This window comes from Phacochoerus africanus, chromosome 1 (genome assembly GCF_016906955.1).
Source record: "Phacochoerus africanus isolate WHEZ1 chromosome 1, ROS_Pafr_v1, whole genome shotgun sequence".
NCBI classification, from domain to species: domain Eukaryota; kingdom Metazoa; phylum Chordata; class Mammalia; order Artiodactyla; family Suidae; genus Phacochoerus; species Phacochoerus africanus.
This window is the reverse complement of record NC_062544.1, coordinates 189702567-189774655: the sequence shown is the minus strand read 5'-3', so window position 1 is coordinate 189774655 and position 72089 is coordinate 189702567.

The window sequence follows — 72089 nt, the reverse complement described above, 5'->3', positions numbered from 1 at the left end:
CCTAGCACCCCTGGTGTGCCTTCATATATAATTTAAAATGAAAACACTGTGAAACTTTAAAGCAAATGTTAGGAAGTGCAATGAAGTTCTCATTTTTCCTGTGACGATTGTCTTGGCATCTTTGCTTTGGAACAGTAACCAAATTCTTTTAAAAAAAAATTTATTTGTGTGCCCCTGATTCTCAGGGGCAGGATGTGTGTTTATTCTGCTTCCTGGTTAACTCAGCAGTAGAAAGATGGTCTTGCTGTGTCTGCAAGGATCCTGCCAGTAACAGAGCCTCTTATACAGAGAGATAACTCTGCTCAGAGGATAGGAATTGGAGTGTGAGGTGTGGTGTGGAAAGGAATCCTGAGGAAAACAGTCACTGTAAATACCTAATGGTAAACTGAAGCCCATGGTCCCAGCTCAGGTTCGGGTGTCCAGTGCATGTTTTGATCCAGGCATCTGGGAAGGGACAGCTTCCCTTAGCCCTACCCCAAACCCAAGTTGGCTGCTTAAAAAGATGCTCTGGGAGTTCCCATTGTGGCTCAGGGGGTTAAGAACCCAACTAGTATCCACAAGGATGCGGGTTTGATCCTTGGCCTTGCTCAGTGGGTTAAGGATCTGGCATTGCAATGAGTGGTAGTGTGGGTCAGATTTGGTGTTGCTGTGGCTGTGGTTTAGGCTGACAGCTATAACTCCAAATGGACCCCTATCCTGGGAACCTCCATATGCCACAGGTGTAGCCCTAAAAAGAGAGAGAGAGATGCTGTGAATTATTATGAGAAGAACTCTTGAGGTCAGTGATACTTCTGTTCCCTCCCTTCGGCCCCCTTCAGGATGCAAGACTGCTGGGTGGAGCAGAGAACAGAGCAGAAAACCTCTGTCCACTGGAGCTCTGCACTTCCAGGGAGGGCCTCCCAGTCCCTCTCCTCTTCTCTGTATCTTATCTTTCTCTTCCCTTGGAAGCTGTGTCACTGTGCAGCTTCTCTGCCTTGGGATTGGAGACCCTACCCTGTGCTTTGGAGCAAAAAGCAAACAGTGGCTCAGTCATCTGCCAAGACCCAGCCTCATGGGAAATGGCCAAGAACCTGTCACTTCATTACATTCTTAGTTTCTGCTGTTTAGAAACAAGGGACAAAGGGTCAGACGATCTCCCCCAAGTGGCTGACACATAATCTATCGAATTTGTAAAGTTTGGGTGGTGAGCTGGGGGCCAGGGTAATGGAGAGCTTTTTTTTTTTCCTTAGGATCTTGGGATGGAGATACATTAAATATTTTTAAACAGGAAGGTGAAAAATCAGATTTTTTAAAAACAACAACAACAACAACACAGTGATGAAAACATTGCAAGACATCAAAGTGATGATGAGGAGACATAATGGTGGCCGGAATGGGGGAGCAGGAATGGGAATGGAGAGAAGTGAGCAGATTCTGAGAGCTGGGACGTGGAGCTGCCTGGTCTTGGTCTATTGAAGTGGGGGTGGGATGGGGTTGGGAGTATGGGAGAGGGAGGAAGCTGGGCTTCTGGTTTGGAGAAATGGTTGATACTGAAACCAGTCACTAAAACTGGGAACTCAGATGGAAGCACAGTTTTATTGTTTGGAGGAGGAAGCTTTGAAATGATGAGTTAAATGTGAATATTTTCTAAGGTATTCTAAGGTGACTATGGGACATCAAATGCAGATGCTTGTTAGACAGTGGCATATATTTGCCTGGAATTCAGGAAAGAGATTAGAGCCAGAGAAGATCTTTGAGACTGTCGAGATTGTCCAGGGATGGGATGCAAGTGACCCCCACAGAGGTCCCAGGACTACACCCAAGGGGACACTTATATTAAAGACCTATGGAGGAAGGAGGCCTTAAGGGAAGCTGAGAAAGTGGAGCTAGAAAGGGAAGAAGAGAATCAGGAGATTCTAAAGGAGGAGTGCTCAACAGCATCAAGTGTGGCTAAAAAGATAAGGATGATAAAGGGGAAGTGTCCATGGATGTATGGATGTAGCAGAAAGGAAGTTGTTCAAGGCAGTTTATAGGTGTGGCAGGGTGAAGCCAAAATGCAGTGGGTTGAGGAAGGAGTGGAGGAGAGAGAGTAAAGGGATGACTGTTTCAAAAAGTTGAGCTACAAAGTGGAAAGAAAGGGGAGCCTGGGGACAGGCTATAGAACCAGAGGTTTATTTATTTATCTATTTATTTTGTTTCATTGTATTCATTGCAGATGACTCATTTAGTAGTCTAAAAGAAATAAGAAAGAAAAATAGCCATTGTATACATGCGACGACATAAATGAATTTAAAAAGCATCATGCCAAATGAAAGAAGCCAGACACGAAAGACTTCAAACAGCTTGATTGTGTTTATACAAAATTCTGAAAGAGACAAAACTATGGTGACAGAAAGCAGATCAGTGTTTGCCAGGGCCTGGGGGTTGGGTGGGCAATGACTGCAAATGGGCACCAGGGAGCTATCCGGGGTGTTGGAAATGTTCAATACAGGCAATCCTTGGTGTCCGTGCTTTTGATATGCCCAACTTTCACTTATCACCGTTTAGTTAAATAACACCGATCCCCAACAACATAGTTCAAATTTCAGTTACCATAGTATCTTAACTAGGAGTCATTGCTTCACAGCTAGCTCCTCAGTCCACAGAGCTCGGTGTAAAGAACAGGCATGTGTCATGATCAGGGACCGACCACGTGGCTTCTTTCAGTTTGGTGATTGTTGGTCACTGGTCACCTGTCTCCAGCTCACTCTCAGACACCTTTGTGTTCCCACCTTGTCTTCCAGTGATAGACCCACTTGCCATTTCCATGGACCATGGAAAGAAGGAACTAGCCAACAAAGATGAAAGGGCAGCAAAGAAGTGGAAAGTAGTAATGTCCGAAAGGCAATTCGAAATTAGATGTACATAGAGTTACAGAAGGAAAACCTGCCCATGGGAGTGCTGGCACTACCACCATTCTAAAGACTCTAGATCAGCAGCTGTGGAAATTCAGTGAAGGTGAAATTACTGTGGACATAAATGAGGGAAATGGCTGTAATGAAAAGGAGGAGGGGAAGGGACATTGGTGAAAAACAAACAAAACCCCATATGAAAGGCATTAATCTCAGAGAGATGGTTCACAAGCTGCATTACATTATAAGTGCAGAGGATTCAAAGTTGGGAGCTGATCCAGAGTTAAAAGGGGGCATGACAATTCGCCAACGTGTAGAAAAGATGCTCTCTCTGTATATTAAATTACATGACAAGGGAGTTCCCATTGTGGTCCAGCGGAAACAAATCTGACTAGGATCCATGAGTATGCAGGTTCAATCCCAGGCCTCGCTCAGTGGGTTAAGGATCAGGTGTTGCTGTGAGCTGTGGTGTAGGTCGGCAGCTACAGCAGCTCTGATTTAACCCCTAGCCTGGGAACCTCCACATTCTGCGAGTGCAGCCCTAAAAAGATGAAATAATTATAATAATAACTACGTGACAAGAAAAGAGCAAGCGCTATTCAAACTGCTCTAGGTAAGCTTTTCATAAGTAAATAAAATACCCTAGTTTTCAATTTTTTTGTGTGTTTTAAATCATAGTGCACTAAATAACATTTGTTTAACTATTTTAAATTTTTTTCTGGAGTTCCATGCTGACCTAGCAGTTAGGGATTTGGCATTGTCACTGCTGTGACTTAGGTTCAATCCCTGGCCCAGGAACTTAATTTATTTATAACTGAGAGTAAGAGAATTTTTAATATTTTGACAAACATTTTTGAAGGTCATGACCAAAATTTTCCCCATTTTAAATTACGATCCCTTTTCACAGCCTCTGCTTGCAAGGTCATTTTTGTGGTTCCATACTACCTTACAAAGCAATGACTACCTATGTCTTGATTGAGGGGTGGTTATAAGGCTAGATATACTAGTCAAAACTCATCAAATGGAACATTTAAAAGAAGGGACTTTTATTGAGTAGAAATTACATCTTAATGAAACTTAAAAAAATAGTTGTTGTATATTGAAATGGCTGTTTGACATTTTACCCTTGTCTGTAATCTTGCAGCAACCCAGCAGTGTAGTTATTTTTATCCCAATTCATAGATCAAAGAACAAAGCTTCAGAGAGGTGGTGTGACTTACCCAGGCTGTACAACTGGAAAGTACCAGGGCTGTCTCCAAGCCCTCCTGTATCTGTTCTCAAACTTGGCTGGTTATCATTAGAAACATCACAGGAGATTTTTAAAAGTCCTGCTGTCCATGCCACACCCTCCCCAAGTTGGAGAACCAGTACCTATATCACTCTGTTTTCCATCACCAGCATCAAATAATATGTGGTGACATGTTTCAGGAAAACACACATATTTTAAAATGGGGGACGGAGTGTCTAATTTCTATAAATAAGAAATAGTGAAGATTCATTACAGCTTTTTCTTTCTATAGAAAGGCCCAAACTGCAAGCTAAACTTATTTATACAGTTTATAATATTCTCTAGACAAACCAAAAAAAAAAAAAAAAAGTAGACTTGAGATTTCCTTTGCAAGTTGGAGATTTGGGTTCTGAAAGACTTTTTGGTTGCCATTGTCAAAACTTAATATTTTTAGAGTTGTTTTAGGTCCACAGCAAAATTGAACAGAAGGTACAGAGTTTTCCCACCTACCTGCTACTCCCACACATCCACAGCCTCCCCCACTATAACATCCCCTGCTAGAGTAGTACATCTGCTACAATCGTTGAACCTAGGCTGACCCATCCTTATCACCCAGAGTTTATAGTTTACATCACAGTTCACTCTTGGTGTTGTTCTGAAAGACTTTTAAATCTGTTTTAACTGATTTTTCCATCCTCAATTTTCAGTGGTTATTGAGTACCTACTATGGGCTGGGCACTTGCTAAGGGCTTTTTATATACCATCTCTTTCAGTCTTCAACCCTATTATCTTTGTTTTTAAGTGAGGTTCTGATCAATCTTACAGTTAGAAAGTAGCAAAGCCTAGATATAAACCCACATTTGACTCTGAAGCCTGTGCTTTTACAGGCATTACCTCACTATTCTTACTATTAAATTGTTAATACATTATATTATCTAAGCAAAATGTCTAGTCAACTTCTTGGTTCATAGACAGCTGCCAGGGGCAGCTGGACAGGTGGACAATGAAGCAGGTAGGATCTGTGGTTTTGATGACTCAGGGGCAGGATGGGCTGGTAGGAAATGATCATGTGATATGAATCATGTGCTGATGTCATGAGGCTGACGCCTTGGTAAGCAAGAGGCAGGATGACTGCTGACCTGTTGAAACAGGCAGGACTCTTGCTTAGGTTAGGTTTGTTTTCTTTGGGGAAGGCCTATTTGGAGCAAGTTGATGTTATGTTTGCTAATTGGGAGATAAGATTTCACTGGCTATAAAGCATAGGAGTTAAAAGCCTGGTGGTTAAGTGCATGTGCTTTGGAGTCTGGTGTACCTGAGGCTAAATCCCAGCCTGACCACTTATTAACTGTGTGACCTTGAGGAAGTTAACTTAGTTATCTTATTCTTAAAAATGCACAGGACCTAAGCCTATTGTAATTATTGAGTTCATGTATGTAGAAAAGCTAGCACAATGCATATCATATAAGAAGTTCCCAATAAGTGGTATATATTTTTTTAGCTTTATTGAGATATAATTGACATATAGCATTGTATTAGTTTTATTTTTTTATTAATCAAATGAATTTATCACATCTGTAGTTATATAATGATCATAACAATCCAATTTCACAGGATTTCCATCCTATAACCCAAGCACATCCCCCCAACCCGCAAACTGTCTCCTCCAGAGACCATAAGTTTTTCAGTGTCTGTGAGTCAGCATCTGTTCTGCAAAGAAGCTCAGTTTGTCCTTTTTTCAGATAACACATGTCAGTGAAAGCATTTGATGTTGGTGTCTCATTGTATGGCTGACTTCACTTAGCATGATAGTTTCTAGGTCCATCCATGTTGCTAAAAATGCTGGTATTTTGTTCCTTTTAATGGCTGAGTAATATTCCATTGTGTATATGTGTACCACCTCTTCTTGATCCACTCCTCTGTCGATAGACATTTATGTTGTTTCCATGTCTTGGCTATTGCAAATAGTACTGCAATGAACATCGGAGTACGTGTGTCTTTGCAAGTTGTGGTTTTCTCTGGATAGATGCCCAGAAGTGGGATTGCTGGATCAAGTGGTAATTCTATGTTTAGTTTTCTGAGGAATCTCCATATAGTTTTCCACAGTGGTTGCACGAATTTACAATCCCACCAACAGTGTACTAGGGTTCCTTTTTCTCCACACCCTCTCTAGCACTTATTGTTTGTAGACTTTTGGATGATGGCCATTCTGGCTGGTGTAAGGTGGTACCTCAGAGTGGTTTTGACTTGCATTTCTCTAATAATGAGTGATGTTGAACATCTTTTCATGTGGTTTTTGGCCATCTGCATGTCTTCTTTGGGGAATTGTCTGTTTAGATCTTCTGCCCATTTTTTGATGGGGTTGTTTGTTTTTTTGGTATGGAGTGGTAGGAGGTGTTTATAAATTTTGGAGATTGATCCCTTGTCAGTTGATTCACTTGCAAAGATTTTCTCCCATTCTGTGGGTTGCCTTTTTGTTTTGTTTAGGGTTTCCTTTGCTGTGCAGAAACTTTGAAGTTTGATTAGGTCCCATTTGTTTATTTTTGTTTTTACTGTCAGTACTCTAAGAGGTGGATCTGAGAAGATGTTGCTGTCATTTATGTCAGAGAGTCTTTGGCCTATGTTTTCCTCTGAGTGTTTTATACTGTCTGGTCTTGTATCTAGGTCCTTAATCCATTTGGAGTTTATTTTTGTATATGGTGTTAGGGAGTGTTCTAATTTCATTCTTTTCCATGTGGCTGTCCAGTTTTCCCAGCACCACTTGTGGAACAAGCTGTCCTTTCTCCATTGTATATCATTGCCTCCTTTGTCATAGATTAGTTGGCTGTAGGCATGGGGGTTTAATTCTGAGCTTTCTATCCTGTTCCACTGATCTATAGTTCTGTCTTTGTGCCAGTACCATATGGTTTTGATGATTGTTGTTTTGTAGCATAGTCTGAGGTCCGGGAGCCTGATTCCTCTGGCTCCGTCTTTCTTTTTCAGGTTGTATTTGGCTATTCTGGGTCTTTTGTACTTCCAAACAAACTTTAAAATATTTTGTTCGAGTTCTGTGAAAAATGTCCTTGGTAATTTGATAGGGATTGCACTGAATCTGTAGATTGCCTTAGGTAGTATAGTCATTTTGATAATATTAACTCTTCCAATCCACAAGCATGGTATATCTTTTCATCTATTTGTGTCATCTCTGATTTCTTTCATCAGTGTCTTATAGTTTTCAGAGTACAGGTCTTTTGTCTCTTTAGGCAGGTTTACTCCTGGGTATTTTATTCTTTTGGATGTGATGGTAAACAAGATTGCTTCCCTAATTTCTCTTTCTGATCCTTCATTGTTAGTGTATAGAAATGCCATCAATTTCTGTGTATTAATTTTGTATCCTGCGACTTTGCCAAATTCATGGATGAGCTCTAACAGTTTTCTGGTAGAGTCTTTAGGGTTCTCTAGGTATAGTATCATGTCCTCTGCAAATAGTGATCCTTTTACTTCTTCCTTTCCAATTTGGATTCCTTTTATTTCTTTTACTTCTCTGATTGCCATGGCAGGGATTTCCAGAACTATGTTGAATAGTAGTGGCGAGAGCAGACATCCTTGTCTTGTTCCTGATCTCAGCAGGAATTCTTTCAGCTTTTCACCATTGAGAATGATGTTAGCTGTGGGTTTGTCATATATGGCCTTTACTATGTTGAGGTGCTTCCCTCTATGCCCACTTTCTGAAGGGTTTTTTTTTTTATCAGAAATGGGTGTTGGATTTTGTCAAAGGCTTTTTCTGGGTCTATTGAGAGGATCATATGGTTTTTATTCTTCAGTTTGTTAATGTGGCGTATCACACTGACGGATTTGCGGATATTGAAGAATCCTTGCGTCCCTGGGATAAATCTCACTTGATCATGATGTACAATCCTTTCAATGTATTGTTGGATGCGGTTTGCTAGTATTTTGTTGAGGACTTTTGCATTGATGTTCATCAGTGAAATTGGCCTGTAGTTTTCTTTTTTTGTGGAGTCTGTCTGGTTTTGGTACCAGGGTGACAGTGGCCTCATAGAATGAGTTTTGGAGTATCCCTTCCTGTGTAATTTTTTGAAATAGTTTCAGAAGGGTAGGTATAAGCTCTTCTCTAAATGTTTGATAGAATTCGCCTGTGAAGCCATCTGGTCCTGGACTTTTGTTTGTTGGAAGTTTTTAAATCACAGTTTCCATTTCAGTTCTTGTGATTGGTCTGTTCCTCTTTTCTGCTTCACCTTGGTTTAGTCTTGGAAGATTGTACTTTTCTAAGAATTTGTCCATTTCTTCTAGGTTTTCCATTTTATTGGTGTATAGTTGCATATAGTAGTCTCTTATGATCCTTTGTATTTCTGTGATGTCTCTTGTTACTTCTCCTTTTTCCTTTCTAATTTTATTGATTTGAGTCCTCTCTCTTTTTTGTTTGATAAGTCTGGCTAGGGGTTTATCAATTTTGCTGATCTTTTCAAAGAACCAGCTTTTTGCTTCATTGATCTTTTTTATGGTTTTCTTTGTTTCTATTTCATTGATTTCTGCTCTGATCTTTATGATTTCTTTCCTTCTACTAACTTTAGGTCTTGTCTGTTCTCTCACAAGCAGCTTTAGATGTAAAGTTAGCTTGATTATTTGGGCTTTTTCTTGCTTCCTGAGGTGGGCTTGTATTGCTATAAACTTTCTTCTTAGAACAGCTTTGGCTGCATCCCATAGGTTTTGGAGTGTCATATTTTTGTTGTCATTTGCTTCTAGATATTTTTTAATTTCCTCTTTGATTTCTTCAGTGATCCATTGGTCGTTTAGTAGCATGTTGTTGAGTCTCCACGTGTTTGTGTTTTTTGCAGTTTTTTTCTTGTTGTTGATTTCCAGTCATATAGCATTGTGGTCGGAAAAGATGCTTGATATGATTTCAATTTTCTTAAAGTTACTGAGGTTGGATTTGTAGCCCAGGACATGATCAATCTTAGAGAATGTTCCATGTGCACTTGAGAAGAGTGTGTATTCTGTTGCTTTTGAATGGAATGTCCTATGAATATCTATTAAGTCCATCTTGTTTAATGCATCATTCAGGGCCTGTGTTTCCTTATTGATTTTCTGTCTGGTTGATCTGTCCAAATTGCTATAAGTGGGGTGTTAAAGTCCCCCACTATTATTGTGTTATTGTTGATTTGTCCTTTTAAGGTTGTAAGCAGTTGCCTTATACATTGTGGTGAACCTGTGTGGGGTGCATATATATTTAAAACTGTTATATCTTCTTCTTGGATTGATCCTTTGATCATTATATAATGTCCTTCTTTGTCCCTTAAAATAGTCTTCATTTTAAAGTCAATTTTGTCTGATATGAGTATTGCTACTCCAGCTTTGTTTTGATCCCTGTTTGCATGAAATATTTTCTTCCATCCTCTCACTTTCAATTTGTATGTGTCCCTAGATGTGAAGTGGGTCTCTTGAAGACAGCATCTATATGGGTCTTGTTTTTGTATCCATTCAGCCAGTTTATGTCTTTCGGTTGGGGCGTTTAGTCCATTCACATTTAAGGTAATTATTGATATGTATGTTCTTACTGCCATTTTATTAATTGCTTTGGATTTGTTTTTGCTGCTCTTTTTCCTTTCCTTCTCTTGTTCTTTTCTGCCTAGAGAAGTTCCTTTAGTATTTGTTGTAAGGCTGGTTTAGTGTTGCTGAATTCTCTTGGCTTTTGCTCATCTGTGAAGGTTTTGATGTCTCCTTCAAATCTGAATGAGAGCCTTGCTGGGTAGAGTAATCTTGGTTGGAGGTTTTTTCCTTTCATCACATTAAGTATATCATGCCACTCCCTTCTGGCCTGCAGAGTTTCTGCTGAAAAATCTGCCAGTAACCTTATTGGGGTTCCCTTGTATGTTGTTTCTTTTCCCTAGCTGCTTTCAAGATTTTCTCTTTGTCTTTAATTTTGGTCAGTTGGATTAATATGTGTCTCGGGGTGTTCCTCCTTGGGTTTATTTTACATGGTACTTGTTGTGCTTCCTGGATTTGAGTGAGTGATTCCTTCCCCATGTTAGGGAAGTTTTTGGCTATTATCTCTTGGAATATTTTTTCTGTCTCCTTCTCTCTCTCTTCTCCTTCTGGCACCCCTATAATACTGATGTTGGTGCATTTAACGTTGTCCCAGAGTTCTCTGAGACTCTCTTCATTTGTTTTCAAACTCTTTTCTCTTTTTTGTTCTGCATCTGTAATTTCCACTAATCTGTCCTCCACCTCGCTTATTTGTTCTTCTGCCTCCTGTATTCTGCTGTTAGCTGCTTCTAGTGAATTTTTTATTTCAGTTATTGTATTTTGCATCTCTTCTTGCTTAAGTTTTATATCTTGTATCTCTTTGGTCAGTGCTTCCTGTGAGTTATCCATCTTTGCCTCCAGTTTACTTCCACTGTCTTGCATCATCTTCAGCATCAACAGTCTAAAGTCTTTTTCTTGGAGGCTGAGAATCTCCTCATGGCTTAGCTGTTTTTCTGGGGTTTTTCCTTTCTCCCTCATCTGAGTTATAGTCCTCTGTCTTTTCATTTTTATAGGTTTTTGGTGTGGTGACCTTCTTACAGATAATAGAGTTGTAGCCTCTCTTACTTCTGATGTCTGCCCCCCTGTGGCTGAAGTCAGTATGGGGGGTTGGTGTAGGCTTCCTGATGGGAGGGGCTGATGCCTGCCCCCCTGGTAGGAGGAGCCAATTCTACTCCCTCTGGTAGGTGGGGCTTCATCTCTGGATGGGATTAGAGGCAGCTGTGTGCCTGAGGGGTCTTTAGGTAGCCTGTTTACTGAGAGGTGTGGCTGTGATCCCACCTGGGTTGTTGTTTGCCCTGGGGCTTCTCAGCAGCTGGCTGAGGAGTGGGGCCAGATTTTCCCAAAATGGCCACCTCCAGCGAAAGGCACTGCTGCTGAATATTCCAGAGAGCTTTGCTTTCAATGGCCTTCCATCACAAGTCACATTCACCCCTGTTTTCCCAGGATGTCCTCCAGGAACTGCAGTCATGTTTGACCAAGATTCCCTTGGAGACTTTGCTTTGCCCTGGGGCTCAGTGCACATGGAAGTCTGTGTGCGCCTTTTAAGAATGGGGTCTCCATTTCCCCCAGTCCCGTGGAGCTCTTGTGCACAAGCTCCACTGGCCTTCAATGCCAGATGCTCTGGGGCTCTTTCTCCCTGTGCCAGATCCCCACACGTGAGAGTTTGATGTGTGGCTCAGAACTCTCACTCCTCGTAGATGAGTCTCTGAACTCGTTAGTTTCCAGTCTGTGGAGCTTCCCACCCATGTGGTATAGGGTTGTTTATATCACGAAATCACCCCTCCTACCTCTTGATGTGGCCTCCTCTTTTTCTTCTGGAGTAGGGTATCTTTTTTAAGGTTTCTGGTCCATTTTGGTGAAGAGTGCTCAGCCTTTAGTTGTGATTTTTTTGTTTGTTTGTTTTTAGGAGAGAAATTGAGCTCCAGTCCTTCTATTCTGCCATCTTAATCCCATCTCCTATTTAAATCTTTTTTATGACTAAGTAATATTCCATTGTATGTATATGTGTGTGTATACCATATCTTCTTTATCCATTCATCTGTTGTTATCATACTAAGTGAAATAAGCTAGACAAAGACAAATATATGATATAATTTACATGTCGAATCTGTGGGTCACAACACCTGCAGTCCAAACAAGCTCCCTCATTTAGCACCTGGGTGGCCTTGGGCAAGTCACCTCACCTCCTGATCCTCCTCCTTACGCAGGCCCCTCAGGTATAAAAGTGCACAGTGAAGAAGGTCTTTGTCCTGGTCCTGCAGGTCTGTCCCATGCAAGGCACCTAAAAGTTCCCCTGAGTTGCCCTTGGGGCTGACTTCGCAGATTCCGAGCTGTCAGACTCCGCTGAGGAGATGGGAAATATTGAACACAGGTTGGCTGCCTTCTGCCATTGCTTTGAGGATGCTGCTCATGCACAGTATTAGTTTTAGATGTATAACATGATGATTTGAGATGTGTATGTATTGCAAAAAGATTACCACAACAAGTTTTGTTAACATCTATCACCTCACATAGTTACAATTTTTTTCTTGTATAAGAAATTTTAAGGTCTACTCTCTTAGCAATTTTCAAGTACTATACAACACATTACTGGTAGCTATTATCACTGCTGAAACACACAGTTGAGAGGATAATGCTCCCTTATTTCTTGTTTCCTTTCTGTATGACTGTTCTTTTTTGGAGGTCAACTATTATAGTATAATGAGATGACAGCTGAATTTTGCAGTAAATCTAAATATAGACCATTTGTACCTTTTCCACACATTCCTTAAAGCACAGTTCATGTGTTAACTTCTCTGCAATGCAATTTTCTTTCCTTTATGTTTCCTTACCCTGCTTTTAAATTTTTATTTCACCTTTATTGTGACACTTCGTAGCCTGTTTTGTGCAAAAATAATAATATTGGGATCTATGTTAAGCTTTAAGATATATATGAGTGTCCTTGAAGAAAGTGCTTGTTCTAGCATCTTTTTTAAAAAAATACTTAAATAACCAAATGGAAAGTGACATTCTAGTTTGTCAATGCCAGTATGAACCAACTAGGTACCTCACACTTTGGAATGGGTGACTGAAAAACAATCAGAAAATAAGTTTGATTGAAACTAGAGAAAATGCCTAACACAGCTCCCCAAACTGTGAACTATGAAGTGAGAGAATAGTAGAAAACAGCTGTGGTTTAAATAAGGATCAACCTATGAAAAATCACTTCATAGGTTGCCTGGCCACCTAATCTGTTTTTGAAATGTGTAGGATCCAGGGTAGGACCCAAAAAGAATAAATTAATAAATATTAATCTTTTGTAGTATATATATAGGGCAAAATCAAATTATCAGGTGGCATTGTTCTAAACACTGAAGAGTGTCAAGATGTTGGATATGGTCAATAAATGAACAGTTTAAATGCAATTAAAAAGAATTAAAAAATGGGAGAAGTGACAAAGAGAATAAGATGCAAGGAGAGAAAAGGAGAGAGTTGGCATTTTTAGATTCTCCACAAAGAATTTCTCAATAGAAATTTCACCCCTGTGGGGTGAAATTTGGAAATGGATGGAACTGTCTCCTTGAATGCTTTTTGAAGACCACATTCAAAGTTAAGGATGGACACAAAAGGACCTCAGATAGTCCCTTCCAGTGCTGTGATCCCATGAGATCTGGCTTTCTGGCTTGTGTCCCTGGACACAGTATATGTTTCTAGACATCAAAAATGAAAACTTTGCAGCTTGCGTAGCAAATGCATTCTTCAGAGGACTCCAATCAGATTTTCTGGCTTTCTTGCTATGTGGTCATTATTTAATTACATTTATGAAGCAGCCAACCAGACCCTGGAAGAGTGGAAACAATGGGTCAGCTCAAACAGGGCAAGACTCTCTCCAACCAATCTGGACTTCATATCAGGTTCCAAATGATTGGAAGTGCACTCTGAATACACCTCGACAATGCTGTACTTGTGATTCTGTTGCTCTTGTACAAAAGTTCAAGCATGTACTTTCACCTGTAAGGTTTGTACTGCATTGTCTTTTATTTCTGGGTCCCATTGGACACCAGGACAGAGCACTGGGACAGGAGCAGATAACCAGTGTGAGGAATGGGATTTGGTTCAGTTCTGAAATGTTAAAGTGTCAATATTTCTTGTTGAGATGGTTCCCGCTCCCTTAGGCTGGAAAGTGTGACTGACTGGGATACCTTGGGAGGAAATCTTATAGAAGGGAAGTCACAGGATTTGATTCATAGCTGACTGCTTCCCTGATTCGGATGGATGGCACCACAATGCCTGCCCGGGTATCTGTAGAACCAAAGAGCTCATAAAGAAATCCAACTTGTTATTTTCAACAAGAGCCCCCCAGAGTGCAATAAAACAACTACAGACTCTGTGCTTCTGAAAAAATGTGATTACAGCTGTGACTGAAAAGTTGCTGCATAAAACCCTCCCTGATACTAATTGAAAAATGATCTGTAATCCCACTTAGTAAATTATATTTTTAAAAAGTTCTTCTGTGCTTAAGAATCTCATTTGCCTGCTACAAAGCTCAAAAGCCAACCTCTCTCTTATTCTCTTCATCTGCACCTCTTCCCCTGACCCCAGAGCTTCATAAATATCACTTTCCTTTACCAGCAGCTCACGCTTTCATTGTACCTCAGTTAATGGTTCTCATTTCCTGTGGTGGTCCCATTACCTCCCAAATTAGGCTCCCCATTGCATTAATATCCAAGCATAAAATGATTTGGAAGCCAAGTCCATTTTTTTCCACAAGGGCAAGATGCTGGTTGAAATAACCATGTTAGACTAGGTCTCTTTGAAGGATGCTTTTTTTTTTTTTCTCTCTTTGTGTGTTTTTTAGGGCCGCTCTGCTGCGTATGGAAGTTCCCAGGTTCTAATCAGAGCTGTAGCCACCGGCCTATGCCAGAGCCACAGCAATGCAGGATCTGAGCCGCATCTGCGACTTACTCCACAGCTCAAGGCAATGCCAGATCCTTAACCCACTGAGCAAGGCCAGGGATCAAACCCACAACCTCATGGTTCCTAGTCAGATTCGTTAACCACTGAGCCACAATGGGAACTCCTGAAGAATGCTTTTTATCAAGTGATCAGAGTGAATTTTATTTCCTGCCTAAGGTCAAGGTCGAAGAATCACTTCATAGGTTGCCTGGCCACCTCTGTTTTTCTACCTAATCTGAAAATAACAGCCTGTCCCTAGAGTGTTTCTCTCTCTCTCTGGTGTCTGTTTGCAGATGGTCATCAATCCCCTTTACTTCCCAGCTCCCTGGTGACTTATTTGGCTCTGTGTGTTGGTGGTAGAGCCTATTTTCCCAAGGAGAAATATAGCAGGAGATAGCAGAGTGGCAGAGCAGCTTTATTTAGACTTTGTTTATTGACTGCAGCACTTTATTTCTAGGAAGATCCCATGATCAGTATTCCAATCATTCTCTGGGATGTCTCATCACTGGGTCAATAGCTTCACATACCAGAGAAACAGGAAGGCAAATCAATTTCTTTTCTCTGAGCTTACCAATCTGAGGTCTGGACAAGAGATTTAACCCCGCTGAACCTTATTTCTTCATCCATAAAATGAAGATAACATACCATATGAAGATTAAATAAGACTTGTTTAAAGTGACCAGCACAGTGCATAATGAAGAGTAAGAGCATAAACTGGAGCTGGACTGTCCTTTCCAAATCCCCCCTCAGGCTCTCACTGTATCTGTAGTTTAGGGCAAGGCAAAGAACTTTGTGCCTCAGTTTGCCAATCTGTAAAATGGGTCAATAATTGAATCTACCTTATAGCGTTGTTGTGAGGATTAAATGAATTAATGAACACTGCTCAAAATAGTGCTCAGAACAGTGTACTGGGCAAGCACCATGAAAGTGTTTGCTGTTGTTATCAGAAAATGTTAGCACTATACCAGTTACTGAAATAATTTTTGGCTTTGAAAACACTGTCTTGAAATACTGATAAAATCAAAATGAAGCAGTAAAGGTTTAGTCTTTGATTATACATAGACTAAGATGTTTCATTTTTTTTAATTTGACAAAAGGAAAATGCAGAGATGGTGTTGTCTTGGGGAGATCATCTGGGAAAGAAAGATGTCCCAGGTAATCTGGTTATCTTGACATTCCTCAGGAAGTCTGCTGGTCCCGGAAGACTTGCACTAAGAGGCAACTCTGACCTCATGATTTAACAAGCCGCTTTTTTAAATCTGGAAAGACAGAGCTAAAGGGGTGATTATGAGAGGTAACATTTCCCTTCAGGGAAAGAATTTAGTATAGCTGGAGGTCACAGGAGATATTCCTCAATCCTTATTAACAAATTACTATTTGCTTATTTTAAAAAGAGTGAGGGCAGTTTAATGCATGATGATAAGGTTTGAAAGACAACACATTATGCCCTTTTAAGTCTTTGCTAAAGTTTATCTGTTCCAATTATTTAGTTTTTTCCTATTCTTAAAACTACTGGAAGAATATATAACCATTGTAATTGAGAGAGGCATGAATCATGTAATATAAACAAACAGTGAAAAGCTGTTTTCCTAAATCTACACACACACACACACACAGATATATATATATATATATTTTTTTTTCATAGCATATGAAAGTTCCCAGGCCAGGGACTGAATCTGAGCCACAGCTGCAACCTATGCCACAGTTGCAGCAATGCTAGATCCTTAACCTGCTGCACAACATTGGGAACTCCACCTACATGTATTTAGTGTAGCTTTTTAAAACCCATGTCCAAAAGAACCATCATATAGAGTGGTGTCTGTAAACACTGAATCAAAAGTCTTCTGGGTTAAGTGACCTTTGACAAATCGCTTCTCTGAATTTTAGTTTTTATTTCCCCCCACTTATCCCAGAGGATTTTCGTAGATGCTAAACAAGATGAAAAAAATGAGGAAACTTTTTAAGTGCCAAAGTGGTATTAAGGAAAAGATGTTATAAATGTAAATTTTTAAAGCTGAGATTAGGAGAAGCAGGATGACGAGCAGAGAGAGAAAGGCATTAATAGGAAGAAGGCGGTGAGATGTGAGAGAAAAAAATGAATTTTCAAGACATTAACTTTAGGCACAAGAAGAAAGCAGTGTGGAAGTTAGAAAATTTGGCAAATGAATGACAATAGAAGGAAAGCTAAAAATAAATTGCGTATAAGCATAAAATGGACTGTTACATGGTTATTAAAAGTTATGTTTATGAAGCATTTTAATGGCATGGAAAATACTTATGACAGAACGCTGTCCAAAAAACAGGGTGCTGCATTGCATGTATGGAGAGAATGAAGTTGATTGTATAAGGCAAATTTCAAAAAAGATTGGAAAGAAATATGCCAAAATGGGTTGCCCCTGATAAGTGACCAATTTAAGGAGAGAATGATTTTATGGTTTTTTTTTTTTTTTTTTTTTTTTGCTTTTCAGGGCTGCCACCTGCAGCATATGGAGGTTCCCAGGCTAGGGGTTGAATTTGAATTGGAGCTACAGCTGCCAGCCTACACCACAGCCACAGCAACACAGGATCCCAGTCGTGTCTGCGACCTACACCACAGTTCATGGCACTGCCAGATCCTTAACCCACTGAGCGAGGCCAGGGATCAAACCCACAACCTCATGGCGACTAGTCGGATTCATTTCTGTTGCACCACAGTAAGAACTCTGATTTTATGTTTTTATTCTTTCTGAAAACTAAGATTTTCTTTAGTGAACATGAATCACTTTTAAATAAACTAAATGAACCTCAAAAGATGTGAGAAGAGCTAGATCAAGGAGGCTCTCTGATCAAGAGAGCATCAGAAATGAGGTCCTACTGTATAGCAAAGGGAACTATACCCAGTCTCTTGGGACTGAACATGATGTTAGATAATACTAGAAAGGGAATGCATATATATACATATGACTGGGTCATTTTGCTCTACAGCAGAAATTGGCCAACAGTGCAAATCAACTATAATTAATTTTTTTTTTAAAAAAGAGAGACATCAGGAAAACATCCTGAAAATTCTTTGGGCCTAAACGTGGGGTTTGTGCCTGAAAGATCCCACCAAGTACCTTGTTAAGCCCCTCTCTAGCCGTCTAGAGTGTCGGTAAGGACAGCAGCAACAACAAAACAGCAACAGCAGCTCTCAATTGTATGTTCTTTATCTAGTGCCAGAAACCACTGAATGTGCTTTATATGCGTAACTCCTGAATTCTCACAGACATCTCACTCTATCCTTGTGCTGAGGCTGCTGTAACCAAGTACCACAAACAAGGTGGCTTAGAAAACACAAATTTATTATCTCCCAATTCTGGAGGATGAAAGTCCTAATTGAAGGTGTTGATGGGGCTGGTCCCTTCTGAGGGCTGTGAGGGAAGGATCAGTTCCAGGCTGCTCTCTCTGGCTTGCAGATGGCCATCTTCTCCCTATATCTCCTCACAGCATCTTCCCTCTGTGTGTATATCTTTCTTTTCACATGGTGTTCTTTTATAAGGACATTCATCAGATTGGATCAGGAGCCTACGCTACTCCAGTGTGACATTGTCATAACTAATTGCATCTGTAGTGGCCCTATTTCCAAATAAAGTACTTGGGGTGGGGTAGGGGGATTAGGACTTCAGGGTATGAATTTTAGAGGGACACAATCCAACCCATAACATCCATGAAGAAGACAGTAGTTTTATGCCATTTTACAGATGTAGAAACAGAGGCCCAAAGAAGTAGTAGATTTCCGAGGTCCCAGAGCTAGTTAAGTACTAGAGCTGGGATTCTAAGGTGGGCAGTCTGACTCTAGAGTCCATGTGATTATGGCCTGTAGCCTCTCTGGAAAACTAGAGGAGAAATACCATAGAAATAGGTTTCTGTTTTCTTACATAGACAGGCAAGAGAACCATGTAAGCTGGGAAAGCAGAGTCTGACACTTCACTCCTATAAAGTCCTAAAAATTCCCTTCTAAACTAGACAAGGCTGGGTTTGGTTCACAAGGACTGCCCTAATAATTGCCCCAGACACTGTATGTGTCTAGTTTATACCTCAAGATGCCTCTTACTCAACTGGTTTCACCTGTTTAAAACACTGGTTTCATGTACTCTAACTCTGTGCAGAGGGTACAAAGCAGATGGCATCAGAGCTTCTGAAGCTTCAGTGAAGCTGATCTACAGGCAAGTGAATGAGAGGAAGCATTCACAGGAGCAGAGCCTCAGGGACCAGCATTACAGCATGGCCCGTGGTGATGAACTTGACACATTCTCACATTTTCCCCACTTGAGGTTTGTCTGGTACTGTAGTTTGACTGGGAGACCAAATGAGTATTACCAGGAGGTATGGTCATAACTGGCCAGAGCTTCATCTGATAGCCTTTTCTGAACCTGGAGTGATGTTATGGGATAAGTTAGAAATAAACAAAGAGGTTGGGTCACTGAAATCTGGCTTGGCTGCTCATTGCTCAAGAATCTAATACTGAGAGACAAATGTTGGGTAAAGGAAAGATAGCTTTATTGAGGAAGCTGGCAACCCTGGGAAGAAAGTGGACTCATGTTACAAGAACCAACTTCCCCTTGTCAAGCAGAGGACAAGGACTTTTAAAAAAAGGAATTTCAGGGAGTTCCCATTGTGGCTCAACAGGTTACAAACCTGAATAGTATCCACGAAGATGCAGGTTCGATCCCTGGCCTCGCTCAGTGAGTTAAGGATCTGGCATTGCTGTGGCTGTGGTGTAGGCTGGCAGCTGAAGTTCTGATTCACCTCTAGCCTGGGAACTTCCATATGCTGCAGGTGTGGCTCTAAACATCACCAAAAAAAAAAAAAAAAGGAGTTTCAGGGTGTGTAGGTAGAGGGGGGTGGCTATGTGTAGAGCCACACAGTCAGCTCTGACAATCATTTTAAAATTGGTCATGTGGTGGTCTGATCAGTGTCATCTTTATTGTTCTAAGTATAGTTAATCTTCAGTTCCAGGGTCAGTTTGTCCCCATTTCCTTAAGGCCTGTTCTCAGGATTGTGTAAGATGGAGCAGCTATGTCATGGCTACAGTCTGGTCATCATGTAATTAACTTCTTCCCCTGGTGGGGGTGCAAGCCCTCCAGGAGGTACTAAAAGTCCTTGACTTTCTTTAATGACTAAACTACTATTATTTTGTGCTGTTTGACTATTTTCCTTGCTTCTGCATTATTTTTTTCATTTCTCTGATTAAATTTATTTTTTGGTTAAAGTTTTTCTATAGACAAAAGGCAAGCAGAAGTTATAGGAGTGATAGGGTCTGTCCTGGGAAAGCCCCATAGGGTCCTGCTCCATTACAGCTGAATAGCCAGTGCTTTATTTATTTATTTTAATTTTTTGTTATAGTTGATTTACAATGTTCTGTCAATTTCTGCTGTAGAGCAAAGTAACCCAGTTATACATATACATATATATGCATTCTTTTTTCACATTATCCTCCATTATGTTCCATCACAAGTGACTAGATATAGTTCCTGTGCTATACAGCAGGATCTCATTGCTTATCCATTCCAAATGCAATAGTTTGCATCTACCAACCCCAAACTCCCAGTCATCCCACTCCCTCCACCCCTTGGCAACTGCAAGTAACAGCCATTGTTTTAAAAGGAATTCTCCTAGTCAAGAAACTTTGCAGACATGCCCACACCAGGCTTTCTTTGCTTGCTGCCTCCCCAGGAAAGTCCCTGCCTCCTGAGGTCACACAAGCTCTCCCTCACAAGCTGAGAAGTGCCTACTGAGGGCCATATGGTAAAGGAGAAAGGACCACCTACCCTGACCAAGTCAGGGTCACTAGCATCATGGTGTCCTGTTGATCCCTCAGGCTAGACCACCAGGGCCCATGGGCCATAGTAGAAAACTAGGGCTGGTGTCATGAGAATTTGCACAGCCAATCTCATGGAATGTCTGAACCTGACTTCATGGCACCTGTCAGCCCCTAGCACATCACCATTATTTGATCATTTGAATCACAAGTTTCCAGTGGGATCTTAGAATTTTAGGGCAAGCTTGTCCAATTAGCTCTTTTTTACAAATGTATAGCCATGAAGCACTGCAGGGCAATTTATAGCAAAATCAAGGCCAGAGGAGACATCTCCAGACACCCCACTCCACACGGTCCAGGAGGCCTGTGCTGGAAAGATGCCTACTCTGAAGTCTGCTTTGATGGTTTGTTTTATTTATATAAAAACAGATTTCCCCTTGCACATTTCAGTCAAGCTTTCCTTTGCTTTCTATACCTGCTTCCCCCTCTGGAAAAGGACGGGTAATAAATAGTAACTACCATAAAACCAAATGAATTAATACATACAAAGCACTTGGAATTATTACTGGGATATGGAAAAACTCTCAGTGTGTGGGATACTGTTACAGTTTTTAACATTAATATTATAATAATCCTTGTATTAGTTTCCTGATACTGCAGTAACAAAGCACCACAAACTGGGTGGCTTAAAATAACAAACTTTCTTCTCTCACTGTTCTGGAAGTTAGAAGTCTGAAATTAAGGTGTTGGCAGGGCCAGGCCCATTCCAAAGCCTCTGCCTTCCTTATCCTCTTTCAACTTCCGGTACCTCTAGGTGTTCCTTGGCTTGCAGCAACATAACTCCAGCCTCTACCTCTGCCTTTATGTGGCCACCTTCCCTTGTGTCCATGCTTTTTTTCTCTTAGGGACACCAAAAATTCTTTCTTTTAGGGTTTAGGAGCCACCCACTCCAATATCATCTTAACAATTATGCCGGAGACAACCCTACTTCTAAAAGATTCACATTCACAGGTACCAAGGGTTAGGACTTGAGCATATCTTTGGTGGGAGATACAATTCAACCCATAGCAATCATTATCACTGTCAAATAAGCACATTTTTATTTTTTATTTTTATTTTTCTAGGTTGTTACTTCCCCAATATATGTATTTTTTCTACTGCATAGCACGGTGACCCAGTTACACATACATGTACACATTCTTTTTTCTCACATTATCATGCTCCATCATAAGTGACTAGGCATAATTCCTGGTGCTACACAGCAGGATCTCATTGTGAATCCATTCCAAAGGCAATAGTTTGCATCTATTAATCCCAAGCTCCCATTCCACCCCACTCCCTCCCCCTCCCCCTTGGCAACCACAAGTCTATCTCCAGGTCCATGATTTTCTTTTCTGTGGAAAGGTTCATTTGAAATAAGCACATTCTTAAATGAGTATTTTCATGTGGGGTAAAAGGTAATCACTTCTTGTCATAGCTCTGGACAGAACTGCCTCAGAGCTTGCCTGTACTCATTTCAATTAAAAAACTGATTTCATTTTTCATTTTTATTTTTTTGCTTGTTAGGGCCGCACCCATGGCATATGGAGGTTCCCAGGCTAGGGGTCGATTCAGAGCTGTAGCTACTGGCCTATGCTACAGCCACAGCAATGCGGGATCGGAGCTGCATCTGCGGCCTACACCACAGCTCATGGCAATGCCGGGTCCTTAACCCACTGAGAAAGGCCAGGGATCCAACCTGCGGCCTCATGGATGCTAGTCAGATTCATTAACCACCAAGCCAGGAAGGGAACTCCAGAAAACTGATTTCAATACCAGAGATGCAGAAGCTTCAGAACTGCTGGGGAAAAAGGAAAAGAGGGTTTTTAATTTGCAACTAAATTGCAAAGCCAGCACATGAATGCAGTTCTCTTGTTTTCATTGAAGGAAGCTCTAAAGAAAGTCAAGGTTCATCAATAACCCTGTTATCAGTAGAGTAGATTCATTGTGGCCATTTATTTCTGACCAGCAATTTCTTAGTATTCTGAGCTTCCATATCCAACCCTTGAAAAGTTTCCTAGATGGGGAAGACAACCACACTAATATTATATGATAATGTTATATGATAACTTGAAATGACTTTCAATATCATTGAAATGATAACTATGGCATTCTATGTATATCTTAGCCCAGTACTGAAACTCTCCAGGACAGTTTATCTTCATGGTGTATTCAGAAGAGGGTATGATAAGAAAAATGCACACATACATGTATATAATATAATATAATGTAATGTAATGTAATGTAATATAATATAATATAATGTAATATAATATAATATATATGTTGTGTAATATATATAATATACATATATGTATACATTGCAAACTATCATTGCTTCCCAAACTGGTTATTATTTGCCATTGAAGATTTAAGTGTAGATATTCAAATGTTACCAATCAATTCCAAGGGAAATGTATAAATAGGAAAAAGATTTCAGCAACATTTCATGATGATGTGAAACCCCCACTTTTACTTGGCAATGTGTCACAAGCTCTTGCCAATTGACTCAAGAACTGTGGGCTATTTCACCACTCTGAGGTACCACCTTACACCAGCCAGAATGGCCATCATCCAAAAGTCTACAAACAATAAGTGCTAGAGAGGGTGTGGAGAAAAAGGAACCCTAGTACACTGTTGGTGGGATTGTAAATTGGTGCAAGCACTGTGGAAAACAGTATGGAGATGCCTCAGAAAACTAAACATAGAATTACCACTTGATCCAGCAATCCCACTCCTGGGCATCTATCCAGAGAAAACCACAACTCGCAAAGACATATGTACTCCAATGTTCATTGCAGCACTATATACAATAGCCAAGACATGGAAACAACCTAAATGTCTATCGACAGAGGAGTGGATCCAGAAGAGGTGGTACATATACACAATGGAATATTACTCAGCCATTAAAAAGAACAAAATACCAGCATTTTTTGCAACATGGATGGACCTAGAAACTATCATGCTAAGTGAAGTCAGCCATACAATGAGACACCAACATCAAATGCTTTCACTGACATGTGTTATCTGAAAAAAGGACAGACTGAACTGCTTTGCAGAACAGATGCTGACTCACAGACATTGAAAAACTTATGGTCTCTGGAGGAGACAGTTTGGGGGGTGGAGGGATGTGGTTGGGCTGTGGTATGGAAATCCAGTGAAATCAGATTGTTATGATCATTATACAACTGCAGATGTGATAAATTCATTTGAGTAATAAAAAATTTAAAAAATAAATAGTAGTTCAAATTAGAATGTTAGCTACACTATAAAACAGAATGGATCAAATTGGTTTTGGGATGTTACTTTTTATAATAAAATAGCAATATCTGTACTTAATTAATGTCCAATAGATAAGACTACTTCTAGTACAGCAAATTTCTGTGACAAATAATTTATATAAAAAATGTGGCATTGTTCTATATCCAACAAATTGTCTTGATATATTTTCAAATTAGTATTTTTACAGTGAGACAATAAAACATATTGCTTTATTATTACTATTGTTATTGGATGTTACCTAGATAAAATATCTTATATATGCTGTCACCTATATATTATATTATATCTAAATTCCTTCTTCAATTCATCATAAGAACAATAAAACCTTTGTAAAGGTATTATTAAAAAAAAAAGAATTGTGGGCCATTTCCCCCACTTATTCCCTAAGTCAGAAACATCTTAAATTAGTCCTTATTTCATTATTTCTATGGCCTCTACTAGAATCATGTTACCCTACCAAATTGAAAGAATTATGGAGATCTTATTTTTGCCTTAATTCATGAGCTTTGGGCTGTTTATTATTTTCCTATGAGTCATTTTAAAACCCAGGATGCTGCCCAGGACCTCAAATTACAATGCTTCTATGCACTATTGTTCATTTTCTTCCACATGGAGAACAGATTCTAGTGTGGATGTAATTGAGTTAATATAATAAGTGCACCTTTCATGTGAGCAAATCCCTGGTGGGCTGCTGCTTTCTCTTTGAACATGAATCACAGGTTAAGAGATCTATAAATACCAAAGCAAATTTGCCTGTGCATCTAAAGGAGGAAAGATACCTTGTCATATCTTATTTTATATTCAAAATTCATTTTCACTGAAGGCAAGATATTTACTTTCCAAATCTTTGACAACTAGTAGATTTCTCAGTACCTTCTCCAGCTAGGAAAGCGAGGTAAGTGAGCTAAAACGGACAACATAATAACGATAACATGAACCAGTTTTGAGTCTCATCCAAACCATGTTTTTCAAAACATCACATAGGAATTCACATATCACATTGATTTTTGTGTTTTTACATTAATGGTTTGCTCATTCTTGAATCTTGCTTGTTCAAATTGAACTAGCAGCAGTGACAGGCAGGAAAGACTCTGTCTTCTCTCATCTTCTGAAAATGGCTTCAGGCAAAAATCTCATTTTTCTCTTCCACTTTCCAGATGAAATCAGAGAGGGTGATGGCACTTGTCCCAAAAAGAGGACAGCAGTTTGAGATCTGAGGTGGAGTCCAGTCGTCCTGACTTAAATCTGTCCTAGTCAGGTATCATGTAGGGCACCAGGAGCTCCTAACAATTGCTGTCAAGCTTTTCCCATCTTGACTTGATCACCATGCTGCTTTCACTAAGCTTTGGAAGTCCCTCTACCATCATGCATTAGTTTATTAACCAACATTTATTAAGCAACTCTTATGTCCCAGACACTGCCCCAGCTGATAGGGACTCAAACATACTGTCCTTATTCCCAAGGAAAAAGCTTATTGATCTCTTTTTCCCTTGGGGCTCCTCTTCCCCACGTTGCCCTGAAGGGCATAAGACATGCCTTGTGCTCTGTCCTGAGTGACTGGAGTCTTCCTTCCTGATATCTTTCCCTGCTGCCGACTGAAACAAGAAAATAGGGCTGACAGGGCAGCCAAGTGGTGATCTTGCATATTGGTTCAGACTCTGGGGTTAGGCAAATCTGTGTGGAAATTCAGGTTCTCACTTGCTAGTTTTGTGCTTTAGAACCAATTATGGGACTTCCTTAATGATCATTTCCTGATCTACAAAATTGGGGTAATGATAGTTCATACCTCGTTGGTTTATTGCGAGGGTTAACTGATGAAATGAGTGGCAAGTGTTTAATTCAGAGCCTGGCACAGAGCTAGAGTCTGAATAAAATTTCTGCAAGAGCACTTTCTGAAGTGCTCTTTTCCAGTGCTTCCTGAGTCTACCCTGGCCCTTTCAACTTTTCATAGTTTCTAGCATCCCTGTTCTTGGAGGTTCCTCTGCTTGACTGCCTCTCTCTCTTCTCTTTCTTACCCCAACTGGAGGTACAGACTCTGTGGTACCCTGGTGTGAAGCTCTAGCTCCCAGGAGTGGGTGTTCCCAGCCAGCACTTCAAGGGCAGAAGATTTTGCATGAAGACCTAAAAGTCAGAAGTCTCCCTGACCCCTGCTCACTCTCTGCCAAGCTCCTCCTGGCTGGTTAAAGATGGTTTGTGGCCTGAATGAGTTAACACAATACAGAATAATTTTTGGAGTTCCTATTGTGGTTCAGCAGGTTGCAAACTCAACGCAGTGTCCATGAGGATGTGGGTTTGATTCCTGGCCTCACTCAGTAGGTTAAGGATCTGGAGTTACTGCAAGCTGAGGTGTAGGATGCAGATGCATCTCTGATATGGTGTTGCTGTGGCTGTGGTGTAGGCCTGCAGCTGCAGTTTTGATTCAACCCTCAGACAGGGAACTTCCTTATGCCACAGGTATGGACCTAAAAAAAAAAAAAAAGGAGAATTTTCCTTGATTACAAGTTATAAATGTGTTTTGATTTTATAGGCATCAAGATGTTTAATAAGTATTTGTTGCATGATTGAGATACTTGAGGGAATGTTATAGGCAGAGCTCAGTTGTAGGCACTGTAGAAAAGACATGAACAAATATAATTCCACTTGTGCTCAAAAAACAGTCTAAGAGGCATTTACATAAATACTAATATAGTGAATACTGGTTTGTTATACATTTCATAGACAAGGTTCAAAATAACTGGAATTTTAGTCCTTTAAGCCAGTCTTTTGCATCTTGCAAAACACATAGGACCCTTTAAAGGAAAAAAAAAATTATTACATGTCACCAGCATTCACATAAAAACTCTGTTCCTCAAAAGTAACCTTTAAGAGAGTGGAAAGTCAAGGCATAAAGTAGAGAAGATATTGGCAACACATAAAACTGTTGTTATCAGCAACACAGGGGAATACAGTCAAAGACTTGAAAGAGTTCTTTATTTTAAAAGTTATCCAACTGTCCAAAAATGTGTGAAAGGTTCCCAGTTCGCAGTCATAAGAAAGCAAACTAGAAGTACACATCTACCTTTACGGCAAAAATTAATAAAACTGACTACGCCAAGTTTTGGTGAGGATTTAGAACTGTGGAAACTGATATATTGCTGGTGGGAGTGTAAATTAGGACAAACACTTTGACATTGTTTACTGAAGCGGAAGATACATGCAATCTGTTAATCAGAAATTTCACTCTTAGGCATATCCCCAAAAGAAATGTGTGCCCACACATCAGAAGGCATATACAAGGATGTTCATAGTAGCAATATTCCTACCTCCTCCATCTGAAAACAACCCAAATGGCCATCAACAGTGGAGTGGATAAAATGAATTATGGTATATAGTATGGAACACTATAAGAGCAATAAAACTGAATAAATTATAGCTAAATACAAGGAGACAGATCAATCTTACAAATATTATGTTGAGTGAAAGAAGCCAGATTCAAAAATTATATATTGTGTGGTTTCATTTATATAATGTTCATAACCAGGCAAAGCTAACGATTAAGTGGTGCACACTAGTGGTAAAAGAATAAGGAAAAACAAGTAAGTAACGGACATAAAAGTCAAGATAGTGTTTGTCTTTAGGAGGGTGGTATAGGGATTGCAGGGTCACAGCCCATTCCTGAGATGCTAGCACTGTTTAATTTCTTACCCTGGGAAGTGATTGCATGGCAGCAATCCCTCAGGTGGTATATTTATGTAGTATGCACATTTTGTATGCATGTGCTATTTAAGAGTAAAAAGGTTTTTGTTTTTGTTTTTAAAAAGAGGAAGATTAAAAACTTACAGATATTTCCATTGGGGTTTAGGTGGATGACAGCAGGGAAAGACTCCTGGCTTTGTGAGTTTTTTATCATTAACCTTCAAAAACGGATCCGGTGAATTAAGGATCTGGTGTTGTCATTGCCATGGCACAGGTTCAGCCCCTGGTTCTGGGCACTTCCATATGCCATTAGGCATGGCCAAAAAAAAAGAAAGAAAGAAGTTTCAAGAAAAAATGTGAGGGCAGTAGCCACACTTTTAAGGGGTTATAAAAGAAATAGATTTTAAGGGAACTTGAGGCTAATAGTAAAGACTTGCAAAGTTTTCTGATGAAAGGAAGGGGAATGATGAAGAAGTAGCTTAATTGGGTAGAAAGTTTAAATTTTTTTCTATTTTATTTTTAAGGCTGTGAGAGGCTTCAATAAAAAGACAATAGTGAGGGATTGAAAAATGCAGATGATAGAGAAGATAATTGATAAGGTCTACAGCTATAAACCACAGGTGGCAGGACGGGTGTCACCAGGAGGGGGTTACTTCCTTAGTGACGGGCATAAAGAAAAAGATCTAGAGGAATGGAACAGAGAGGGTCAAAGAGAATCAGCTGAGAATCAGAAGTCCCCCATCTGCTCAGAAGGTAAAGTTGCTCAGGTGCTAGAGTAGCCTTGGGGACCTGGGAGAGGTAGGCTTGCCCCAAGCAGATGCCAGGGTTTGTGGGTAACCACCCAGGTCCAGCTGAAGTTGACAGTAAGAATTTGGGCAGATTCAACCAGTAAGGCTTTGGGGATTCTCTGGCAAGCACAATACTTTGAGAATAAAAGTAATAACCTGGGCAGTGCCCTTTATCATGGTCTCTATATTGGTGGTAATGGCGAGCATTACTGTCAATATATTTGCAGGAAAAATTCAGAAAACTGAAGGAGTCAGAAAAATTCTACTTCCTTGTTTTTCTCAATAATAGAGAATACAAAATTATTTTCTAGAGGTGGAAGGATTGAGAAAGTCTTAAAGAAAATGGAGAAAATTTGAAAGAGCCATTGAGGGCAATGGAGGAAGGAGTTGATCAAAGTCAAGGGCAACACTGAGAGCCTAGTGGGGGGTGGGGAGTGTCGAAGCCAGAAGTCTGCGGTTGCACAGGTCTGTGTGGTTGTAGGATTCTCTCCACCAGCACTCAGCTTCTGGAGCAGGAAAAGAAAACTGTAGCATGAATCGGGTACCATATCTTGCTGGATGGGTACAGCAAGAGACAGGGAGGGGTAATGGAGGGCAGCAAGGAATTTGAAGATACCAGCAGAGTGGTTTAGGCTCTCACCATGGGTTGCAATGTTGGAAGGAAAAGCCAGTAAAGGGACTTCTGGATAAAATGGAGGTGCTATGGTCAAAGAACAAGGGCAGAAGATGTGGAGCCACGAGAGCATTGGAGAGATTGAAGATTGTTGTCACTTGGAAGGTTATGAAGACATCTGTTTCAACTGATGACAGTTTCCAGGGTGGGAGTGGGTGGCTGAAGTGGAGAACAGGTCATTCAAATAAGGAGGTCTAGGAACTGTAGAACCAAGTTATTGGATGAATCTTTTAAATGAAGGTTGAATGCTTCATAGGATGGTAACAAAGTTTTAGATTTTATACCAACTGTGATAGAATATTCTGACTGCCTGCATTGTTGTGTTGAGAAGAATTCTGAGGCCATTTTAAAAGTTTTCTAGAAACAGCACCATGCTAGATCAGCAATATCTGAGGAAGAGGAAGAATAATAAATGTGCCATACCATTTGTGACAGCTATTCAAAGACTATGGCAGGGGTTAAGATGGAGAAGAAAACTGAGTGAAGGATGACCCAGGAATTCAAAGAATGAGAGGTAGTGACTCTCTCTACCTAGTTAGACCAGTAGTTCAAGACTAGTTGCATGCAGTAAATATTAATCATCAAGTTGATTTTCTTTTCTTTCTAAATAGGTTTTAGCTCCTCCTTTCTTCATCTCACCTCAACTAGTTTCTCTCATGAATCCAAGCTCCCATCTATTTTAAAGTTGGCCTAAAATCTCCCTTCACCAGTGCTTTTGAGATTTGCCTAATCAAAGGTAATTCAGTGGAAATTTGTATGGCAATGTCCATACACATTTAAGGAATTCCAAACTGTTCTTGCAAAACCACACAGGGTGCTGAGGAATACTCCCAGCGCTTTGCAGAAGGGAACAAAAGCAAATTGGATCTTTTATAGATGATATACTTTTTATTATCTGTGAAATTGAACTGGCTGTTTAGAGTGTGATTGCTCTATACTTAGAACAGTGGAATGATCTTATAGCTGCACTTTTTGAGCATGTGTATTATTTCAATTAATATTTATGATGGACCTGTGGATCAGACATTATTTCTTATGTATATTTTTATTTTAAATTATTTTTTAAATTACAAGAAAACTCACCCTCCTCATAACAGAATGTGGAGGTATACATAGTATAAATGGAAAATTTCTTTCTTAACACAAGTCATTTCTCACCCTTGCTGTTTTACTGATAGAGACAGTGGCAGAGGCAGTAATGAAAACCAGACTTGTTTAACTGAAGACACTTCAATCTCTGTTATATTACTTAAGCACTACTGCCTAGCCTTGGTCTTTGCCAGAAAGGTATCACAATAAACAGAAGAGATAATCAGCAGAGATCCTAGGGGCTACTTTTTTTTCATTATTAACTAAACAGCAAAATGAGGTGATGTCAAGAAAGTGAAATCTGCTGTGAATAAAGAAGTTTTATCAAGACAGGATGATCTAAATTGGCTTCACGTGTGGTTCTGGACTTGCTCATAAAAGCAAATGAACTTCCACTCCAGCCAAAGGTGGAGAAATAAGGAGAAGTTTTACCCTCCCATCTTAAAAACAAACAAAAAACAACCCCAAAACAAACAAACAAAAAACTAAACTGGAAAATAAAAACCTAGACAGAATATAAGAAACAACCAGGACAATGAACTTGTGTATCAGCAATGAAAAACAGTGAGTGCTATAATTGTCCCAGTTCCTACCTCCAGAGAATGTCCAAGCTGTGGTGCTGGCAGGGGAATGCAGGTGGGCCCTGAGGCCCCTCTGAGTGAAGAAGATGAAGTGAGGAGTCTGGAGTGGCCACAGCAGCTAGATTCTCAGGAAGAAGTGGTAGAGAAGGGAAAGCTGCACACACAGAGAACTTGAGACATCTACAGATGGGCCCCCTGTGTCTTCAGCTTCAATACTGCTTGGCACATGAAACTATGTGGGGCTAGTAAACGAATCATTCAAAAGAATTATGGAGAACATAAATGGGGTCCACACAGAGCAGCAAATGGTTTCTGATTCCACCAGCTAGAGTGGAAAACCCCATAATCCACATCAGATAGAGCACTGAAAAGATACTTGCCTCAAGAGAAAAAATAAAATTTGCTCTAAAATAAGTGTTGCTCTGGTTCCACCTAAAATACCTTGAAATCAAGACCCAGAAGGATCAATCTGTGTCTAGGTAACTTAATTGTGTGCTGGAACAAAGCTTGTGAATAGCTTGGAGGAATCCAAAAAATATCCGGCACTCAACAAGGTGAAATTGTCAATGTCTAACATCGAGTCAAAAATTAGCCAGCATGCCTCTTCCTCAATACATGTTCTCAGTTCTAGTCAATCTGTTGCATGTTATGGCCCCACATACCTTAGATGGTAGGGGTTAAATTTGGCTTTCACTCCTCTCTGCCACTTTCCCTGAGCTCTCAGCAACTCCTACTTCACTAGACTTTTTCTCCCCTGGGAGAACTCTAGGTGTCATTTCTCTCTCTGCTTTCCTACTAAGGTTATCTAAAGCCATCTTTTAGAGGAAAGGAAAAAAAAAATCACTCTTTAGGCCCCCAGCTATTTCTGTATAATTCATTTACTCAGAGCTGCCACCTTGGGAGTGAATGATATAGCTTGCCTGACAATTTCTTGATATTATAATGACATTCAATACAAATTCCAGAAAACTGTAGGTTTGATAAATAGCATAGCAGTTTAATGATGGCAAGATTTGCATTCTGGGTACTCTTCTCAGCAAACCTCCTCAAAAAACTTAAGGTTTAAAGGCAAAAAATAGGGAAAGCTTAAAATTTGACTTAGCCAGGAAAATAGGACCAAAAATATAAAATTCAAAATACACACTCTAAAAATAACCGCCTCTTCCTATGGTGCATGCCCCCTCCCCATCCCGTGTAATTAAGGCATGTTTTTAAGATATTTTTTAGAAAGAATTTGATTTCATTCTTGGAGAAGAGCTATTGAATTCCAAGATCTGTGCATTGTCTTATCTCAGTCTCCTTATTAAAAAGCCTCAGGCAGTAATAATACATCAAAAACAAAATCAGCATCGGAAAGATTTGAAAATGGAGAGAATTGCAATAATCTTCCTTCCAGAGGAAGTTCTCCTAGGCTGGAGACAGACTCATAGGATTCACCTGGAAATTCTTGGTGTCCTTGAGATGTCTTCTTAGACAACCAAAGGGACAAATACTCAAATATTCCTCATATTTCTACCATGTGCCAGATGCAGTGTTGCGTGTCAAAGGGTCAGAATAAAATGAAGCTAAGACCAAGCCCCTTGCTTAGAAATGTTCTTATTCAGGTAGTTTTGGTTCAGCCTCTACCAATAGTTTACTCCATATTACCTTATGGTTAAAAGCCCCTATTTTGTAGCCAGTGCATCTTTCTGTGGGTACCAGAAGACTGTGAGGGAGGGGAAACCCAGATTTATCCTTCCCTCTCTCTCCTCCTTTCATCCCCTCAGGGCTGTGCTGGGTAGGGGACCTCTGTGTTCCCAGCCTTAGTTGTAAACTGTTGTTTTGTCCAGCTTCTCCTCTAAGTACCATTCTCTATTCTGCCTCCTCATGACTAAGCCTCACCTCTACCTAGCTATACTTATTCTTAGAGCTCAAAACTCCTTTTGGTATATTTTGGCTTGAACCTAAGGCTAACTTCTTCTGGCCCAGCCAAATTCAGCTCTCCCCTAAATTATGACACACTCACAAAAAAATCTACCTTCTGTGAGGAACAACATCTTTGTCTGCCAAACCCCAAGTGCTCTTATAGCTATGACCCTGGTGAACAGCCCCTGCTGGGCTGGGCTACAAATGGCTTGTGCATGAATGGTCAAGGACACTTTCTGGCCACCTCAAGTTCCTCCCATGAACTGTACATGGTTATGCCTGACTCCCTCACTTCCAGTCTTTGTGTATAATGTTTCCTCTCCCTGTAATTCTTCTCTCACCATCGCTGCCTACTGCTCCAGTTTTCACCTAGTCAATGCCATTCTTCAAATGCTACCTCGCAGAAGTCTTTTGGCTTAGGTAGTAGTTGGGTTGAATTGTGGCCCCCAAATTCATCTGTTGAAGTCCTCATCCCCAAAGAGCTCAGAATGTGACCTTATTTTGAGATAAGTTCTTAAAAAGGTAATCAAGTTAAAATGAGGTCTTTCAGTTGGGCCCTAATCAAATATGATTGGTGTCCTTATCAAAAGGGAAACTTTAGACAGAGACATGAAGAGAGAATTCAATATGGAAAGACATTAGGAGAAGAAAATCATCTGCAAACCAAGAAGAGAAGCCCTCAGCCCTCAGAACAAAACCAATCCTGCTGACACTTTGACCTCAGACTTCTAGCCTCTCCAAGTGTGAGGCAATCCATATCTATTGTTTAAACCGTCCAACCCATGGAAGTTTGTTATGGCAGCCCTTGCAAACAAATTCTGTTTTTCCAGGAAAAGAGAATCTGAAATGAAGATCTGTATTAAGCAATTTCTGTGGAAGTGTCTTCAGGATAAGCACCTGTCAGGGAAGGATAGAAGGAGACTAGGCGGAGGGAAGGAGTTGAACTGCAATGATTCCAAGGTCGCCCTGGAGCCAGGAGGGCCCTTTGGGCTTGTCCATCTTGAGCCTAAAGAGATAAAGAGGGGAGGCCAGATCTTTATGCTGAACAACCCTCTCCTTCCTGCAGGCATCAGTCACTGGGTGTGGGAGGGACGTCTTGGCTGAGGAGACTTTCTTTGACTGAGGGCAGTTCCTGCAGAGGGACTCACAGAGCTTGCAATACCACCAGCAATTGGGCACTGAGTCATCTGTCCTGCAGGGGGAGCCCAGAGGCATCACAGCATCTGCTACATCCTCCTGAACCAGGTTTGCCCCTCTGCTATACTCCCCTAAGCTCACCAACCTCTGCTTCTGCTCCACAGCCTCACCACAGTGGTCTTTTATTTGTACTTTATTGTACCCTTTTCACTTATTCGTAAATTTAATACTTTTGAGGAAGTTCTGGGCTGTAAATGTTGCAAGATCTGTTTGGTTTTGCTGTTTTATATCATCTATGACTAGAAAAATATCCAGACTTGTACATAATAAATATTTGCAGCACATAATAATGGGCACATAATAAATATCTGCAGCCAAATGAATGAATTACCAGTATCCTTGGACCTGCATGTGATGTACTTATCACACTGAATCCCCCAACCTCTGGAAATGCCCCCCTCCTCAATTTACCATCTACCATCCTTCCTGCAATGTTGGTAAATGAAAGCAGATAAAGATACTTTGGAACTGGAGTAAAAGGACCTGAGCATGGATCTTTGCTGTATCAAGTGGGTCCTTTGGTGTTATGGACTGAATTACCCACCCACCCCCACCCCAAATTCACATGCTGAAGTCCTAACACGCACTACCCTAGAATATGAGTGTATTTGGAAATATTAGGGTTTTAAAAGAAGTAATTCAGGTCAAATGAGATCAAGGGAGTGGACCTAATTCAATAGGACTGGTGTCCCAACAAGAGGAAGAGACACTAGGGATTCAGGTGCACAGAGAAAAGGCCATGTGAGGATACAGTGAGAACACAGCCATCTGCAAGCCAAGGGGACAGGCTTCAGGAGGAACCAGCACTGCTGGCACATTGATCTTGGATTTCCAGCCTCCAGAATTGTGAGAAAATTAATTTCTATTGTTTAAGACAATGCATGGTATTTGGTTATGGAAGCCCTAACCACCTGTCACACATGGCTTCTCTGAGTCAGTTTCCTCATCTATTAACTAGGAGTGGTCTTTTCTATTTCATGGATGAAAATGAGGATTGAATGAGAAATATGTGAAATTCCTGGGAGTACAGGGTTGCCATTTACAGTGGCGGGGGGAGGGTGTGTGGCAGGCGGGGCATGTCTATGCTACAACAGAGAAAGAGTTCAGCCTGGGACTTACTGATTGCCAGGCGCCTGTGGGACATCCAGGTGGGCATTCCAGCAGGAGGAGGCACACACAGTGCTGGATAAGTGTTAAATCAATATTGTTCAATCCCTTTGTTCCCCTGTCCACACACTTCCCTCTCCCTCATTTTCATGCATTTCATAATCCAACAAATCTGGCTTTATCCACCCGCCTCTCCGCCTCCACTCTTCTCTTTCCCATTCCTTACAACTCATCAGCACAGGGAATAAAGCATCTCTCTGCCTGCGTCGGGTCACTGGGGAATCATTTGCTTTATGGAAAAATATAAATAATGGAAATGCATGAAGTGTATGGAAGATAAATAGAAAGCTTCAGAGTAGAGGAGGGCTCCCTTTGTGTTACAAAGATGAGTCTGGGTGGTGTGGAATGATTTATGAGGTTTCTGATGGCAGTAAGTGCGAGGAGAGAGCTGGGAAAGCAAACCAACTCATTTATTAATAGGAACTATTTCCTTCAAGAATTGTATATGGAGATGTGTAAATAGAAATACCGTGGGCATGGATTCTCTGCACTTTTGTTGCTTCTGGGTTTTAGAGAAATAAATTTAGAGTGTGTTAATTGACTACTTCTGGGACACTGCATCTTATTGTTTATGTGTCAAAATGAGGAAAGCTCTGTCCTGAGCTCAGTGTATGTGTGTTTATCCGTGTGTGCACATGCCTGCACCTGTGTGTGTGTACATACATGCATACATGTGCTTGGATAAGAGTGCATTGAGGGAGAGGATGAGACCGATGTTTGCTTGTATTTACTAGTCTTTATCTTATCTCAAGCTGAATTTTTTCCTCTGGCCACCTGTAGTCCTCTAATTACAAATGTCAGGCCGGACCAACAAAATGGCCAGAAAGAAGAAGATGAAAAGTTAAGTTACCCATTGAAAAGCCCTGACTGGATTGGAAATAGTCTGACCCACTCCCTGACTTACTGTCACTCACAGATTGATGAACCACATCATGTTACAACCAGGAAGGGACATCAAGGTCACCCGGTCCACCTCCCTCATTTCAAAGACAGGAACCAGAGGAAGAGAAGCTGAGTGACCTGAGTCCAAATGGCCTGTGGAAAAGCCCATGGAAAAACCCCACACAAGTCTGGGCAGGTTTCCATGCTTCTAGGCCACTGACTGTGATCCGTGTGTGAGTCGAGGTCAGGGATGACAAGTTTTTGAAAGGGCAATGCTAGAGTGGGGCTTTTTAATTTATGAAATTGAAGCCTACTTTGCAGTAAGCAGCTCATCTGCTGCTGGGGCATAAAGTGCCTTTGTGACAAATTAGACAAAGGCACCTCCTCTGTGTATGTGACACGAAGAAAGAAACATGCCTTTGAGTGAAATAGGCAACTCTCCCTTCCCCACCCTGAGTAGGCAGTCTGTTCACAGTGCCTGGTTGCAAAGTGGAGTGCAGGCTGGATTTCAGCTTCCACTTGCCCCTCTACCGGGGACTCTTCTGCAGATCAACCTACCCCGGGTTGTCCCCAGGCAGAGCTCTGTCCTCCTTGGGGCTGGGGCTTGGCTGAGTGCTTGAGTAGCTAGATGAGACCAGGCTTCTCTAAGCTGCTCCACCATCTCTTCCTGCCTCCTCCCTGTCCCACCTCCTTATTTCTTCTTTCTTTTCTCACTGTCAGCTAAAGTGACTAGCATGGCCCCATCCTGGACACAAAGATGCTATTTCAGAATAACATCCTGAGACAGTTACGCTTGTACCTAACCTTGCCAGTCATCGGCTCAAGGGAAACCTCACCCAGATCCACCCTTGAAATGTCTGTAATCATTTCTTTGATAAATGAAAACCATGTTCATACCCCACAGTGGTTAATAGCTTTCTCAGGCTTTGCTTTTTAACTTATTCAACACACCTTTGGTAGAAGTCACAAGTTAGGGTCATAAATACATATTTCAGTTCATCTGCTTCCCTGGTCTGTTTTTCATAGCTCTTCAATCTCTCTAACTGTTTCACTTTTGGAGTCGCCAAAATAAATGCAAATGGAAAACAAAAGGAATCCTTTTCATATCCTCTTAGGGCTAGAGCTAGACAGGGAGAAGTAGAGGGAAAGGCATGAGATTAATAGCCAGGAGACTGAATATAAGTCCCTGTTCTGTCACTTCCCAGACAAATTTATACAGGTAAGTCATGAATTTTTTTCCTCCATTTGGAAAAATGGAAGTAAAAATAAAGTCTAAATTTTTCAAATGAGATAATGTTTGTAAAAATAATCATAATTCCCAAGAATTATGCAAATGTTCATTATTCATTTTTATTGTACTTGTGGCTCATTAAAGATGGCCACAAATTCTTTGCCACTCCTAAGTGGCAAAGCAGAGATGGAGTCTACTTCCCCTCCCATATGAATGCTGGACTGGCCTTGTAACGCTGTGAAACTAGACTAGAGGTCAGAAAAAAAGTGAGACAAGCAGTAATGTAGGAGGGAGAGGCCTGGCCCTCGGTGAGCAAGGGATGGGGAGACCTATCTCTATTGGGGTACAGCTAACCTTTGCCTCACACCATCAATAATGCCTGGGGATTTGCAAAGCTGAGTACACAGTGGAGAAGGCAAAGTGGAAAATCTGAGATGTGAGAAAGAGAGTAGATTTTTCACACTAATATTCAGGCTTATATTGGGTGAAAAAAAAAAAAAAAGAATGGATTATTCCCCTTACCTAAACTCCTTCCCACTCTGGAGAATGTGGTGAGGTTAAAAGAGGAGAAAGCAATGAAGAGGTGAAGACGGGATGGAAAAAGTTACCACAGGAGGCTGAAGATGTGGAGGAGGTCCATGGATACTGGAGTCAGCCACCCTACCAGCTGGGAGACGCTGCATGTTCAACCGCTGAACAGGGGCTGGTACAAAATACTGGAACGGAACAAGACTGGAGGCAGGAGACCTTGTGCTGGAGACCACCAGTGTCCCCAAACCCACTATCCCTTCTCTGGACATTTGCTTGGTCTATGTTTCCCAGACTCCCTTGCAGGTAGATGCGGCCACGTGACAGAATGAGAGAACAAGGCTTGTGTTCCATTTCTAGGCCAGGCCTAGAACGTGCTCCCATGCATGTTTTTCCATTCTTGTTCCCTTTCTGGCAGATAAGTATCAATCCCCACAGAACCCTTACCTCTACTGAGCAGAGACAAGCCTTCATCACTCAGTGTCTCAGAGAGATTGTGTCATAGAGAGCTGCCCTATCAGCCATTAGAACTTTGGGGTTTATTTGCTTCCCCAAACCTAATACAATTTACTTAGGAAATTGTCATCCCAAGAAAGAAATGGCAAGGATCTAGACTACTGATGTGGCCTCATGGGGCAGAGTAGCAAAGCTAAGATAGGATAAGGTAAACCCCCTAGGAGCTTTTCCCATCAGAAAGGATGGTGAGGAGTTAAGGAGTCAGGCATCCTCTGGAGTCAATTTAAAGCTCTACTGTCTGGAAGGAAGGAGCAGCAGAACCTCCAAGCAAGTAGCTAAACAGATAATGAAGCTGATGGTGGAGGCTTTGTCAGGAAAAGTAGTAGCCATGGCAACAGATATCCAGCAAGGCCATCAAGAAGCTGGGAGCACAGAGTGACCTGGCAGGGATATAATCAACAGGCAAACTTTAATAACAGAGGGAGTGAGGAAGCAGCTTGAACCTTCTGGGCAAGGTAGATATGGGGGTCCTGGGTTTAGCTTGGGGAGTGTATCCTGTATGTCCCCTCCCCGTGCATATAAAACTTGGGGGCATCCAAGCTACAGAAGGAGCAGAGGAAGATAAAGAGATTTCTGCTTCTTTGTCCTCATCCTGAGAACTTGCCTTGAGAACTTCTTGAGATCCTCCCTGGCTCTTTCCTAAGAAGGGCAGAGCCCAGGCGCTGTGCCAACTAAAATGTTCCCGTCATGAATGGAGTCCAAAACACTTGCTAATAACCCATTTTAGGAGTTTATGTGGATTGTGGGGGTGGAGTAAAATAGCTCATTAGAGGGATAACTGATGATTTGGGTGGGTCTCAGAGGCAATTGTTTTGAGCCATTATTTATCCTGTTTTCCACCTTCTCCCATCTTAGCCTAATTTCTCAGATCCTCTACAAAGTGGTTAAGAAATTCATGTGTTCTTCCATCTCTTCCCCAATCTATTTTCTTTTGCTGTCAAAAGTCTCTATTTCCACTTTGATTTTTCCCCCCAGATTTTAATGCAGAAAACCTAATTGAACCTTTTTTTATTGTGAGGATTTAGAGCAGAATGGAGCTGGATGGATGCTGTGCAGAGGATCGATTCTAATTTAGCAGAGCATTTTTTATTTGCTGGGAAAGACATGACATTCATTAGAGGATAATTTTCAAAAAAAGGCATAATCGTGACTCTCATAGAGCTATAAAATGAACACATGTTAAAGATTTTATTTGACTCATTAATTGAGAGAATGAGGCATATGTATAACTAGCTTAAAGAAGTCAAAGCACAGATTTATAGCCCAAATTTATACAGAGTAAAGGAATGTTGAAATAAATATGCAAATGGAGGCAAAACTGCCTTTTTCTTAGAATGGGGGAAGGGTTGTCCTTTTCCTGGACAGAATTCATTAGCAGGTTTAGAAACAGAATTGCTTTGCATTGCTATCAGTTGTCTACAATTTTCAGATTAAAATAGCTCTCATGGAATCAAAATCAGACAACCCAGAAGCATGTGCTTTAGACAAGGCATAGTTTTCACTGAAGCATACATATTTTCCTACACAGTTAGACCAAATCCTTCCAGCCCAGGAAATTAATTCACTGGCTTCTTCCATGGATGACTTGGACTACCTCAGAAAAAGCAGATTACAATTAGTATCTTAAACTTATAACAATCTAGGTTGAATTAATAATAATTTAGCTTCAATAGTATATAAAAACTCTGTTCCTAACAAGCTCCATCCCACTTTGGTTTTTTATTGTCTCAAATCACATTGAGCTAAGAAGGAAACTTTGGTATAATTGCAGTTTGCTCTGCAGTTGCCACACAAATAACCCAAATGTAAGCTTGACCTTGTCTAATTTTTACGGAAGGTCATTAGATTGTTTCTCATGTTGAATTAAACAATGAATACTGAATTTGGCAGGCAGAGAGTCATGGACCTGAGATCTAGTTCCAGCTTTCTGGCTAAAGAGGTGTGTAATCTCTGAGCCCTGTTTTTCCTACCTGCAAGATGAGGGAGGGCAGACTAGATGTTCTCAACACTTCCATTTTGTTCTTAGTTCTGATGACGCTACTTGTCATGTTGGTGGGTTGTTTGATGTTTTATATTACAATGATGATTAATTTGTGTGTCAACTTGTTAAGGCCATGGTGCATAGATATTTGATCAAATGTTATTTTGAATATTTCTGTAAAGGTTTTTTGGATGAGATTAACATTTAAATTGATAGACTTGAATAAAGCAAATTACCATTTGTGATGGGGGTGAACTTCATCCAATCAATTGAAAACCTTAGCAAAACAAAGACTAACCTCCCCCAAGCAAAAAAAAAGGAATTCTTTCAGCAGACTGCTTTTGGACTTGAACTGAAAGTCTTCCTTGAGTCTCCAGCCTGTCAGCCACCCCCAGGTTTTGGACTCACCAAGCCTCCATAATTGTGTGAGCCAATTCCTTAAAATAAATACCTCTTTCCACTGCCTTCTTTCTTTCATCCTTCCTTCTTTCCCTTCTTCTTTCTTTCTTCCTATCTATAATAACATACATACAGAGAGAACCAACTGGATGTGAAATGAATACACACACATATCCTGTTGGTTCCTTCTCTATATTTTTCTCTGGAGAACCCTGACTAATACAATTACTGTGAGGAAAAAAGAGAGAGCTTTTGAAAATGGATATCTCTAGATTCTTGCGAAATCTTATAAAACCAACACCTTTTGCCTACAGAAGAACAAAGTTTTGCATACAATGTCTACTTATTCAGAGGACCTTCCAGACTTCTTTCATACAATTCAGTACATTTATTGAGTAGAAAGAAGAAAAGAGCATGTTTGAAAGTGAGTCCAGTGCTCTGGTCATGGTCATTTCACATTCTGACCATCAAGTGGAATGGGCAGGTCACATAAGTGACCTGGAGGCTCAGGAGCCTATAGGTCCCTTCTCAACTTCTTGGTGAATTCCTTCTTCCCAGAAACTAGAAAGATTATTATCCTTGATTTTCACTACCATGTCCACATGAGACAGGATGAGAATCATCAAGTTTAAAAACACTCATTTGACCCATGAATTTATTAAGGCCCAACGGTAAAACAGATGGCATAAAGCTGAAGAAGCTGGTTGGGAACCCAGGACCTATTCCATGCCAGCAACACATCATTTATATAATGACACCAAATGTGCCAGTAATCATTAAGGAACAAGTGATTCTTGCAGCAGTGACTTTTAAGTATAAACATACTGCACAGGACACTATTCACACATTAGTGCTAATAAAATGTCCTTACATCCTTTCCTATCTTTCTAATTGTCTCTTTACCTTTTTGTAAAAAAAGAAATAAGAAAACTGAAGGGACAGTAGAGTGAAGTGACTCACCCAAGGCCACAAAAATAGTAAGAAGCAGAAACGAGCTCTAACTCAGATTCTCTGGTATTGGCGCCTTCTTTTTCCACTGTGTCTACAGCACCTCTCCTTGGCCCATCCTTTCCCTGCCACCCCTCCTACTGAGTGACCATCGACAAGTGTATCACACAGAATGCCAAGTGTGGGAAGATAAGACTGCAGTGAAAAAGAAGAAAAAGAAACACCACTTCTCAATGCAGTAATCATTGGCAACAGAAGCAATGTTGCTGTAAAAACAGGGCACCCAGAAAGTTTTAGTGGTGGGAAGGTAGGATTCATCATTACACACACACACACACACACACACACACACACACACACACACACACACACACGCACAAAGATGGGTAGAGTCTAGACTGCAAAACCAATAGTATCATCTCCATGACTGTTTCTGACTGAGGAAAGTTCCCAAAAGACTTCTCTATGTGGTTTCCCTACATATGCCTCCTGTGGAAAAGGCTTAAAAAATTTCACATGATGGATAAGCTTGATGGTGTATAGGTTCTCAGTCATTCAAAGAAATTTGTTAAGTATCTATTATGGTCTGATTCCAAAGAAGCTGGAGAAGAACTCCAACATAACAGAATTCCTGAGTTCTGCCCTCCAGGTGCTTTTTATCCAGAATTACCAAGGAAAATTAAAATTAGAGCTGGAGAGACATACAACCACTCTGCCTTACTAGCTCCAAGGGAGAAGTGTTTGATTTCAACCAGGAAATTGAGAGAGGCTTTATAAAGTGGATGAAATTTGATCTGGACCTTACAGGCTGAGAGCAACTTCACTTGGCAGAAAACGGAGGGAGTTGCATTTCCAGCTAGAGAAACAGACTTGGAAGTGTAAGTGTGTGGTGTTTAGGGGAAAGGAGACCAGTGGATGTGACCAAAGCACAGACAAAATAAGGGATATGGAGGCACATGAAAGCTGCCTCTCCTTCGGGTTTTCAGCGCTAGGATAATGAACGTGCAGTAGATTTTATTATGGTTCCCAGCCCTTCACTTCCTTCCTGAAGGAGAAGTAGCATTTTCCATGCCTTGGTAGGAAGAGTATACATATCAGCCCACTGACACTGGGCTTGGTCATGTGACTTGCCTGGGCCCTGATATATAGCCCACATATACCATGCTTGAGTAGAAGCCTTAAGAGACATTCTTTGTTTCCAATAGCTCTCTTGAGCTTTTTTCACTCTGCACTAGACTGGTCTATCTCATAGAGGACCTGCTTCTTCAGCTGAGTTCTGGAATGAAGATGACCCACAGAGCAGAACCACAGTTGACCTCACAATGACCCATAACAAACAAGTAACATAAGTAAGAAATAAACCAACTTTGCTGTTGTAGCTGAAATTTCAGGTTTGTTTGCTGTTACAGCAAAACTGACCAGTAATTTTTTTAAACTTTATTCTGAAGGCAGTGGGTTTTGGAAAAGAAAACAAAAATTCTCCCTTCTCCCCTCCCTGGCAGTCCCATGAATTTCAGTGGTGAACAAAACCATGTTTTAACTCCTGGCTCTATTCAGATTCGATTTCTTTTTCCATATCAGAGACATTGGGGGGTGGAGCTGGAGAAAGATAGAATAACAATTAGCTTAATACTCACTCTTTGTAGCCACTGGATTTGATTCACCTGGAATCTGTGTAAATCTGATAAACTGCACTGTAACCATCCAACACTTTGTAGCTGATGGCAGCAAAAACATCACTTCCATCCAAATTGTTAAGGATGGCACCAATTTGCCAGAGAGGAAGAAAGATTTCAAATTTAAACCTGAAGCTTTTCCAATGACGGAATATTCCATTCAGCCTCAGCAAAGAAATAAACTGACAGACATTTCATGCTGAGATGACCACCAAAAAAATGGCTTGACAATGCTGGCCACGACACTGAAACCAATATAAGTAAACTCAGAGAGGTTTAACTTTCACCAGGCTAATGAGAAGGACTTGTTAGTGCCTCTATTCCTTATGTATCACTTAACTGAGTACCAACATGCAGTGTGGGAGGGAGCAAGATACAGGGAGAGGGCATGATGATAAAGAAGTGAAGAGAGGAGTTCCTGTTGTGGCTCAGCAGTAACAAACCCGACTAGGATCCATGAGGATGCAGGTTCAATCCCTGGTCTTGCTCAGTGGGTTAAGGATCCAGTGTTGCTGTGAGGTGTGGTATGGGTCACAGATGCAGCTCAGATCTTGCATTGCTATGACTGTGGCATAGGCCAGCAGTTGCAGCTCCAATTCGAGATTCGACCCCTGGACTGGGATTTTCATCTGCCGTGGGTACAGCCTTTAAAAAAGCAAAATAAATAATAAATAAATAAAATAAAAATTAAAAAATGAAAAGAGAAGGAGATTAGGCTCTGGGTTCAGTTAAACCTCAATTGCAAGAATGTCTTGAAACTTAGTAGGTATAGGTTCTGGGAAAAGCCTTTTTAAATCCCTAAAACAAAGTTTCTAGTTCTACAAAATGGATGTAATAATAGCTCTTTGCTACAGTGACAATGAGGATAATATGAGATAATGAATGTAAAGTACTTGGCATATGTAGTAGATATTCAGTAAATGTTGTTGAAGTTTTCTTTCTTCAACTTTTAGTTTTTACCTGCTTCTACCTGAATGCTTTTTCCTAACCCTATCAAAATTCTACCCATCCCAAAGTGTCTGGATTTACCATCTCATCAAGACTTCCTCGGACTTCTGTATATGATACTCTACCTTCTCTGAAACATCAGGGAAGGGCATGGATGTTCATTTTTTGAGTTAATCTGTTTATTCATTTATTCAACAGATATTTCTGGAGTACCTACTCTGCACCAAGCATTGATGGAAAAACAGCTGTGGACAGTCTTATTCTCATTGAGCTTACATTAAAGTAGTGACTGAAACCAACCACCCACCTTGGCCAGGTGCAGTAATAACCACTTGCATGAGTGGTCTCACAACAGGAGGCTTCAATAAGGAATATGCTGCTACTCCAAAATCTAACCGGGAGTGGTGGGAGTGAGCCATGAGGAAACTATGGAATGGCATTTCAGGGTAAAGGGTCTAGCCAGGGCAAAGGCCCTGAGGCAGGAAAAAACATGTTCAGGGAAGGACGCTAGTGTGGCTGAGCACCGTAAGCCAGGGAAAGTGCTGGGAGATAACGTCAGGAAGGTAGGATCTGGTGGTTGATGGGGGGGGACTTTGATTTTTATCCTGAATCAGTTGGTAATCCATGGGAAAGTTTTTGAGCAGAGAATTTACATTATTTTACTGAGATGCTTTAAAGGCTCAATCCATATCCTGTGTTGAAAATAGATTTCAGAGGAATAAGGGCAGAAAGAGAGACAAAGGGGCTTTTGCAGTGAGAGCTGAGAGACAATGGTGACTTAGATAAAATGGTAATGATGAAGGGGGTGAAAAGTGGAGTTTGGATATATTTTGAAGAAGGAATAAAAGTGATTTTTCTGATATATTGAGAATGTGATGGGAGAAAAATAAAGTGCTTAAGAATGACTCCAAGGCCTTTGGTCTGAATAACCAAGAGGATGGGGAAGATTGGGAGGAGCAGGTTGTGGGTAGAGGGAGGATCATGTTCACTCTGGCATCTGTTGAGTTATCCATCTGATATCCAAGTGGAGGTACAGCAGGCAGATGGATATGTGAGTCTGGAGTTAGAGGGAGACATCTAGTCTTGAAATTTGAATTTGGGAGTCAAAAGCATATAAATAAAATTTGAAGCTATGATACTGGAGGTTACCGAGAGAGAGTGTTCAGGGCTTGGAAAAAAGGAGAAGGAATGAGGAAAGAAGATGAAGAAGGAGCATGCAAGGACAGAACTGCAAGTCATGCCCTGGAAGCCAAGTGATGGGAGTGTTGAAGAAGGAAGAGGTGATCAACTGTAAAGGGCTTCCAATAAGATGAATAAGGTGAAGACCAAGAACCAGCCATTGGATCTGCTAAGTGGAGGTCACGGAAGATCTTTTTCTTTTGTTGCTGTTGTGTTTTGTTTTGTTTTGCTTTTTAGGGCCATTTCCATGGCATATGGAAGTTCCCAGGCTGGGAGTCAAATTGGAGCTACAGCTGCCAGCTTATGCCACAGCCACTGCAATGCTAGATCTGATCTATGCCTGCAACCTACACCACAGGTCACAGCAACACTGGATACTTAACCCACTGAGGCCAGAGATTGAACCTGCATCCTCATGGATACTACCCAGGCTCATTACCACTTAGCTACAATGGCAGCTTCCATTGCTGAAGATCTAAATAAGAGCAGTTTGCAGGAGCAATTTTGAGAATGAAAGCCTGACTGCAGTGTATTCAGGAAAGACTATGTAGAGAGAAGAACTGGATGTCTGGGGTCTAAGAGGTTCATTCGAGGTGATTTGTCATCAAGGAGAACAGTAGCTACAGGGGAAGGTAAGATCAAGGCAGATTTGGTTTTGTTTTTCTCAGATGGGTGATAATTCAGCATGTTGTATGCTATTCAGAATGACCCAAGAGAAAAAGAAATATTGCTCATCAGGAAAGAGAAGAGATAATTGCGGGAATTACGTCTGTGGATAGGTAAGAAGGGCTGTGATTAAGTACACAGTCGAGAGTTTGACTTTAGATAGAAACCCAACTAGGGCATCAAAGCAACAAGAGGAAAAGCAGGATACTTATGTACAGATTCAGTTAGGTGGTAGAAATGGGAATTAAGAGAACAGGAAACTTCACTTCTGAGAGCTTTTTTCCCCTCCAGTAAAATAGAAAGAAGTAAAAGAATGAGGAGATTGTAGAGGTTTGAAGAGAGAACATGTCAAAGAGTTACCTAAGGAAGGAGAGAATTGAATGGATCTTGACCACATAGAAGGATTGCCAGCAGCTCTATGGACTCACTGAGTTTAGGAGTTGTGAATTTAAAATGAGACTTGTCACTGTGGATGTGGTGATCTTCTTCAGCCACAATCAGCTGCTGGGTAGAGGTGAAGAGTAGGAGGAGAGTTGAGCTTAAACATGGTTTTACCAGGCAGATGCCAAGAAGGAAAAGAAGGAAAGGAGACTTTAGGGAATGTGAATAAGGACAGTGAGTACAAGTGAGCAATTGTTAATGATGGCCATGGAAGGTAAGCTGAGTAGGAGGGGGAAGTGCAAATCTTAGAGGGACAAGAGACAGTGACAGGGATGGGACAGTGACAGGGATGAGTTCGACCTGGTGAGGTTGAAGAATTGTTGGAGTTGCGGTGTTAGATAAAGTGGCCTGAAAAGACAGTCAGTGGGTCTCAGAGTGGGATGCATGGAACCACCAGGTCTAGGGTTGGACTATGAACTAAGTGACAGAGGCGAGTCAGAGCACAATCATTCATCAGTCCTACCTGGGTCTAATGTCCCAAATAACACCTTAGAGGACAGGAGCCTTATTTCAGGTCTTTGCCTTTCTCCCTTAGCATCCAGCACAGCACTCTGGATTCAGGAATAAACATTTACTGTATAACACAGGGAACAATATTCAGTCTCTTGGGATAGACCGTAATGGAAGATAATATGAGAAAAAGGAAAAAAAAATATATATATATGACCGGGTCACTATGCTGTACAGCTGAAATTGACTCAACCCTGTAAATCAACTATACCCTAATAAAAAATTAATTTTTAAAAATTTCAATCATTGAGAAATTGGGTCAAGGAGATTCAGATTTTCTTTTTTTTTAAATTGAAGTATAGTTGATTTACAATGTTGTATTAATTTCTACTATACAGCAGGGTGATCTATTATAAATACATTCTTTATATCAAAGCACATTGAATTATGGTTTATCAAAGGATATTGAATATAGTTCTTTGTATTGTACAGTAGGACCTTGTTTACCCATTCTACATGTACTAGTTGGCATCTGCTAACCCCAAACTCCCACTCCATTCCCTCCTCCAACCCCTCTCCCCCTTGGCAACTATAAGTCTGTTTTCTCTCTTTCTCTCTCTTTTTTTTGGCTTTTCAGGGCCACACCCATGGCATATGAAAGTTCCCAGGCTAGGGGTCGAATTGGAGCTACAGCTGCCAGCCACATCTACAGCCACAGCCACAGCAACATGGGATGCAAGCCACATCTGCGAATTTCACCACAGCTCATGGCAACACCAGATCCCCAACCCACTGGGTGAGGCCAGGGATTGAACCTGCATCTTCATAGTTCCTAGTCAGATTCATTTCCCCTGCGCCACAGAGGGAATGCCACGAGTCTGTTCTCTATGTCTGCGGAGACTCAGATTTTCTATTACAAACTATCACTCTCTGCATTTCCCCCATCCCCAAATTATTGCCAAGGCATTGGGCTCAACTAAAGGGGATTTCTAACCTTGGAGGTATTAAAGTAATGGTTTCAATTATTCAAAGCCAACCATAGATTTCCATGGCAGGGGTCATTTGCAGTTTGTGAAAGGATGAGTTTGAATTTAATGGTTTTGAGCCCTAGCTGGTAAGTGAGACTAGCCAGCTATTTAACCTCAGTGTGGTCATATTATTTTACAGCTATTGTCAGATCTGTAGGCACCCTGTGAAGAGAAGAAAATTAATTATTTGCAAAAATTACCCCAAACCAAAAGCAGTACTTTCATTGGGGAATTCATAGAGGTATCTGCATACAAACCTCTCAGAGATGTGAAAACAACCAAATTTTACATCCATCTTATTTAAACGGACTCACTGCTTTAATCTGTATCTTGGTATGTTGCTAAATACTGAAGCCAAAAGTACCAGGCACTGGGGGAAATGATCTTCAGCCAAAACTAGCATTAGTGACAAAGTCACGGAAGCAATAGAAAACAATGTTTTGGGGTCGTGGGCTTAAAGAGTGAAAATAAACCAAGATCTTTTTTTTTTTTTTTTTTTAATTCACCTTGTCAGATAAAATGTACTGCTTACCCAGAAGTGGAGGGATAATTGTGAGGCTGAGGCTTAGCGAGGTCAATCAAATCTGATCACCCAGAAACTTTGGCAAGAAAGAGAACAGGGGCTTAATATAATGTTTTTCACCAGCCCTGCCCAGAGAGACAAAGTCTTCAGAGCCATGACAGTAACCTCCGTCCTCACCCCCATGTAGCCCGCACCCTGGCGTGGTTCTCAGCAATCCACAAATCTCACTGAATGAATTCCCGCAAGTGCCCTAGGCAATCAATACCAGTATCTCACTTTGAGGATGTGCGTCGGAGGCTCAGAGGCGGGTCCAGGTAATCTGCTGGAGGACTTCCAGCCATATCTGTGATTCAAACTCCAATCCAGGTGAAGCCTTTTTCACACCCCAGCCAGCCATATGTTGGTGAAAGTCTAACCTGAGCTCACACTGGGCATTTGTGCTAGCTCACTCATGGTGCATTTCAATCAGGATTACCCCTGGGGAGGAAAGAACATCCCAGAAGCAGGTTTTCAGCCTTGCCTTTAAGAGGACTATGTCTTCCTTCATGCTGTCCCATATCTGTTTCTTTCTTTCCCTTTTCAGTCCCCCTGCCCCCCGCTTTCCTCATATCAAACTATTATGTCTAAGCTGAACATTCTGCCACATGTGTCTTTTTCTTCCAAACCAGTTTTCTCATTGATGTGGATTAATTTTTCCAAGATGCCAGCGTCACCACTGATTTTAAAACGTTCACTGGCTGTTGTTTTCAGGATGTGGTACAAACTCCTTAGCTTGGCATTCATAATTTGGCTCCATAATTTGGCGCCAGACTATCCTATAATCTATGTCCCTCTCCTCTGCCCCTTGTCACCCTAGAGTAAGCATTTTCCAAAATCGGAACCTTTATGTCCTGTGATTACTCTGTATGCACTGTCCTCATGCCTCCTCCAACACCTATAATATTCTACTTCCATCTTTCAAAGCTGAGGTCTATCTTTTCCTCCTTGCAGCCTTCACCAAAACATTCCAGCATATGGCAGTTCCTTCGGGGCTAGTGTCTTCTGTTTGCCCCTCCAGATCCATTTTCTACACTCTCCAGGCTGCCCCCACCCCAGGAAGTGAGTGCCATGGACTGGCCCTTATTCCCCAAATATTAAACTGTGTGGTTTTCTTCCACCCAACACTCACCTTTGTAAACAGCCTTTTAAAAAAAAGTAGTCCCTTTAAATTCCCAATATGAATCTGACACCTGCTTCCTGCTAGGGCCCTGACAGATAACTCTCCCTTCCTCTACATACTTGCAGGACGTCTTTATGGCTTTAAGCCCTCATCTACCATATCAAAGGCTGCTTTGAATTAATAGCTATTTTCCCCTGTGATTATATATTCTCAATCTCACTAAAGTTTCCTGAAGGCAAGAAATATGTACTACACTCCTACATATGCTTGACTATCCCCCTCACCACCTGCTATTCTAATAAAACTTAGCACATCTTTTATTGTTATGTGTCCTTGGGTAAAGAATGCCTTCATCGTTGGGAAAAGCAGACCCATTTAAAGCCTAAGCAAACACACACTTGAAAGAACCTAATTATAAGGAAAGAGGTGATTGAATGGTGCCAGGAATTGATGATATATTGCGCCTTCCTTCTCTAGGTAATTGGTTCTACTTTAGCCTTGCACAGAATTAGGTGAACCATTACAATAATCCAAATACATTTCCTTTGGCCTCAGCTGACATACCTTCTGGCCTGTGGGGGACAACTACAAAGGATGGCACCAACTTTAAGAATCTGACAAGATTTCCATCCCTTAGAAATGGCCTCTAGGAGTTCACATCATAGCTCAGAGGAAATGAATCTGACTAGGATCCATGATGAGGCAGGTTCGATCCCTGGCCTAGTTCAGTGGGTTAAGTATCTGGCATTGCTGTGAGCTGTGGTATAGGCTGGTGGCTATAGCTCCAATTCAACCCCTAGCTTGGGAACATCCATATGCTGCAGGTGCAGCTCTATAAAGACAAAAAAAAAAAAAAAAAGGCTTCTAAAAAGACCTGGGCAATAATTTTCCAGAAATAAAGGAAACAGCCAAAGTTGTTGTTTTAAATTTACCTCTCATGACTTTTGTAAATACTAAAGTACTAAATATAAAATAACTAGCTCAGTGCCTGGCACATGGTATTATTCAGTGGGGTAGCTCCCTTCCCCTTAAATCCAGATGCATACACATCATATATATATATATATATAAATAATTATATTAAAATCTAGTGTTATATACAAAGTGTACATGGGTTTAAATTATAAATGTGTTGTATACATAAAATGCAGCATGAACATAATACAGATTGTGCTTTTGGAAACAAACTGAGAACAAAATATACATGCTTTTAACTGTAGTAAATATGCCATACATTAAGACAAATTACCATTTCCCAAAATTCATAAGCAAGAGAATCACTGCCAAAGACAATCTGCTGAAAATGAAATGAAATCTGTACAGTGTCTTTGTAGCTATTGTGAAATGCAGATATGGAAATGCTTTGATTATTTTAATTGCCTGAATCATTATAATTGGTTATAAATGTAATCTCTATAGATTTTTAAAAGATGCTTGAAAAAGAAAGACCACTGAATCCATTGACAAGAAAAGAGTTATAAAGAACAAGCTTAAAAGTATTTTTAGTTCCTTGTAAAAAGTTTCATAAATAATGGGAAATTGAGGGATGTATTACATTGAATTCCAAGTCTAGATTGGACTGGAGTGAACTGGGCTTTGGCAGATCACCCCCATCTCTACTTTCTTCTCTTCCTGCTTTTCTTATTCCTCCGATACTTTGTTTCTTGGGATGTGCTTATTTTTCTTTTTTAAAAAAATTTTGAAGTGTAACTGATTTAAAATATTACATTAGTTTCAGGTCTACAACACAGTGATTCAAACTTTTTCTAGATTACATTCCATTTAAAGTTATTATAAAATATTGGCTATATTCCCTTGCTGTACAATATATCCTTATAGCTTATTTATTTAATTATACATAGTAATTTGTATCTCTTAATCCCCTACCCCTACCTTGCCTCTCCCCCTTCTCTTTCCCCGTTGGTAGCCACTTAATTGTTCCCTACCTATGTGAGTTTGTTTATGTTTTGTTATATTCACTCATTTGTTTTATTTCTTAGATTCCACATATAAATGATAACATACAGTATTTATCTTTCTCTGTCTGATTTATTTCACTTAGCATAATACTCTCCAGGTCCATCCATGTTGCTGCAAATGGCAACATTTTGTTCTTTTTTATGGCTGAATAATAAAAAACTATATATATATGTGTGTGTGTGGGTATAATATAAAATTATATATATAATTGTGTGTGTATTACATCTTCTTTATCCACTCATCTGTTGATGGACACTTAGGCTGCTTCCATTTCTTGTAATGGATAAAATATGGCTGTAAACATTGGGCTACATGTATCTTTTCAAATTAGTGTTTTTGTTTTCTTCTGATATATACCCAGGAATGGAACTGCTGTATCATACTGTAGTTCAATGTTTAGTTTTTTGAGTAGCTTGCATACTGTTTTCCATAATGGCTGTACCAACTTACCTTCCCACTAAGTAAGTGTTCCCTTTTCTTCATGTCTTTGCCATCATTTGTTATTTGTGGTCTTTTTGACGACAGCCATCCTGACAAGGGTGGAGATATCTCATTGTGGTTTCGATTTGCATTTCCCTGATAACTAGTGATGCTGAGTATCTTTTCAATTTGTACATCTTCTTTAAGAGAATGTCTATTCAGGTCTGTCGTTGGGTACTGCTTCTTTGACGTTTTTGCTCATGGCTTCTACTGTTTGGTGGGTCCCCTGGATTCCCCTCCACTTTACTATTGGCTGAGTCTGTGCATCTCAAATGTCACAAATCAGGGGCTCTTCTAGGAGGTTGGTCACCACCCCTAGAGCCTGTATATTAGATCAAGCTTTAGCACCAGGTCAGTACCAGCATAGAGACAGATGGTTATTCTGGTTTAGGAGCTTCTCCAGGCTCTGCCTCAAGCAGCTGTGGCCAGGGGATTGGTGATGGCTACATTTGAGTAACTCCTCAAAGTGGTTTATGGACTTCTACACACTGCCGGCAGAAGAACATAACCATCCAAGGCTAATTCTAAGAGTCTCTGATCGTCTCTGAATAACTGAGATTCAATTTGCATGTGTTGGATGACTACTGAATGCCAGGTATTTTCCACATGCTGTCTCATTTATTTATTGGAAATAAACAGAAAGTATTTTTATCTTAGTTCACTGACTCTAAGATACCACTAGCAGTGAGCCGAAACATTATTTTATGTACCACTACAATTGAAAAAATATTGCCAGTTAAATTTTGACACAATATTCTCTTGTCATTTAGCTTTTCATTTTATACATATCAAAAGAGTTTTCTTAGACTTCTATAGACACAGCTTATTACATATTTTTTTGTATACACATTGAAAAGAAAATATAGCAAAATAAATTAGTTAAGGTATTCTGGAAACCTCTTCACTTTTAGGGTCTGATTCTTCTGAATTACTTTTCCATTGACTCGTCCAAAGATGCTTGTGTTTTTGCAACTGATATCGTCTTCTAGGCCATGAAGTGCACTGATGAGTCTGCTGTCCTTTAAAAAGTGTTCTACTACTGTCTCTGATATTTTCTTTCACGTTGCTGATATCCATTTTGCAGTTTGGATGCTAAGATATCATTTTTATGTTATTCGAAGCTGTGGGAAAATTTCCACTCACAACAAGGACTCACAGCTCTTCCTCAAATTGTTCTCAAAATGATCAGGAGGGCTGTAGTGGTTTAGTCACACCATCAAGGTAACCATTCACAAGCTGAAACAGCCATGTCACAACTTCCCTCTGGCCATGAGGACTATAAAATGTTGCCAATTATAAGATGTTAAAATGGCAAAAGGATATCTTTGGTTTTTTGTTTTTTTGTTTTTTCTTTTTAGGGCCACACCTGTGGCATATGGAGGTTCCCAGGCTACGAGCTGAATCAGAGCTGTAGCCACTGTCCTACACCACAGCCACAGCAATGCCAGATCTGAGCTGTGTCTGCAAGCTACACTATAGCTCATGGCAATGCTGGATCCTTAACCCACTGAGCAAAGCCAGAGATCGAACCTGCATCCTCATGGATACTAGTCAGATTCATTTCCACTGAGCCATAGTGGCAACTCCAGCAAAAGGATATCTTAGAAGCAACAAAGTAGGTATTATTATCAATTTATAGCTGAGGCTCAGGGCCAACTCTGGTTTTCTGTACACTATGTGGGAAGAAAATTAAGTTCTTGAGCATCCACTTGTTTGGGTGTTGTAGACACTTCATTTGAGTCATGTCATTTAATGCTGAGAAAAATTCTTTGAAGTATGTGTTGCTTTTACAGTTAAGAAAACTAACTGTCCATAATCATAGGTCATTAAATGATAGAACCAGAACATAAAACCAGGTCTTTATTTTTCTGATCTAAGCCAGTCAATAAAGGTAGGAGTGTGCTTAGAAGTTTGGGCAACAAAGACAACTAAGATTTGGAGAAAGCCTTCTTTAACAGATAGCAAGCTATGTATCAAGGATACATGTAAATGAGTGGTTGCAGCTCTCTTGTGTCTGAGGTCTGGTGGTTAGTGCTGCCTGCTTGGAATGAGAAACCAGCCCCTGGCTTGCTGCCTCTTATACACAAGGTTTTTGTAGGGGTCTCATTAACTCTCAAGAGCCTGTCACCTATCACACAGGAAAGTTACACACTATATTGGTTATATTCTGCATTCATTTTTCACCATATCATCCAGCCTCCTGCAGATACCACTATGACTACTGCATCTAAAACCCTTACTTGCTTTTTTTTCCTATTCTTTTACTGTTGGCAGTGGTGGTGGTGGTTTGTTTATTTGTCCCTAAAGTACCAAAAGGATTCCATTTTATAAGAAGATCCAAAAGATTTAAGTGATTTTTTTTCTCCATTCATTTCATTCAATAGGCAGACAATAATAAACCAGGAAGTTTATTATTGTCTAGTAGAAAAAGAATTTGAAATGGGGACAGAGCTGTTTCAGCATGTTCTACCTGAAATTAAGATTTTCACTGTGGGCAGAGGGGAATGCCTGGATTAATCTGGATTATTATTTCAGATTACATTGCTGCTCTGAGCTCCTCAAATTCTTGGCAGGCAGGCCAGGGGCTGTGTGTCTAAAATGAAAAGGCGAAGGGGAGGACGTAAGATGAAATGGAGCTTGAGCTCTCCATGAGACAGGAACGTCTGATTAGAACCACTTTTCAGTTCCAGTTGCCCAGATGTTCCCACTATGTGGCTGTAGGAAGCAGGACCAATTGCTACTCCTATGACATCACAGCAGACAGTCTAATTCCCAGCTCCCTGAAATACCCTTGGACAGAAGTAACTGATGTGGGGGAAAAAATGTCTTTTTTAAGGGTCAGAAGAGCTAAATAGACATTTCTCCAAAGAAGACAGACAGGTGGCCAAAAAGCCCATGAAAAGATGCTCAACATTGCTAATTATTAGAGAAATGCAAATCAAAACTACAATGAGCTATCACCTCACACCAGTCAGAATGGCCATCAACAAAAAGTCCACAGACAATAAATGCTAGAGAGGATGTGGAGAAAAGGGAATCCTCCTACACCAGTGGTGGGAATGTAAGCTGGTGCAACCACTATGGAGAATAGTATGGAGATTCCTTAAAATACAAAATATAGAACTACCATATGATCCAGCAATCCCATTCCTGGGCATATATCTGGAGAAAACCATAATTTGAAAAGACACATGCACCCCAATGTTCATCAGCACTATTTGAAATAGCCAAGACAAGGAAAAAACATAAATGTCCATCAATAGAGGAATGGATAAAAAAAGATGTGGTACATATATACAATGGACTATTAGTCAGCCATAAAAAGAATGAAATAATGTCATTTGCAGCAACATGGATGGACCTAGAAATTATCACACCAAGTGATAAGTCAGACAGAGAAAGACAAATATGATGAGATCACTTATATGTGGAATCTAATAAAAAAAAATGATACAGAAGAATGTACAAAACAGAAACAGACTCAAAGATTTTGAAATTAATGGCTATGGTTATGGTCACCAAAGGGGAAATGTTGGGGGAAGGGATAAATTAGAGAATTGGAATTGACATATACACACTACTATATATAAAATAGATAGGTAATAAGGACTACTACACAGCACAAGGAAATCTATTCAATACCTGTTTAATAACCTATATGGGAAAAGAATCTGAAAAGGAATGGATATATGTATATGTATAACTCATTTACTTCACTGTATACCTGAAACTAATACAACTTTTTAAGTCAACTATATTACAGTAAAATTTATTTTATAAAGTAAAAAATAAATTAAAAAAGTAACTGGTGTGGACTCCATATTTCTCACCCTATCCTGGACTCCCTTCCCACCCAGGACAAGCAATTCACAAAGAGGTCTCTGTCGAGCTCTGTGAGACGGATGGATTTCAACAGCAACAGTAAATAACCACCATATATTAAAAACATACCATGTGCAGAAGTTGTTTTACACATTTTATTATTTTATTCAAGCCTCATAACCATCCCATGAACATTTATTGTTGTTTGAAAAATGGAGATACTAGATTTGGAGGGGTTAAGCAACCTGCCAAAGTTTATACAACCAACAGACTTGAACCAAGGTCTGAGCTGTTGCCCAGACTGCCCTCTCTCTCCTGGGCTACACTGCCTCTCTGATTGGGTACCCAGGGCTTGGACTGGCCAACATATGATGACAAAGCAAAGATTTCTACTCCAGGAAAAAAAAAAAAAAAGAATGAAATGCCTGCAAGTTGAGGTAAGCTCTGCTTTAGTTCATAGAATCACAGATTTTAAAACAAACAAATGAATAACCAACCCAAGCATTTTGTGTTTTCTCTTGCCTTCAGGTTTTACCTTGTTTGAGCTGGGTGCCAGCCCCTTCCTTTTTCTCCAGCTCTCTCTGACCACCACTTCCAACATTCCATCTAGTTCCAGGCTTTCTGGTACCCTGACTCTGCCCTTTTTGACCCCCACCTCTGGCCTACATCCTAGTTCTATCCTGGCTCACCCCAATTTGAAAGCTTTCTCCTTTGGCATGTTTCTTATCTGTATCTGAACGCCTCCTCTCTTGATCTCAGCAGACCACACTGGTGAAATAGCTTTACTCAGAGGGTCTCTGGGAAATGGGTTGGCATTGAAAAGATGAGTCTCCCCATGAGGCCTGGTCTTTACACAAAAACAATGGAATGGGAATATTCAGGACACAGAGATCTGCATGGCAAGCCAAAGCTGGGTGGTCAGGTTGTGTTAGACTCCTGTGGTTGACTGTTGGGTCTCTGATACTGAAGACCTGGCACCAGAGATGTCTATAGGTGTCCAGGTCTATTTAGTCCTGGTTCAAGGTTCAGGGTTGACTTTCTAGACATGGATTAATATAAATCATTGGAGTGTAAGAAGATATGGGTATTTTGGAACCTGAAGAAATCTTTTCTACTCATTCTCCATCTTTTACTTTCATAATCCCTTCTTCCTTTTTCCTCATTGGTCAGTTTATTCACTCCGTAGCTTCTCTTTTGAGTTCCTAGGATTCCACATTCACTGTACTCAAGGGAAAGTTCATTCTCATTCAATTTCCTGACAAAAATCAAAACTACTATGAGGTACACCTCACACCAGTCAGAATGGCCATCATTAATAAGTCCACAAATAGCGAATGCTGGAGAGAAAAGGGAACCTTCCTGCACTGTTGGTGGGAATGTAAATTGGTACAACCACTATGGAAAACAGTATGGAGGTACCTTAGAAAAATATATAGAACTACCATATGGCCCCAAAATCCCACTCTTGGGTATATATCTGGACAAAACTTTCCTTGAACAAAACACATGCATCCACGTGTTCACTGCAGCACTATTCACATTAGCCAAGACGTGGAAACAACGTAAATGTCCATTGACAGATGGATGGATTAAGAAGATATGGTATATATACACAATGGAATGCTACTCAGCCAAAAAGAAGAACAAAATAATAATGCCATTTGGATGGATGGAACTAAACATGGATAGAACTAAAGACTTTCATACTAAGTGAAGTAAGTCAGAAAGAGAAAGACAAATACCATATGATCACATATCTGGAATCTAATATATGGCACAAATGAACCTTTCCACAGCAAAGAAAATCATGGATATAGACAACAGACTTGTGGTTGCCAAGGGGGAGGATGGGAATTTGGGGTTAATAGATGCAAGCTATTGCTTTTGGAATGGATAAGCAATGAGATCCTGCTGTATAGCACTGAACTATATCTAATCACTTATGATGAAACATGATAATGTGAGAAAAAAGAATGTATACACATATATATAACTGGGTCACCTTGCTATACAGTAGAAAACTGACAGAACACTGTAAGCCAGCTATAATGAAAAACTAAAAATCATTATAAAATAAAGTAAAAAAAAATTTCCTGATGAAGAAGAACATTATTTGAAACAAGACCCCAGTTATCCTCTCTGGAGTGCATTTTTGACTCTTGACAGCATCGTCTTGCTCCTCAAGACAGTTCTCCTTAGGGAGGTTCAATAAATGCTCAACTGCCTCCCACAGAGGAAGTCTGAGGCAAGATTCAGGACCCCCCCCCCCCGCCCCCACCATCTATCCAGAGGTGCGAGTTGTTACCTTAGTGCTGAAAATTCCAAATGAAGCTCCTGGCATAGCAGTTTGAGAGACTTACCAGTTCTAAATAACTGACTAGTCCTTCCACTGGCACCCCATCACTGCTAAAATTAGGGGCAGAAGAGAAATAAGAGAAGAGAAGGAAGAGGGTGGAGAAAAGAAGAAAGAAATGGCAAGGGGAAGGGGAAGGAAGGACAGGAAGGAAACAAAATAGCCATTTCACCCCACTGGTCAGAGGCAAATAGTTCAGTAGGTCATGAAGATCATTCTAATCCAGGATCAAATTGTGTGTGCGCATGTGTGTGTGTGTGTATGTGTATGCGTGCATGCACACAGGCATGCATGCATGCAGGCATCTGCATATTTGTGCACAAGAGCAATGTATAGTTTTTGCTACTGCTTCAGAAGTTTGATTAAAATTCACCACATTTTATCCATGTCCAGGGTACCATTTATGTGCTTCACATTTAATATACAATTAATTTACTAAATAAGCCAAGATGAACAGCCCCCAAAACTGAAAATGAGATACTCTTCTTTCCTTGATTGAACTACCGACTGGTCTGTTTCAATTTAGACTGATTTATTATCTTGAAAAAGGTCAGTTCTATACCAAGGAGACAATATATTTTCAACTTCTATCCAAGTCTGTGACTATACTAATACAGAAAATAAGCACTAGGATGAATAAGGTCCAAAGGCATTCTGCATAATAACTATCTGTCTCCCTCCACCCAACCCTTCCCTCTTCCTCTTCACTTGGTCTTCAACCTTAGGGTCAGCCAGAGACGCTCCAAAGCTCTGCAGGGACAGATTTATCACTGCTGGCTCTTAGTGTCAGTGAGTTTTGGCATCTGTTTCTCTTGTTATGAGTTTTCATGGACTCCTATGCAAGAAATTCTGCTTGAAGAATTAAGCTCTGGGAGTTCCCTGATGGCCCAGGAGTTAAAGATTATGCATTGTCACTGCTGTGGCTCGGGTTTGATTCCTGGCTCTGGAATGGTTATTTTACTATAATGTTCACCAGATTTTTCTGTAATATGAGTGTTTATCAGTGAGTTACCACTGACATTGCAGTTACTGGTGTGCATGTTTGTTTTATTGCCACAGGTTATGATACTATAAGGGGCAAGAACCTCATCTTTCTATTCATCTTTCCATGCACTTAGTAGAGGCTTAATAAATGCTTGTTGCAGAACCATAAGTAGTTGTTATCTCTAAAAGAATGCTCTTTAAGAGTGGATAAGAATGCTCAGGTGTTGACAAATGTATTTCCTTTGGTAGATCAAGCTACAAATTGCTGAGCATTTTGAAATTTGTTTAATGGTGTCAGCTTGAGCACAGCATCATTATTTTCTGAAGCAAACACCATTTTTAAGTGCTTTCTACCTGCCAAGAACTGTGTTCAACATGTAATTTTTTTCTGACCTATTCAGTAAACCTGGCTATGAATTTCATTATTTTCATTTTAAAGATGAAGAAAGTGAAGTAACCTGCCCAAGATCACATACATAGTGAGTAGCACTGGGATTCTTATCCTAGGAGGTCTGCACGTATCCCCTACATCTTCCTACATCTCATAATGGAACTCTAAGGGAAAAATAAGAACGTTAATTTTTTGGGGGGGGGGATGTGCAATTTATATAGCAGGTAGCTTTTCTGAAAGTAAAACTGTTCTACCATTACACAGCATTTTATAATGAATTAAATACCTATACATATATCACCTTATCTGACCTTTATCCAAACCTTACAAGACACTCCTTTTATTTTTATAGTCTAGAGAATTTATAATTTTCTTGCATCAGAAAGAATAGAAAACCTGCCCCCAGAACCCCTGGACAGAAGCAGCATAGCCGGAACTAATCACAAGATTTTTATGGTTTCCACCGCATGATTCAACATCTCAAAGACAGCAAGGATCCTAAAAGACCGAACACAGAGACAGTCAGCAGACAGGCACTCGTCTAACACTATGGAAACAGAATCGAAAGTCAAATATGTGCTAAAACATAATGCTTCGAGGACACACATTTAAAGAACATATATAGCAACCACGTTTCAGTGGTGATTGGGCATGGTTTCCATAGCAATATGATTTATTGCCACTAGAATCTGTCAACTTAAAATAGTAGGTTTCCCCGCATTTAAGAGAAACAAGTAAAAAGTTCATAGATATTTGTTTTTCCATTATGTGAAGATCATAATGTTTGGTTATGGCAAAGAGACGATAATTCTTACCACAGAGCAAAACAGGATATAAGGTCACCATTGTTTTTCTGGAACAAAATGGATTCTTTGGTCTTAGGATGCTGCAGCAACAAAGGACACCAAGTGCCAACCAAGGCTGGAGGTCGATGCAGTGCCTGCCAAGTGTCCTAGAATACACAGAAGTTCACACTGGCTTTCTTTAGTGAAAAAAAAAAATTTAAAGAGAAAGGATTTTCCCCAGAAATAAGCACTTAGTCTGGAATGGAGCAGGAAGGCATAAAATTAGAAGAAAATAACGGGAATTAAAGTATTCCCCACCAAACACTATTCAAAGAAACTCCTATGAATGATCTCAGTTACTCTTCCCAACAACGCCAAGAGGCAGGTGCTATCACTATCCTTGAGTTACAGATGTGAAAATCAATACACAAGCCATTCAGTGTCTTGCCCAAGGGCACAGGGTTGGGAATGGCAAAGCTGGGATTTGAGGTCTGGAAATCCGGCCCCAGAGTCTTCACTTTTAAGCAATCTTCTACATAGGCAAGGAAGTGAAAAAGAGAACATTTCTTGCCCAAGATCCTACAGTGACTAAGTGACCGAACTTAAGATCTTAGATTTAGGTTCACTGACATTTCCATCATGCTGGGCTGGCTATTCATGCACAGGCTACAGGATTAGGAGAATGAAAAGACTCAGGAGAAGCAGAGTGGTGGAAGTGCCGAAGGCACCTGGTTTCCTCAACCATTTTTCAGTTGTTTTGTTAATTTAATTTTATGGAAGTTCCTGGGCCAGGGACCGAATCTGAGCTGCAGCTGTGACCTATACCACAGTTGAGGCAATGCTGGATCCCTTTAACCCACTGCGCTGGCCAGGGATTAACCTGTACCTCTGTAGCAATCCGAGCCGCTACAGTTGGAATTTTAAAACTGCGCCACCACAGGAACTCCTCCTCATGCTTTTTAATAAACATAGTCATCCCTCTAATTTTAAATGGTTCTCTCCAAAACTCCCTTGACAGCTCAAACCCTGCCAAAGCTGTAAGGATGTACCCCATGTTTGATGAGGCTACAATTTGATTATCTGATAATTATTGAGCCTCAGATTTGAAATGGAAATTCCTTTGCCATATAGGTATTATTGTGTTTGAAAGAATGGCATGTGATTTGCATTCCTCTTAGTCAAGGTGTGGCATGCCCCACACCAGCTACCTCTGCTGATCTTATGAATAAAAATATCTTGATTATAAACAGGAGTTTTGGCAGCTACTTGATGAGACTGAAAACCAAAAAAGTTTGTCTATGAAGCTAAACATGGGGGAGGCAGTTCTGCATAGTGGTCAATAATGTCACTTCTGCAAATGAGACAAATCTCAGCTCTAACATCTGCTAAGTCTTCAATCTTGAGTAAGTTATATAATCCCTCAAAGCCTGTTTCCTCATCTACTAAATGAGGCTAATAATACCACCCTCACAGTATTGTCAAAATTAGGCAAGATAATCAATATAAAGCACTTCTAGGTAGTATCTGGCACATTCAGCCTCACTCCTTGCTTGCCTTGCTTTTTGCACTCCAACAACACTGCACTTCTCTTAGTTCCCCAAATGCCTTGTTCTCTGAAACTTTCACTCTGCCTGGAAGGCTCATCCCCTATTTTTCCTCTTGAAAAATCTCTCTTCACTCTTCAAGTTTAGCTTCATGACTCTCCCAGGCAGCTTTACATATCTCTTCTACCTTTCCACCATTTTTAGTAATCTGCTGTTGTAAGATTAACTAAATTGGGATGATTCGCTAACAAGTTTTTCTCTTCATTCTATTTCTTAAGCATACATTAATCCTTGGTGTCCAGGGCAGAGCCTGCTACATCATGGGTGTTTAATAAGCAGTTGAGTAGATAAACAGGCAAATGAGTTTCGATATAAAGTCCAGGCTTAAGTTCAATAAAATAAAATCTTCTGGAGATATTAACAATCTAATATAATCAATCAGGAAGATATAACTATAAAAACCTAAAGTGTATTCCTATTTTTTTTTTGTCTTTTTAGGGCCTCACCCGCAGTATATGGAGGTTCCCATGCTAGGGGTCAAATTGGAGCTGTAGCTGCTGGCCTACACCGCAGCCACAGCAACGACAGATCCAAGCTGCATCTGTGACCTACACCACATCTCACAGCAATGCCAGATCCTTAACCTGCTCAGCGAGGCCAGGGATCAAACCTGTGTCCTCATGGATGTTAGTCAGATTTATTTCCATTGAGCCATGATGGGAACTCCTTCCTGCTTTGGTTTTTAATCAAGCCCAAAGCTTTAAAAATTACAGTCCATGGTACAACCACTATGGAAAACAGTATGAAGGGTCCTCAGAAAACTAAATATAGAACTATCATATGATCCAGCAATCCCACTCCTGGGCATATATCCAGACAAAACTATAATTCAAAAAGATACATGCACCCCTGTGTTCATTGCAGTACTATTCACAATAGCCAAGACATGGAAATAACCTAAATGTCCACTGACAGATGAATGGATTAAGAAGATGTGGTACATATATATAGTGGAATATCAGCCATAAAAAAAGAAGGAAATGATGCCATTTGCAGCACCATGGATGCAACTAGAGATTACTATGTGAAGTAAGTCAGGAAAATAAGAATAAATACCATATGATATCACTTATATGTGGAGTCTAAAATATGGCACACATGAACCCATCTACAAAACATAAACAGACATGGAGAACAGACTTGTGGTTGCCAAGGGAGAGGGGGGAAGGAATGGGATGGATTGGGAGTTTTGGGTTAGTAGATGCAAACTATTATAGTTAGAATGGATAAGCAATGAAGTCTTACTGTATAGCACAGGTAACTATATCCAGTCTCTTTGGACAGACCATGATGGAAGATAACATAAGAAAAGTAGGAGTTCCCGTCGTGGCGCAGTGGTTAACGAATCCGACTAGGAACCATGAGGTTGCGGGTTCGATCCCTGCCCTTGCTCAGTGGGTTAATGATCCGGCATTGCCGTGAGCTGTGGTGTAGGTTGCAGACACGGCTCGGATCTGGCGTTCCTGTGGCTCTGGCGTAGGCCAGTGGTTGTAGCTCCGATTTGACCCCTAGCCTGGGAACCTCCATATGCCGCGGGAGCGGCCCAAGAAATGGCAAAAAGATCAAAAAAAAAAAAAAAAGAAAAGAAAATTAATGTGTGTGTGTGTGTGTGTGTGTATACATAGTGGGGTTACTTTTCTGTATAGCACAAATTAGTATAACCTTGTAAATCAACTATAATTTTAAAAAAGAAATATATTTATATATGACTGAGTCATGTTGCTATGAAACAGAAATTGGCATAGCATTATAAATCAACTATACTTTAATAAAAAATGAAAAAAATTATAGTCCAAACATAATTAGATCCAGAAGAGATTATAGTTTTGTGACAGAAGGAGACTCATGAGGCCCACTGGGTGGAGGCTGAGATCACGACCCAATTCACATCAGAGACATTCCACAGTTTTCAAATTCATGTCCCAAACAGCATATTATTATTGATTTTTTGCCACCTAGTAAGTATTCTGAATTATACTGCACTGAGAGACACAAGTATATAAAAGCACATCAAGAATAACTAGGAATTGGGAGTTCCCGTCATGGCACAGTGGTTAACGAATCCAACTAGGAACTATGAGGTTGCAGGTTTGATCCCTGCCCTTGCTCAGTGGGTTAACGATCCAGCATTGCTGTGAGCTGTGGTGTAGGTTGCAGACGTGGCTCGGATCTGGCGTTGCTGTGGCTCTGGCGTAGGCTGGCAGCTACAGCTCCGATTGGACCCCTAGCCTGGGAACCTCCATATGCCGCGGGAGTGGTCCAAGAAATGGCAGAAAGACAAAAAAAGAATAACTAGGAATTGGAGTTCCGGTCGTGGCACAGTGGTTAGCGAATCTGACTAGGAACCATAAGGTTGTGGGTTCGATCCCTGGCCTTGCTCAGTGGGTTAAGGATCTGGCATTGTCGTGAACTGTGGTGTAGGTCGCAGACTCGGCTCAGATCCAGCATTGCTGTGGCTCTGGCGTAGGTCAGCAGCTACAGCTCTGATTAGAACCCTAGCCTGGGAACCTCCATATGCCGCAGGAAGCGGCCCTAGAAAAAGGCAAAAAGACAAAAAAAAAAAAAGAATAACTAGGAATTATCTTGCACACTAAACTCAAGGTGTGGAAATAGTTATATCCCTTTCATTGTTCCAAAGGGATATCCAGGTTCATTGCAATGAAAATAGAGCTAAGAGCCAAGTCTGGAAACCAGCCCATTTATACAGTTCAAAGCTTCTCTGGCCTAGATTGTTCCAGCAGGTAGGACACCAGCAGATTGATAAAGGCAGAATATTTCCACATTTTCTAAATGAGAACATGCACTTAAAAAAAATAGAAGAACGTGAAGACTCACTGAGGCATGCCACCTCTCCTGTGGCCTGCTGACTAGCCCATGTAAAGTATCAGCTCATAACGAATGAAGAGAGTAGAAGTCAGTGGTTATCAGGATGAAGGCCAGGTGCAGGTGTCCCAGAGGCTTCTGAGGCAGCCCCACAGAGAAGAGGGAAAGGCAAAGCTTACCCTGAGATAGGTCCCACAAGAATGTTCCACCTATGGCTGGATTACTCAGGATGTCTCAGACTTGAAGGAGACTCTGAGGTTTCATAATTGTTTTTATAGACATTTTCTTTTGTAGACACCTTCTGCAGGGTCATGGCTGGAAGATGTGTGTGGGTGTATGTCTCTGTACACACTAAAGTGCATAGGAACACCACTGCCAAATATTCCTCTAGATATAGGACAATCTGATACTTTTAAAAATATCCATACTGCTGAATACAGAACTGTGTCCAGACTGAGACCCACAGAATCCAGTGTATAGGGCTTCTTCTGGCCGGGCCAAGAGCTAGCTGGGTCTGTTGGCTTCAGAAAAAGGAATGTACTTATGGGCTCCCTAAAACCCCAATAGGTTTGTGGACATGGATGATATGAACCACCATGTTACCACCTTGTCTTTGCCACAGTGGACAGATGGCTGTGTCTACCGAGCAGCCCCTGGTCTTTCAGGGAGACAAGCAATCAACTGGATCTCTAGGATAAAACCCTCTGCAGTGAAATCTGCAGAGTTTACTGATTCTGTGGTGCAAAATACCCACACCATGGCTGATTTTAAACTATCCTCGGCACGTCACTGAACAGAGTTGGGAGGAGTTGTACACAATCTGCTCTCAACAGCCAGGAAGAAGCCCACTCAGCCAACTTGCTGCACTTCTCTGTAGCCAGGGAAAACATCCTTTCAGAGAGGCAGATGGCTGTGGCACATGGCTCGATGCACACCTCTCAGCTGGAATTCCTGTTGGGTGATTATTTGCTGCCCTGAGAACTGGCTCAACTGAAGGGAAAGGCCAAGCCCTTGTGCCATATTCCCTGGCAAGTCTACTGTCAGTTCAATATATAATTAAAAGAAACAAGGTGAGAAACAAGGTCACCTTGCAGGTGGCCACACCAGGAGCCAGCCTGGTGTGGATTAGGACTGTCTTCCCAAGTTCCTACAGTTACACATCCCCTAGTCTTATTTTTGGAGTTTGGTAATCACTTCCTCAGAACATAAGAAAGGTCATTTTTCTGTCCCTGGACCTTATTTTCTAAGCAGAAGAAATACTAGAGTTTGAATTCTGCAAACCAGTTGAGGGATCATAGGCTGGATGCTTACATCATCTTGATTCTTCCTGCTCATATTTGAAAAAATAGAGACTGTATTTTCCTAGAATGTTGTTAGAAATATTATAAATGATGTTTCCGAAACAGTTAGGATGCTGTGGGGCATGCAGTAGGCATACGATAAATGACAGACATCTAACCACTCCTTTGTTGGTGGTAGGAGTGCAGACACAGCCCAAGGAGGTGAAGTGGTGAGCGGAGCTGAGTGAATCAGTTCCTTTTGATTCCCTTCCCATGTCCTCAATTTGGAATGTTTACACCACTTTGCCAGACTGCATGCCTGTCCTCCTTCCAACTCTTATCTTCTTTTGGCCACCCTCTCGGAATCATCACTTTTAAGGGCTATGGGAACTATAAGCAAAAGCATGTGGAGGCACGGCTCTGGCTTCTAGCAGATAAAGAGAAAATGTCCTTAACATGCTTATATTATTAGCATGATTCACATTTTAAAATAGGCATTTTAAATACATGCACAAAATTCCATTTAGTAGACACACCATAATTTTGTCAAAATTCCCTGACTAGATCCTCAATTAGGTTGTTTTCAGTATTTCACAATTATCAAAAATACTTTGCTAAACATCTATGTGCAAAAATGCTCACCGACATTCAGATTATAAATTTAGAAGGAAATACATATGTGTATGTGTGTGTGTGTGTACATGTATATACATATTGTTAAATATTACAATGTGTTTATATATAGCAAGCAGAAAATGCATGCTTATAAGAAACACCTTTGGGGAGTTCCCACTGTGGCGCAAGGGATCAGCAGTGTCTCTGGAGCACTGGGATGCAGGTTTAATCCCTGGCCCGGTACAGTGGGTAAGAATCTGGCACTGTCACTGCTGTGGCTCTGGTCATGTGGTCAGTGCTATGGCATGGGTTCCATACCTGGTTCAAGAACTTCCCCATGCTACAGGCTTGGCCAAAAAACAAAAAGGAAACACCTTTGAAGCCATTTCAAGCCGTATCCAAGGAAAGCTGGGCAGTTTTATTCATAGCAACCCACAGTGATCATTTTGATTCATTCCCTCCTCCCTCAGCACTTGTTCCATTATTTTTGTATATAACTTCCTAAAATAATCCAGTAGATACAGAACAAAAATTACTTACCTCAGGGTCTTTGTAAATCTGTTTCTTAGGTTGGTTTCCCCAAGAAGCACCATTAAACAAACATTCAAGCGCAAGTCCTTTCTCTGGAGATGAAGGAGTAGGAAGATGAGATAAAAAAGCCAGGAAAGGATGCCTATGAAGCCAGTCATAGGGTGGGTAACTGGAATCAAGCCCCTGAGAGATCCACTTGGAAGCAGGTAAACATCCCCAGAGATGCCCCACCCTAGGCACAGAGGCCTGGGGTTTTAATTCACCACCTCCTCTTAGTAACTAACTGAAGCTCCTGCTGGAGGGTGTGAATACCCTGGCACCTACTGTGGCATGGGTGAGCAACATGGCTTTTGCGGCCAAGGAAAACCCTCAAGCAAAGGAATGGAAGCGTTGGTAGTTGGAAGTTGGCTGCCAGGTACTGCAGTTGTGGGGTGAGGGCGTATAGGTGAGAGGCCAATAGCATCTGCTAGAATCTACTCCAAGGGCACACACAGCTGAATTCCTGGAATACGGCTGTTGTTTTAAATTGTGACATGCATAAAAGAGGACATTCGTGATCTAAAATCCATGTTCTCCATCCTATTATTTACCTATTAAATATAGGATAAACTTTGTAAACAGATCATACACAACAGAAGAAAGTAGGTAGGGCTTCACATCTAGGAAGATGACAACCAGTAGTTCAAAAAGCATTTAGAGGGTCTTTTAGTATGCACGTCTTGATAATAAGCACTAGGATATAAAGGTGAATTTGACATAATCCCTGCCCATAAGGTGCTTACTCTTTCAGAAGTCCAGAAGGCGGGATCTGAGAGCAGATAACCTGGGAGGCAGCAGTAGCTGAGATGAAATACCCAGCTTTGATGTGTCTAGGCAGACAGGACCTCAGAGATCCTCACAGAGTTTCCTAGCACCAGTGTGGTCCAGAAGTGGGGAATGGTCCTGTGCAACCCCAAGAGTGCCTGTGGGTTTGTGTCCAAGAATGGCAGGAGAACAGCAGAGAAAATGGTCAGGCCTGAAGGGAGTTTGTTATGAGACTGAGTAATGCTGGACATGACCTGAGGGCAGGATGGATAGCTTGGCTGGCCCCAGTGCTAGCCGATGACCACTAAGAACCAGATGCCTCCCCTCCAGCCCAAAGTCCTCCCAGAGCTTGGGTAGAACAAAAGCAGTCAGGAGACAGGCAGCCTGGAGTAAGAATTCTATGGGATCTTGTCCTACAGATTCTACTGAGTTATAAACAAAGCAAGGACATTCCTTCTACATTCAAATTTGTGGATCAAAAGCTGTTCCCACTGCTCAGTGATCCCCCTAATATCGCATTGTTCTCATCAATAAGTCTTCTGCAGCAGAAGTAGAGGGCACAGTTCTTGGGATCAGACTGATCTTGAGTCAAGTCCTAACTCTCCTGATGCCAGTCCCTGGATATGTGATTATGGGCAAATTAAGAGTATTTAACTCCTCTGAGTGTCAGCTGTCTCACCTGTTAAATGGGGGTTCTATGAGGATTAACTAGATAAGACAGAAGATCGTTTCCCAGGGAGTCCGAGCAAAGGAGCCCTCCAGAAAGGAACGGTGTGGTGCTGTGCTCCCTGGCTTTACAGGCTGCAGGGTGACATCACCACAGCCCAAGGACAGAGCAGAAGAAGTTCTGAGGGATGGACCAGAATGGCTCCGCCCAAGCTTGTGACATTGTGAAAACCTCATAGGCTTCATGGATATGTGCCAGGTACACAAGCTGAGAGGGGAGTTTGCAGAGGAAAGGCTGTGCTGGAGGAAACAGATGGCACTGAAAAATCTCCTCAGAGGAGCCGTTGCATCATCCTCTCCTTTGATTTTGCAGATGCAATTATACCAACTCCCAAGGATGAGGGATCTGCCACAGATCAGCAAGCATTCCCAAAGAATAAAAATTCTACATATATACGTACATAAATGTTTTATTCTTTAGAAATATATTCTGTGTGTATATATAGCATCAGTTTTTTAATTTTTTTATATATAGCATCAGTTTTAAGGGGATGAGTATTACAAATTCTGATTTTTCATTATGAGAACTACTAAATAGAATGTATTATTTTTGTATACATGCTTATGTGCCTAGAGATTTAGGATTTTACATAACATGCCATTTTTTTTCCTTTTCAGAAACATCCAGATGTTTTTAATCTATGCAAAGTAATGCATAGTAATGATGGATATGCACTGCATTTTTCAACTGCTTTGCAAAATGTAGTTATACAAAAAAGTTTTAAAAACACAATTCTTTCAAAATTTGTTTTTTTTTTTTTCACCACACCTGGAATATTCTTTTTCTATTATTTTGCTCTTTGGAGTTAAGTTACTCAAACTTCAGAAACATTGTTAAACTGGGATGAATCAAGTCTCAGAAATTTTGGAAGCACCCACCATTCTGTAACATTTGGCATATAGTTGGTGCCCTCAAAAATCATTTTCCTCCCTCCCCCCATCACCAAGGGTCATCTGGGAACAAACCTTAAGGAGGTTCCCCATCAGGTTCCCAATCATTCCCGTATATTGGCCCTCCCATTCCTGTTTCTAGTCTGCCTCCAAACATGAAATAGCTCCAGGTATTTCTGCTTATACTCCCCCAGGTGCTGGGACTGCAGGGGAGACTTAATCCCCAAGGAGCTGACAGTCTAGAGATGGAGAAGCACATGAAAACCTTGGACAGACTGCTGGTCTGACACTCACCTGTCTAGATTTAATTACACAGTTTCCTGTTATATTATACAACGATCTTCTCACCTGGCCAGTTCCCCAATGGCTTCCTTCTTCCTCAGGACACCCAACTCCATGATGGGGTCCACCCTTAAAAATGAGGCCTGTCTCCCACAAGTCCTTCAAACTAAACTCCAACTTGCAGAAGACAATAGTCCCATAGTCAGGCTGGCTAGATTCCTTCAAAGGCTCTCTAAATGAAGGGGAATTGTCTCTTCACTTGAAGAGGGAGATATTATTTCAAAGCAATGACCTTAGGAGTTCCTGTCATGGCTCAGCAGAAACGAATCTGACTAGTATCCATGAGGACACATGTTCATTCCCTAGCCTCACTCAGTGGGTTAAGGATCCGGCGTTGCCATGAGCTCTGCTATAGGTTGAAGATGCAGCTCAGATCCCTCATCTCTATGGCAGTGGTGTAGGCCAGTGGCTATAGCTCAAATTTGACCCCTAGCCTGGGAACCTCCATATGCTATGGGTGTGGCCCTAAAAAACCAAAAATAAAAATAAAAAATAGATAAAAGCAATGACTCTAAATTGGAAAGAAAAAAGAAAAAGAAAGCAATGACTCTATATGTAGCTAATAAAAATTTAGATTCAATTTTTTTCTCATCCATTTTCACCCATGGAAGCTCTCATTTAATAAACATGTTCAGCGTGCCTTTTTGAACCAGACACTGTATAGGCACCGGGTTAAGATGAGTCAAACATGGTGCCTGCCCACAAAGACGTTGTGGCCAAGTGGGGACAGACAAGCAGCAAACAAGCAGAGGAGAGTGTGGTGAGGGCTATGGCGCAGTCACGTGGAGAGAGCCCTAGAATTCAGAGGAAGATCCCCTCAATCACTTGGGAAACATTTGCTCTCTCACAGTGTGCCCCAGCCAAGTAATCTCCATTACTCTAAGAGCAGTGATCCTGGCGCAGAGAAAAAGAAGTTATTTTTTCTGATTCTAATTTGGCTCCTGAGTGAGGTGCAAGTGGTGTGTCTAAATATTTGCATTCTTCCTGCTAAAGCTGTAAAGCCTGTGGTACTGATCTCAATCTGAGCATCTCCTGTGTCCCCAAGGACATCTCAGGAAGGGGCAGCAGCAGGACTGTCAGTGGCATCATCGCATCTCCTCCCAATGGAGTCTGGGTTCAGAACTGTTTGTCCACACCAAATGGACGCTTATCTCCTCAGATTTCCAGACCCGGCCCATTGGAATCCTCCTAAGTTGGCGCTCACCACCACACCCTTGCCTATCACCACCCATGAGCTGGAATCAATCAAGTAGAAAGTCTTCATTTCCTCTAATTCTCCCTTCCAGAGGGGTATCCACTGAGCCTGTTTATTCTCATAACAGAATGGTGAGCTGAGGGCCTGAGGAGATGCGCTCAGCTGATTCCAACTCAGAGAACTAAGAGATGCGGCATGCTGTTTCTCTGGGGGTCCCACCGTTGCCCTGTCAAAAGGAGGAAGCTGACTCCTTAGTGCTGGAGGTGGAAATGGGACTGGAAGAAAAGACCCAGGAGAGGCCCTATGACCTGTGGCAGGATGGGAAGGTGGGAGGAGAAGAGGGACCAGCAGCTGCGAGCAGGCCTGGCAGGGCAGAGGTAGAAGCCAGAAGGAACCAGAAGGAAGAAGCCATCAACCAGGCAGAACTCAGCATGCAGAGGAACTACAGAGATTGGTGAGATTTAAAGCACAAACAAAACAAAACAAAACAAAAAAACTCACAAAGTTCTTTTTGTGTGTGCGTGTCTTTTGTCTGTTTAGGGCCGCACTGAGGCACATGGAGGTTCCCAAGCTAGGGGTCTAATCAGAGCTATAGCTGCTGGCCTATGCCAGAGCCACAGCAACGCCAGATCCGAGCCATGTCTGTGACCTACACCACAGCTCATGGCAACGCCGGATCCTTAACCCACTGAGTGAGGCCAGGGATCGAACCCACACCTCATGGTTCCTAGTTGATTTGTTTCTGCTGAGCCAGGATGGGAACTCCACAAAGTTCTTAAAATAACATTAAAAAATAAATAGGAATCAAGCTTAAAATATGTCATGCTTTGAAACTGACAGTTGTTTATAATTTTTTTGGTAAAGAGGAAAACTCATTTACAAATTATGGGAGTTGCTGGAAATATCACCTCAGGTTCTAAGGAGGAGTTGTTTATGAATTTAGGGGGAAGAGTGAGATTTTCTTAGAAGACAATTTTTTGATTGGAAAAGATTTTTACACTGCTATGTGACTATAGTGTGACCACAGTGTTACTTTTTCTGGTTTTGCTCTGGGGAAGGAAAAGAAAGGCACCCCTCCAAGGAGGGGAAGAAAAGTAATGCTGTGTTTTTCTCGCTCTATTCACAGTTCTTCCTCAGTTTAATGAATGGCAACATGACTGAAATAACAGACAGCAGCTATGGAATGAAGGCTCTGAG